Source organism: Patella vulgata, chromosome 3 (assembly GCF_932274485.2).
Source record: "Patella vulgata chromosome 3, xgPatVulg1.2, whole genome shotgun sequence".
NCBI lineage: Eukaryota > Metazoa > Mollusca > Gastropoda > Patellidae > Patella > Patella vulgata.
This window is the reverse complement of record NC_065881.2, coordinates 3,722,115-3,789,455: the sequence shown is the minus strand read 5'-3', so window position 1 is coordinate 3,789,455 and position 67,341 is coordinate 3,722,115. Positions and strand designations below refer to the sequence as shown.

Here is a 67,341-nt window from a genome sequence, read left to right as displayed (position 1 = left end):
GCCAAGGTACGGATAAATCGATCCTGGGCTTGAGTTTTCGCCCTTGGTCGACCTGAGCGTGGTCTGTCCTGTACAGATTGTGTATCACGGTATCTGGACCATAGCCTGCTTATGACAGACTGAGAAACATTCATCGTCCGCGCCACAACCGCCTGTGTTGTGCCGATCTGTAGCATGCCAAGGGCACGTAACCTTTCATTTTGGGTAAGCCGATGCATATCAAGATTTGTTTTCTGGTCACTAAAACAATTAAACTGATGTTTCCACCCTGGAATTCAATGCCACAATGACTGTAACATTCAAAGTCAGAGTCGTGCAAATCTTGGGTTGGACCCCCATGATGATCCCAAGCATCACCTGCATTCCATGCGGTAGCTATTGGTGCGTTTGGGCGTCACATGTAACTGGAAATGTTTCTTCTGTTAGGTTCTATAGTGACTTTTTTCGTAGTCATTTCCATATTTTAGTATTATGCCCCCCAAATCAAATATCCCCTACTTTTTTTGAATAGTATATTATAATGATTCTTCGTGACACCTTGTGAATGTCGAAACATTCTGAAGAAAATTTTCAAAAATCCTGGATTAAAAAAACTAATCGATCGAACTTTTGAATTAAAACAAACCAGTCAGACGATGATTTTAAAATGTCGAAAACAATTTGCAAGAAACCCGTTCAGAAATATTGGATTTCCTTTTTGTCCTATCCATAAAACATGTTCCCGGTTCGTCACAAAATACTCAATTTTAACATACATGTAATAAATAAATTTGATCAAGTCTAAAAATGTACGACATCAGAATACTTTCATTATGCATATTTGAGAGTTTTTATATTCGATTATCACAAATAAACAGTAAAGTAATGTGTGCTGTTGACCTTGATTTTATAAAATTGAAAACGTGAAAAAAATAAATAAATGGCCAACACCTGGAGAGGAAGCCTTTTCTTCCTGTTAGCTATCTAGACTCATTGGTCTAATGTAGACGGATATTTGCTATTCAGTGTTCTATGGAGGAGATTTTACCCGGACAAATCCCCGGTTGTACGTGGCAAGGAGTAGGGTCACCTGTCCAACCTCGTGGGTTTTCTCCGGGGCCTCCGGTTTCCTCCCACTGCTAAAGACCCCTACGCGCAAGCGAATTATGTCAATAAAATTAAACCATATGTTAGTCCCGAAATGACCTAGTTTGTGTCGAGTGGACGTTAAACCCCATTTCTCTCTCTCTCTCTCTCTCTCTCTCTCTCTCTTACCCGTACAGCGGCCTGCTTTTATTTCGAATTCCGTCACTGAATCTTTAACGGGGATGCCATTGTGTACGCGGAACCACTGGACGTTCTATCATGTAGTGTTCTAAAAGGTATTCTTCCCGGGACAGTGGCGCTACGGTCTACTCGTATTTCGAAATAAAACTGCCAAGGGTTTCTTTTGTTGCACGGCTATGAGTACACGAGACCGCAATTTTTGTACCATCTGAACGACTGGAACATTGCACATTGCCAGGCCCTCCAATCTGCACCAGGGACATGAAGAAACCACGAGGGACTATCTCGGGCAATGCCAGTGCGTACCTCTTTGTTAGATATGCAGCGCCTTACTCACTGAGCCACCGCGGCTCTTTGAAAAAGGCCCTAGTGTTGTTAACGACACCACCTGTAAATCTTCAAACTGTGATACAATCGTTTTACTTTAAAACAACGACAGAGAAAAACTTTAGTTTTAATAGTATTCATTAAAGACGTCATATAGACAAAAGACGTGTTATATAAATTCGGTGGCAATCAATTACATACTCAAATGACTTATGTTCACTGTAGAAGCCAATAACACATATTTTGATAAACATTTAAAGTAATCATAACCAATATTAAAGATACGTGCTGTGCCATAATCTATCAAATTATTCTTCTTTTAAAAACTCTAATAAATCTAATAGAAAATCCAACTTAAAGATACATTATGTAAGATTTAGATAAAGACCTGACCATTCTTGCTATAATAGTTCAAAAATAGATAATGTAAAATGAAAATATTGAAAATCTCATTCAATTACTTCATTCTGAGCCAAGTTATCACTGTTTGTAGTTTTGACAAGATGTGTGCATGGTGGTAACCAGGGCACTGGTATATTCAAGACGAACCGTTCTAATCTAGTTAAAATCTCGAGTATGCGATGCCACAAAGAGTTGATTATGGTCTAGATAAGTTAATTAATGTCTAATTAATAATTTAGATAACATTTCAGGCCTAACGACAGACCTGCAATAGGCAGATTTAGCTCTTGCATAATGTATGTTTAATAAACGCTGGTAAATATAACACATAATAATTCAAAAAGCGGTATGCAGTAAATATTAGATCAACAGTATGCGATAAATATTAATTTAAATCAAATATGAACACATAGTAATTATGTTGAACTATTTACAGAATTAAGAAAGTGGTATTTAATCTACATCCTTGGCACCACGTCATCAAGTGCTGGATTGGGGGACGAATTTTGGAACACTATCGACGTCTTACAAATATTTGAGAAAATGCATTTTATTGTCCCCTAATAAATAATCATCATTAATTTTGACTGCTTCACTGACTCAATGTCTAGTGGGTCTGAGTGTTTTCAAATGTTGTATCAGTTTGGGAATATCAGATATGATTATAAGGGCGAATGGCAGGACAGCGAAGATCAACCCAAAATAACCAATAGAAGCTGAGCTGGGCCTGTCATCTTTCTGACTGACTTTCTTTCTAATAACTGACGATATTTTACTTTTGTCGAGGGTTAATTCCTTGTGAATCCTGCTAACGACTTCCTCACTCATTGCAGATTCAAATGTGACCACCACAACGTCTTGACATACTTGCGATCTCAAAACTCCGTCAGACCCTAACACAACCACCCCAGTTGATGATGGTTGAAGGTCAAAGTCGCTGATATCAGAATATGGCTCCACTGCTGTGGTGGTTGGTGAACCTGGCTCCACTACTGTGGTGGTTGGTGAGCTTGCCTCCATTACTGTGGTGGTTGGTGAATCTGCCTCCACTACTGTGGTGGTTGGTGAATCTGCCTCCACTGCTGTGGTGGTTGGCGAACCTGGACCCACTACTGTGGTGGTTGGTGAACCTGCCTCCATTACTGTGGTGGTCGCTGAACCTGCCTCCACTACTATGATGTTTGTGAAACGTGGCTCTACAACGGCGGTGGTTGAGGACCATGGCTCCACTACCGTGGTTGTTGGGGAACATGACGCCACTAGTGTGGTGGTTCGAGAACATGGTCCGACAACTGTGGTGGTTGGGAAACATGACTCCACTACTGGGGTGGTTACAGTACGTAGCTCAACTACTGTGGTGGTTGCAGTACTTAGTTCGACTACTGTGGAGCATGGCTCAACTATTGTGGATGTTGGGGAACATGACTCCACTACTGTGGTGGTTGGGGAACAGGGTTCCACTACTGTGGTGTTTACAATACTTCGCTCAACTACTGTGGAGGTTGCAGTGCTTAGCTCGACTACTGTGTAGCATGGCTCAACTACTGTGGAGGTTGGGGAACATGACTCCTTTATTGTGGTGATTGGTGAACATGATGGATCGACTACTGTGGAACATGGCTCCACTACTGTGGTGGTTGAGGAACATGGTTCCACTACCGTGGTGGTTGGGGAACATGGCGCCACTATTGTGGTAGTTGCAGTACTTAGCTCGACTACTGTGGCGGTTGCTGTACTTAGCTCAACTACTGTGGAACATGGCTCCACTATGGTGGTCGTTGGTGAACATGACTCTACTACTGTGCTGGTTGGGGAACATGACTCCATTACTATGATAGTCACAGTAGTTATATCGACTACGGTGGTAGTTGGTGTACTTAGCTCTACTACTGTGGAACATGCCTCCGCTACTGTGGTAGTTGGTGAACATGGCTCCACTACGGTGGTGGTTGGTGAACATGACTCCATAACTGTGGCGGTTTCTGAAAATGGCTCCATGACTGTGATGGCCGTTGTATTTGTTCCATTTAAAGATGCCTGGGAGCTGGCTGTAAAAATAGAAATGTTTATTTCATTACAGTACAGATAAAAAGTTTAAATACACTCGTTTTCTGGTTTGTAAACATTCTATACAGCCTAGGTTGAGTACGTTGGTAATAAAGCCAATCAAATAGTCTCTAGTAATAGATTTTATTGATGTCCATCATACGTTTGTTGTCATGGTGAACATGATAACATTCGTTGCCTTGGTGAACATAATAACGTTCGTCGTCATGGTGATAATGGTCTTTATTCAGATACTGGTTATTTTGTCCAATAATTACTTGTCTTAAATTGTTTGAACATTTGAAGAAAAATTGGGTAGGAATGATATTTGAGTGATTCAATCTGAAAATGGATATCATTACCCCTTTTCATATAGTTTCGGATTTGGTCAAATTCGGGCGGTAAGTTCTTGTTCTAATAGTAAGTGCAGGAGGACCGCACTACACGCAAAACAAAAATCTACAAGATAAACCTGTGGACAAGACAGAATATAGACATTGCACCAAATAAACAAATATCAAATCAAGTGAAAAAAAACCAAAGTGAATATTTCTTACAATACGTTTTCGTTTCCTAGATCTTTCAAATAAAAGCGAATTAATGTCTCACGCGCCAAATCTTTGTTAGAAGTTTATGGTGTTCCTTTTAATGCCCTTCGTACGCTCTCGATGAAGAACTTCTTAATTATTGTTTTTGAAATCCCAGTCATTAGTAGACATCCAAAAAAAGAAAATTAGCTTTGGGCCCTTATGACATAGTTCCGTAACTCAAGAATCGACTTTGAGAGATCTGGATAACATAATGGGCCTACCCAACATTTAGGGCGCAATGTTTTCATGAAGCGATATGTAGCTTTCAGCTAATCCAGTCAGTACTGAAGTCCTCCGAGGACTTCAGATGAGTTCGCGTATTTTTACTGTCCAAGAATAAGTTTTGCTGTACGATGTTTTTGCCGTGCGATGTTGTATTCTTTAGAGAGATGGTAAACGTCATACTTCAGAACACCCGTTTATTAACGTCTACCCAACCCCCTTGTCTCGACAAGCTTGTTTTAAATTCAAATGCCCAGTATTTATAGTAAATAAGAAACCGGGTCTCTAACTCTATGCTACATTTGGACAGATATACTTTTATAGTTTACCGTTGTGGGCAATGTTTTTTTGGTTTTTTTTTACCTCAAACCACATTTTTTAATCCGACCTGTCATTAGGTCAGTAATTAACACATGATACCTACAGACTGTTTACGTTATGAGATAGTGTAATGTTTCGTTTATAATAATCTGAAATCCAGAGAAAATTTCTGGTTCCACACGGGGTCGAATTCGTTTGTAATGTTTGAGATTTATTCCTATGTTAATATATACTTACATATCTGAACACTAAATGACTTTCTACAGTAGATGACTAGGCCCATATAATACTCATTCGTCGATATCGATTGTTTTGACACATAAACAGCATTCTTCCAGGCACTGTCGTTAAAACTGTAATAATGTTATTGAGATGAGAAAACTATATAAATATGCCAATACAAGATTCCTTTCTATCGGATCTAATCGGAGAGGGGGGGGGGGGGGGTAGCGCGTGCGCGTTGAATCATAAGGTGTGTCACTGAGTCAACTGGCGTGGTTTCGATTCCTCGGTAGTACGTGACAAGCAGTAGGGTCGCCTGTCCAACCTCGTGGGTTTTCTCAATGCTATGGACCCCTACGCGCACGCGAATTATTGAAATAATATTGAACCATAATATGTTAGTTCCGAAATGACCTAGTTTGTGTCGAGTGGACGTTAAACCCCATTCTCTCTCTCTCTCTCTCTCTCTCTCTCTCTGTAAGTATATATTCAGATGTATAACACTCTTTGTCTGTCTGTCTCTCTGTCTCTCTGTCTAATCAATTATGTTCTGTGAAATACGTGTACAGTTCAAATTGAACGGCAGTCGTTTACCCCTGCTTAGTACAATCTAGACGTTTTTTGTCGTTTGTGAATCAGCCTTTACTAATTACTTCCACATTGTGTTGTAGGATATGCTTTTTTTTGTACACGACTCGTGTACTGATCATAAAATCTTAATTTATCTTAAATATTGGATATTAGGATCCTGAAGTTTCAAGGTAAGACAACAACATCAATATTGATTGAAAATGTACCAATATTGAATTCTAATTCGTGTTTTTAATTTCGAATATTATGGAAAATATTGAGTTACAGACTTAGCTCCTTTAATAGTATTAATATGTGTTTGTAGCATGTGTGTAGATTGTGTCCTGTCCCGTAGGTTTGTCCTGTGTAATGACTTGTGTGTGTAGCGGTCCTCCTGTAGCCATCATTACTACTATATATAACTCTAGTCGACATTTCAACTTACCAGACAGTGTTCCAACCTTCTTCCTCTTCATCTGAACATTTCCAGCTTGTATCAGTTTTAATCCCGTTACTCAAGGCAGCGCTGATGTAACACACTTCTCCAAAAGGATTGGTACATTTGATTGCTATCAGTTGTGTACTACCAGGTATGTTGATGGGTGACACACCACCCCATCTGTTATCATTAGCATGTACATATCGAACACCATCCGCATACAATTCCATTTCTCTATAACATGTTGCATTTCCAGTTATATTTGGATTGGCTACATAAACAAAATAGAGATTTTAAGAAAAACACCTCAGTAAAATATGTGGAGCTCTAATTTAAAATAAAACGGTTTTAAACTGTTCTGCTCTAACTGGGATAACGAAGACGTCCATAAGCCAGTAGTCTAGAGAGGTGATTTTCAACCAGTGTACCGCGAGATCTTCCTAAGTGTGCCGCGAACTTTTGAACAGCGCACTAAGAAAATTTGACTGATGAAATTCCAAACACTACAATAAGGTAAGTTCATAGCTGTATATTTCTTTATTTAGTTTGAATCACTTTATGTGTCTATGTCTGTGTATACGGTTGTGTGTCGTTTATGACTTGCCGTGTTTTTATTTTGCAAAATTCAAATATTTGTTATATATATTTATCCAATATTTGTTTTACCAATCAGACATTTGTCATATCAGATTTGTAAAACAAATATTGATTTTAAGATACAAATGTTAATTTTAGTATACAAACGTCGAAATACGACAACAAATGAAGAAATAAGAATTAAGGACTATGAATTAAGAAGTAAGAATTAAGAACACTGAATAAAGAGCTGATTGGTCTTCCATAGTAAAGCATCTTGTCTGCGATGTCACCATTGATGGAAGCGGACGTTAAATAATAATAGTAAAAAGGGACATTCTGAGACCGCTTCTAAATTACTAGGTCACCCGCGTACACCGAATAAAAAAGAAGGAATATATTTATAAACTAATTTCTGTAACTTACAGATATCAGCAGAAACATGACTCTGTAAAATATACAATATGACACCAATGCTGGTCACCTTGTATTTTACCCAAAATGTCATCACCTGAATCTAAAAGTAAAAAAAAAATTATAATAAGATTAAAGGTATTCACACAATATTAAAGGGGTCATTTTGGGCCCTAAAATGTGTCACTCCTTTATATCATGAAAGGGGCAATAGAAAACCTTAAGATTAGTGCACCCCATATATCATGTATAGGCAAAGTTACTTTGACTGATCACAGACTCGTTTATATGGTTAGGCCACAAAACACACAAACACTTCCCTTGTACCAAAAATGTCGACAGATTCGGTCATAAAGTTGTCGCACATTTATTCTTTGTATACAATGAAATAAAACAAAAACACCATTAAGCAGGGAGGTCTAGTGATTTATGTTAGTCCCGAAATGACCTAGTTTGTGTCCAGTGGTTGTTAAACCCCATTACTCTCTCTCTCTCTCTCCCCCTCTCTCTCTATCTCTCTCTCTCTCACTCTCTCTCGCTCGCTCTCCTCCGATTTCCTCCTAAAACCTACGCGCAACTAAATTATTGAAAAATTGAAGAAACAAATGTGAACCATACGCGCCAGCGAATTATTGAAAAAAAAAATGTGAACCATACGTTAGTTCCGAAATGACCTAGTTTGTGTTCAGTGGTCGTTAAATCTCATCCCTCTCAGTGTTTCTCTCCCTTGAAGCCAATTATCAAAAACTAATTAAATTTTACTGGTAATTTATAATAGAATAACAACATAAGAATACTCCATAAAATATCTTTAAATGACTAAAATAAACATTACTCACCTGTGTGTGTAACAACCAATTGATAACTGAAAACATAAGTATCCAAATTTATCAATCGACTCTTGCAAGTTCCAACTGTCATGCGATGGTTTACGAGAGAGATACCGTAGTGCCTTCGACAGTTTTGATAATTATGAAATATTCTGATTCTATATAGTCTGACTTCCACGGCGATAATCAATATACTTATTCATATGTTTAAATAATAATTAGCATCTAGCGTAGGCCTAGTATGCAATTTTAAAGCAGCTAAGCCTCTAACTCAATATTTTCTATATGTTCGAAATCAAAAATATGTATTAGAATTCAATATCGATCAATTCCAATCAATATTTATGTTGTGATAATATCCAATATTTCCAGAAATGAAATGAAATGGGGTTTAACGTCCTACTGTTCTGCTCCTAAACTGGGATAATGGAGACGGGCATACGCCATACAGTATGCTATTACGGACATTTTGCCCGGGCAGCGGCGCTACGTCCTACTCTGATATCGAATTCCAACTGCCAAGGGATCTTTTACGTGCACGCCAATGTGTACACGGGACCTCGGTTTTTCGTCCCATCCGAACGACTAGACAGCTGTCCTTATCAGGCCCTCCATCCTGCATCACTGACAAGGAGGAACCACGCCGGAAAATCAGGATGAACTTTCTCGGCCAATGCAGGGATCGAACATCCGACCTCCAGGCTAGCGAGCCAGCGTCTTACCCACTTAGCCACGTGATCCCCTAAAAGTAAGACGTTAACCAACAAGATGATAAGTTTGAAACCATTGGTTACCATAATTTTAATTATGACGTACTATAGCTATGAAAATATCATTCCACTACGTTGATATGAACCGAATATATCAACCTATGATGACGTCATGACAGGTTGTTATGAGATATAACTGCTATGGACATCAAAGAAAAAATTACCGCCAGTTGTATATAGTATACTGTTTACCGGGTAGGTTCGCTGGTCAAACTACAGTGCGCTTTAGATTTATTATAATTTCTGTCATTGAATCAAGTGGTGCCATTTAGATTCCCAGCTCGAATTTTCTCCGGTACCGCCTGTTTCTGCCCACTGCTAAATACCCCTACGTGGAAGCGAAAAATAGAAATAAAATTGAACCATATGTTAGTCCCGAAATTACCTAGTTGGCTTCGATATCTCATTTTGTAACTAAAACAAACTTTTATCCAATCATGTCTCTATTTGGTTTGGTACAGAGATTGTCTACCGATAGATGTCGTTTTTTACGGTGTATAGTTTATCGATGAATGAATGGGTTTTTTTACAACGCTTCCATGGACAACAAACAACTAGTAAACAACATTTGTATAATGAGATATTTTATCGATATGGATGAGTGGTTGGCACGTGTGCGCTGTGTCAAAAGGTATGTCATTGAGTTATAATTAAATGGCGTGGTTTCGAATCCCCGGTTCTACGTGACATGCACTGCTAAAAATTGAATTATTGAAATCAAATTGATCCATGTATTAGTCCCGAAATGACCTAGTTTGTATCTACGGGACGTTACCCACCCCACCCCCCTACATCCTCCGCATACGACATAAACAGACAAAAATATGGCCCAAACAAACCTACGCCATTAACATTTGTCGCTGGGTTTTACATTGGCTACGGATGTTCCCTAATCCCCAGATATCCTGAATACAATATAGAATGTGTTTAATCAGCTTGCAAGGAACAGTGTATAGTCGTTCGGATGATATGAAAAACCGAGGTCCCGCATACACATTAGTATGCACATAAAATTAACCGGCAGCGCCGTTGTCCGGGCAAAATTTCACTCATAGCACACTGGCGTATACCCGTCTTTACTAGCCCAGTTGAAACAGAAGCGTAGAGAAAGTAATCGATGGCTGTATGAAACATGTCCTACATTACTAGCCCAGTCGGAACGGAACAGTAGAGAAAGTAACCAATGGCCGACATTACTAGCCCAGTCGGAACAAAACAGTATGCCACAGTATTCCATTACTAACCCAGAATATTAGGTTGTTAAACCTCGTGTAAACCCCACTATGTTATTTCAACAAATTGTATATTTATTTTATATGGAAGAGATAACAAGACGTTTTAAAGTATAGTGGCTTTTTGTAGAATGCCCGCGTTCTTTGTAATATAGTTTTAATCTACCCGAACTTGGTTTAGACAATAATTTATTTTGTATCACGCAGTGTCAGTTTTTATGGAGTTATATTCAATCGCTTCATGGGCTAACTTAATGAAAACTATACTAACTGAAATGGAACCAATTAGACAGAAGATGTATATTATCTGTTAATCAGTAACTCAGGTGTGTATACTCCACTGAGATCTTTAATTGGTAATTGAAAATAAAACTGTTAGAACTTATGAAATATTTAATAATAGTATTCAATCGCTTCATGGGCTAACTTAATGAAAACTATGCTTACTGAAATGGGACCAATTAAACAAACAATGTATATAATCAGTAAATCAGTTGTGTATACTCCACTGAGATCTGTAATTGGTAAAACAAAACTGTTAGACATTATAAAATATTTAATAATAGTATAGGGGATATGGTTATAATTAAAGGAGGTAAATCGTTAATATTTGGGACCTAGAAATTGACACAAATGGGTCGCAACGCATAAAATAATGTAATATGAATGTATATAAACTGATTTTACATTCAATTGTTTATGTTTTTACTGCCATTTCTAATCAGTTATGTTTGACGAAATACGCCAGAAGTCTCAATCGAATGGCAATTTCTAGCGTCTGGTTATTCAAGTCTACACCGATAGTATTTATTGCGCATGCTCTATAGAAAAGAATATGGCATCACCGTTTGACATGACTCCTGGAATATGTCTAGATTCCTTCTTCGATTCCCTTATTACAAATGGCGCTGAAACGCATTATGGTACACGATTCGTAATGGTAAATTAATGTTTATTTTGTCTTAAATATTGAATATCAGAAGCCCATCTTTTTTCCGTAAGATCACAAAATCAATGTCGATTTAATTTCGCAAATAATTCGTGCTTTCAATGTCGAAGGGGGTTGGATAGCTGGATGGTTAGCGTGCGCGCACTTTATCATAAAGTCTGACATTGAGTCGACTGGCGTGGTTTCGAATCCCCGGCTGTACGTGACAAGGAGTAGGGTCGCCTATCCAACCTCGTGTGTTTTCTCCGGGTACTCCAGTTTCCTCCCACTGTTAAAGACCCCTACGCGCAAGCGAATTATTGAAATGAAATTAAACCATATGTTAGTCCCGAAATGACCTAGTTTGTGTCGAGTGGACGTTAAACCCCATTTCTCTCTCTCTCTCGCTCAATGTCGACGACTTTGGATGATGTTAAGTTAGAGACTTTAACTGTGTAGAGCAGAATATTTCCAACTTCTAAAGATAAAACGAAACAGTTAGATGTTATAAAATATTTAATACTAGTAACATGATTATAATAAAATCAATTAATTAACTAATTAATTAAGGACGCTTCAGTTGAAGATTTCTCACTTCTACAGATCATTAAACTACAGATCGATAGATCGATATTTCGTTTTGGTTTTTTAACTTTTCATATCCTCCACTACATGAAGATCTGACCAGTTGTAGTGTAAGGTCGGGTCAGGGGTCATACGAACGGCTTTTAGCCCTATAACGTCATTGATTAACTAATCAGCGTTGATGTTTCTAGTGGGCTACCCACGTCAGGAACTCGCAGTAGCAAACCGTTTCATTGGCTAATCCCTCCCATCAACCAGAACGCGGGTTATATAACAACTTTTCCAGATCCTAGTGCAGTAGAGACAAGTAAAATAAAATTTTGAACTATGAGGAACGAAAGGAAATAGGATCTGTGTTTTAATCAAATTGTCCTACATCTAAGGTCAAACCAATTTAAATATTTTATCTGTTCGGGTTCTTGATAAACAATTAGCCACTTCAATGACACGGATATACTCAACCGGAACCCCCCCCCCCCCAAAAAAACCAAAAAAACAAAAAAAACGTCAGTACGATTTCAAAATCAGAGAGGGATTTTAATCAAATCATTCTAGAAAACGACTTACTAAATGAATCAAAGCAATTTTTTTGTGAACAGTATGTTGACACATTCGTGATTAATTCATCACAATTCCATGACATTACGAGAAGGTTTGGAGTCTGTACACAGTCTATACGTCAGTATCTGGTGTGTCCACCGCGAGTGTCAATAACAGCAGCGCCGCAGCGTCTGTACATGGAGTGGACCAGACGATTGATGAACGCCATTGGCACCCTCAACCACACATCGGCTATGTTTGGTCTCGGTACGACGTTATTAAGTCTCCTCTGAATTTCAAAGAGCTTGATCGATGTAGCGCACTACTGTGATGCCGCCTCCTCTCCCTGGACCAAGATTTTGGAACACCACAGGACCCACTCTTTGTTTCAGTCCGATTCCACCCCAAACCATTATGCTTGGACCTCCCCAAGAGTCTCGTTCCATGACACATTGGTCAGAATAACGTGGGTCACGTCGACGCCATATTCTGGTCCTGCCATCTGCAGGTGATACGCAGTACCGACTCTCATCTATGAACTGAACAGTTCTCCACCGCCTGTGTCGCCAGTGCTGGTGCTATTCACGTCTATGGTGAGGGCTGAGGATCGGTCCACGATAAGATCTACGGCAATGGATGTACTCCCTGACGAGACGTCGGCGCACTGTATCGGTACCAATGGGTCTGACGTGCTGTGTGAAGGGATTCTGCACGTACTGTCGCACAACATGGCGCTCTTGTCGTCTTGTGGTAACCGTGATGTTGGTGGACCGAAAGCGTTGCTGAAGCCTGTAGATGGTCCGAACATTGACCTGGAAGTGATTGGCAACGGTTTGGGCAGTGTGGCCAGCGTCAAGGCTTTCAAGCACCTGGTTCCTCTGAGCTGTAATGAGTCGTGGCATGCTGTTGACGTTGTATTTTGAATGGTTCAAACAGGTATGGGGGTGCATTTTACAGGGCTGGTACCAGTGAACAGCAGATGAAGCATGAGTTACATGAAAATCATGGAGAACACATTACCATCTCAGAAGTCAGGTTGCGTTTTAGAGAACATTTCCTGGGTTCAATTTTGTGTTTGGAAAGGTGCCTTATTGCTCAGGTAAAGTTAGAGATGTGGTCACAAATATACAATAAAACCATTTGACTGAATGGTTAACACGTGCGTGCTGTATCATAAGGTCTGTCATTGAGTCAACTGGCGTGGTTTCGAATCCCCGGTTGTACGTGACAAGGAGTAGGGTCGCCTGTCCAACCTAGCAACCTCTTGGATTTTCTTCGGGTCCTTCGATTTCCTCCCACTGCTAAAGACCCCTACGCGCCCGAAGTATTGAAATAAAATTAAAAAAACATATGACCTAGTTTGTGTCGAGTGGACGTTAAACCCCAATTCTCTAGCAACCTCGTGAATTTTCTCTAGGTCCTTCGATTTCCTCCCACTGCTAAAGACCCCTACACGTCCGAATTATTGAAATAAAATTCAAAAAACATATGTTAGTCCCGAAATGACCTAGTTTGTGTCCAGTGGACGTTAAACCCAATTTATCTCCCTCTCTCTCTCCCTCTCTCTCTCCCTCTCTCTCTCTATCTCTCTCTCTATCCCTCTCTCTAACCGAGAGACTAGCAAGGGGAAACCACACCGGAAAGTCCAGATGAACGTTCTTGGCCAACAGCTTCTTACTCACGGAGACACCTCGGCCCAGCGTACTATAAACTAGATACAATATGATAAGAAAAATTTATAACACGTGGTAAATACTAGATATAATAAGATAAGAACAATCTATAACACGTGGTAAATACTATGATAAGAACAATCTATAACACGTTGTAAATACAAGATACAATAGGGAAAGAACACTCTATAACCCGTGTTAAATACTAGATACAAAAACATAAAAACATTTTTTAACACGTGGTAAATACTAGATACAATAAGATAACACGTGGTAAATACCAGATACAATACGATAAGAACAATTTATAACACGTGTTGAATACTTGATACAAAGACATAAAACATTTTTTAATACGTGGTAAAAAATAGATACAATAAGATAAAACGTGGTAAATACCAGACACAATACGATAAGAACAATTTATAACACCTGTTAAATACTAGATACAAAAACATACATTTTTTTAAATACGTGGTAAATAATAGATACAATAGTAGGATAAGAACTATTTATAACACGTGTTAAGCACTAGATACAATACGATAAGAACAATCTGTAACACGTGGTAGATACTATAGATACGATAAGATAAGAACAGTTTATAACACGTGGTAAATACTAGATACAATACGATAAAAACAATCTGTAACACGTGGTAGATACTATAGATACGATAAGAAAAGAATAATTTATAACACGTGGTAAATACTAGATACAATACGATAAGAACAATTTATAACACCTGGTAAATACTAGATACAATAAGATACGAACAATCTGTAACACGTGGTAAATTCTAGATAAAATAAGATAAGAACAATTTATAACACGTGGTAAATACTAGATACAATAAGATAAGAACAATTTATACCACGCGGTAAATACTAGATACAATAAGATAAGAACAATTTATACCACGCGGTAAATGAAATCAGATCAGTACAATTTATAACAGAAATAAAATAAACGATATTTGGTAAATATTGGTCACAATCAGTCCTTAAGTTTCGGGGGTACAAATGTTGAGACTGTACAAACATCCAAAAACACACGAGAAGTTTTATTGATGGTGTCCCAAACTAATAGTCACCATCAATTCTGGCTGTTGCATTGACTCAATGTCTAGTGGGTCGGAGGGTTTTTAAACTTTGTATCAGTTTGGGAATATCAGATAGGATTATTACGGACAATGGCAGGACAAAACATATCAACCCAACATAACCAATAGTAGCTGAACTAGGTCTCTCATCTATCTGACTGACTTTCTTTCTAATAACGGACGACATTTCACTTTTGTCGAGGGTTAATTCCTTGTAGATGCTGCTGACAGCTTCCTCCTTCATTGCAGATTCAGATGTGACCACTACAACATCTTGACAAACCTGTGATCTCAAAACTCCGTCAGATGCTACCACAGTTACACTTGTTGATGAGGGTTGAAGATAATAGTCGGTAATTGGCGTAGTACAAGGTTCCACCAATGAGGTGGTTGCAACCCGTGTTCCAGGTACCACAGAAGACTGGGAACCAACTATTCAAATATAAATATTTATTTATTTTAAAGATATATCGTCCGAGGTTCTATCTATAACAATATGCAACCTTTGACTTTCAGTGTCAGACAGCATGGACATGGTTTACAAAGCAATGAAATGAAATGAAATGTGATTTAACGCCCTAATGTTCTGCTTCTACTTTGCTAATGACGATGGGCATTTTGATACTGCAGGGTCGGCGGAATCAATTCTTAATTAGGGGCGGGGGGGGGGGGGGGTGCGCTACAATCCTAAGTCTTTAAACGAGGGTTCAGTGGCCGCCTAGACCCCGGAAGCTCGCAGCGGTCTAGATCGTCGGAGAAGCTTTCTGAGCGATTTCTGGCTAATAAAACTACTCAGCAATGAAGTGAAATTTTATTTCTTTTCTAATTCCCTTACTATGAAAACACAGTCGATTGTGGTTTAATCCTGTGATGCTGACCTTGACAAATATACAAGCTTGTGGAGACTATAGAGGTCATGGTTTTTATCCGATTTTGATGAAACTTATAATGTATGTTTATAACCGAAATGTCTCGGTCCCTTTCGATATTGGCGCATATAGGACCGTCACTTCCTGGATTATGGCTCCTGAGTGGTACATTTTGCTTGTGGACCCTGTAGAAGTCAGAGTTTCTATTTGATTCTAAAAACCATTCAACTATATCATAGTTACACCATAATTACGGTAGAGTTCAAATTTCTTGAAAATCTGATGTAGACAGGGCTAGTGCCAACCCTAACCCAAGACCTAGCGATTACCCTAACTCTAATCCACAATCCTCAGCAAAAATCAGGTGCCATATCATTTTACTGGTCCTTGTCAAACTATCCGTGTTACACGACAGCACAAGGAAACCACGATGGAAAACCCTGGGAGAGAGAGAGAGAGAGAGGGAGAGAGAGAGAGAGAGAGTTTAACGTCCACTCGACAGAAACAAGGTCATTTCGGGACTAACATATGATTCAATTGCGCGTAGGTGTCTTTAGCAGTGGAGGAAACCGGAGGACCCGGAGAAAACCCACGAGGTTGACCAGGTGACACTACTCCTTGTCACGTACAAGCGGGGAATAAATACTTACATATTGAGTGACTGATGAACTTTCTACAGTAGATGGTCCCTATTTGGTATACATTCTCTGTCGTCCAAATCCAGCCATTTGAAAACTGTAAAACTTCAGCATTCATCCAGACACGGTCGTCAAAACTGTAATAATGTTATTCAATATAAAGTGAAAGAAAATGAAATGCGGTTTAACGTCCTACCGGGCTAATGGAGACAGGTATACGCCATACGGTGTGCTGTCAGGGAAATTTTGTCCGGACAGCGGCGCTAAGGCCTAAAATTCCAACTGCCAAGGGATCTTTTACGTGCACATCAATGGGTACAAGGAACCTCGGTTATTCGTCCCACCCGAAGGACTAGACATCTGTTCTTGTCAGACCCTCTGTCCCGCACCACTGACAAGGGGAAACCACGCTGGAAAAATCCCGATGAACTTTCGCGGCCAGCACCGAGACGGAACCCGTGACCTCAAGGCTAGCGAGCAGGCGTCTTACCCACTTAGCCACCGCGGCTCCCTATTCAATATAAAAAAAACCAAAGCCAATACAAGATGGCTTGTATCCTGTTATAATCCGGAGAAGAGGCATGTTAAAAGTAATACAATTAATAACGAACCCACTGATCCACCATGGCACCCCTAATAATGAGCAAAGACGTATTAAAGATGGGTTCCCAGAAAAGTATTTATCGGGTGGTTATTTCAAATAAAAGTATGGCAATTTTGGTATGTATGGAAAGTAGAGATATCCAATGGATTCCCCGAAAAACACTCATGGAGCGTATACAGGACAAAAATGTAAGGGTTCCCCTAATCAACAGCCCGACGATTAGGAACTTCTGCACGCATGATATCAAAGGTCACAAGCGAACATTGAGCGCTTGATGTACAAGTTGATAAACTTTATGAAGAGTTAGACGTACAATATATTCTGAGATAAAAATGACGGATAAAGACGCGGGTATTGGATAATCCGAGAATTTAATTAGGATTCGATATTTGTAATAAATAGTAAGCGATTAAAGACAACATCGTCTTATGTATGCAATGAATTCTCCTCGGACTCCCAAGACGTGACACAAAAATGACCTGGTTTGATCGAATTTTAATAGCCGGGCATTCCTTCGCAATTACAATGTTTGAGAAGGATTTGAAGCATAATTATGACAAATTAATTAGTTTGAATATGTTTTTGGTCCATATATACCATTAAATCACCCAGTTTGTACGCGGGAACCCATCTTTAAGTCTTACGATATTACTATTATATAGAACTTTAGCCGACGTTTTAACTTACCCGAAAGTGTTCCAACCTTTTTCCTCTTCATTTGAACATTTCCAAGTTGTATCAGTTTTGACTCCGTTACTCAAGACCACACTAAGACCGCTCCGGCCTGAATACGTCTCACATTTGATGGCTACAACTTTTGTACTATTTGGTATGTTGATGGTTGAGGGAACACCAGACTTTTTATCATCATCATGTATATATCGAACACCGTCAGCATAAAATGCCATGTTGTCACAGTTAATAATTCCAGTTATATTCTCATGGGCTACATATAATAATAATAATAATAATAATAATCAATAAAAATAGGACTCCTGTATAGTCCGATTCGGTTTGTTACATAATTCCCATCCGTCGGCTTTTCGGGTAGAAATCGTGGAATAAGCTATATTTTGTAGATTTTGATGTTTGATTACAAAACAACAATGTTGACGTTTTTTTTCTGCGTAGGTCTTCATAGTATGGGAGGCAATTATTTGAGGGTAGCCATATTGCCATAATATTCCAATTATTTTTTTTATTTTCACCTTATTTATAATGTTATCGACATATCAACTGTGATCTGGCAATGTAATAATATTGACAGGTTTCATGAATATATTTTAGATTGTTTTCCATCATTTCATGATGATATTTCCAAGATGGCGACCATTGTTGGCGGTAAAATAGTACGATGTGCTGATGGTGATTAAGTAGTAGTGTTTGGTGTCAATATATATAATTTCAGGGGCACAGATTCCATTTCTCCCAGTTACAATCGTGTAAAATGATTATAAGTTAACATATTTTGCATATTTACAATATGACAGCCATTTTTGGCGGGAAAATGTGACGATGTGCGGATATTGATTAAGTAGGTGGTACCAGGATATATTTTTGCGGGGCGCAAATTCCATTTCTGCCGTTTACAACTGTGTAAAATGATCACATGTTTACATATTTAGCATATTTCTAATATAGCTGTCATGTGTGGAGGGAAAATGGGACGATGTGCTGATTTTGAATACGTAGTCGCGTTTTTGTGTCAATATATGTTTCCGGGGGCGCAGATTCGATTTCTGCCATTTACAACTGCGTGAAATGGGGGTATGTTCACACATTCAGCATATTTCCGTTTGTGACAGGACGTTTTCTAAACGCATCACCGAAATGGTTTCTGAATCCCATTCTGCTATGTATGAGCTTGTAGCATGTTCTTGGAAGACCATGCAGTGTTTTACCCATTAGGTATATTATCCAACAATGAAAATACCTCATCCGAGTTGACCACTGAGCTAATATCGATTTTGCAGGAAAATAGCACATTTATCTGGCCATTCCCATTGTAGTAATTGAATTCCAGTCTGATTTTAAGACTTGGTGGTGCCATCGAGACAGTTTATGTTTAACGATGGTTAACATTTAATGTGAGACCTACAACTTTTGAAAAGGTAATTAATAACTTAAAAAGTAGAACAGAAATGTATGGTATCAAATATAAAGTGGTATACAAGGACTGGAAATGAAATAGTAATACTTGCTGTAAGAAAACTTTATTGTATAGATCATATTATCAACTGACCCCAAGCTGCGTGTGGAAGGGGTCGTTCGGAGGATTGCTGTTGCGCTGGAAAAACAAACTATATCACCACTTAAAGGACAATATTGGTGTCAGTCATTATCACATATGTGATAGAACTAATTAAACACGTTCCAAATATAATTTTATCACAGAGATCATTGCTACGATTACTGAGTAATACAGGTTTCCTTAATCGGAAGTGACGAACGCCAAAGGAAAACACGAGCCAACCCTCTATATAACTGACTGAAGTGACGAGTGATAACAGATACATGTGCGAATTTCTGCTCACTATTTGGAACGTGATTAATTAGTTCTATCACATATGTGGTAATGACTGGCACCAATATTGTCCTTTAAACGACACCGTGACCCGTCATCTCCACTGAAAGAACTGATGGCAGTGGTGTCAAAGTAGCCATCTATAGGCGTGGCGAGAGAACGCCTACGCCTGGTAGGCACGTCACAGCAGTGTGGTGAGTAAGTATCTCGGTCTGACTGCTAACCGCGAGATCATGGTGGGAACACTTTTCGCGCAGCCTGAGCTTGGCCATGAGCGCAGTAAGATCTTTGTTTTTTTGTTTTTTTTAAAATAATCAATAACAGCATAGTACATAGTTCACATATTACAATCACAGTGTGTCACATCATACAGATAGCGTCGGTTTATTGTTGAAGGTTATACTATATTTCATTGAGTAGAACAAATATATTCATAAACAAAATAAAAGCTAATAACTAAACAAAAAATACAAAAATAGCTAGAGGTATTAGGGAGTTGGAATACTAGAGGTATGCATAATATTCATATGGTATAATCCCATTTATTTACTAAGTTTTCGTTTAATTCATTTTCTATCTGTTGTTTACCTTTTATGTAGTTTCGATAATTAATAATTGTCGGTCTGATATTTTATATTTTCGATTTGAAGAGGTAGTATTTTGTTAAAACTATTAAATGATTTACAAATAAGAATTCACGATATGATTTAAAAACTGTTTCTTTCAGAAAACCGAAATGAATGTTTGTAAGTTGTAATTGTAATGAAATGTCATTAGTTAAGAAGATTTCATGTAAGTCATTCCATATTACTTGGGCGTAATTGCAGTATATAAAAAGGTGTTCCGGGGTTTCTATATTTGAAAAACAAAAATCGCACAATGAAGACTCCTTTAATTGGATTTTTAATAAACGGTCGTTTGTATATATAATTTTATGGAGGTATTTAAATTGAAAATTCTGTAATCTAGTATCAGTGCTCGTTTTGTAGACCAAATTGAAGATATTTGAGATTTCACGTTCTTCAAATATAAAACTATTATCTTCTTCCCATTTACTTATTGCTAATGGTTTACTATATTTAAAATCTACTCGTATTGAATATATGTCTTTTGCTTTAATCTTATCTAGTGTTTTTTATATATTTTTATACAGTTGTTATTAATAATGTCAAACACACTTTGTTTTCTTACTATAGGCGTAGGTTCGTAGTCGATTGTATCCAAAAACTCTCTAACTGCTAAGCAAACGCTTTTCATTCTTAATATTTTATTACTATTAATTATCCTATTGATTAAAACGTCTTCTCTACAGTCAATCAAAAATAAAATATTTTTATCTATTAAAGGTTTTTTGTTAATCTTTATATGCTTATTGTTCCAGATGATTTGATTTTGAGGGCTTATTAACATATCGATTTTTGATGTATAGATATGGAACCAATTATTGAAAAGTTCTTGATAGAAGGGAGATAATTTTTAAAAAGATGTTGCATAATTACATGCCGGTAATATGTGTCCGTCATAATCGTTTAATATATAAGCGTACGGAATTTTCCATGATTGAACATCGTGTGACAGTATCTTTTTTTATCCAGAATACGCTACGGCATATTGTAGTAGTGTATATTTTCATATATAATTTGCATATGTATTTAATTAATAAGATTTAAATTGCGTATTTTATTTTAAAACTAAAGTAAGATTTCCTTGTTGACATTGATAGATAACAGCTTAACTCTGTTATGTAAGAATATTGGCGGATTAAAGAGACACTAGAAGAGTCCTTTATTGTGTATGATTTTAGATTGGTTTTAAGTATAATTAATGGTGGCGCGTAAGACTTTTCAAACAATACGCTGGGATTAACTGGAGGCAATATAATTACTCAATATTACACTTGAATGATTGAGTTAGGCAAGATGGTTTTAACCAATCAATGACCAAGCCTCTGGTTTTCTCTGGATGTTTTAAACATCCACCAGTTGAATTCCTACAAAATAACTGGGCGTGTTATTTGGAAATGCAAGCCTTTAAATTCGTGGACAATCGTTAAGTCTTCACTTGAATAAATTATACTTTTAACCTCAATATTGGAACTCTGATTTCTTTTCAAAGGTATGTCTCTTTAATTATTGTATGTAAAATGTTTTAAGTTTATTTCTATGTTTTTATATTGTATGAATCTTGTATTCGTAAGAATGAGATTTGATTACTGATTCGATTAGTTATTTTATAGCATCGGTGAACTAAATTAATAGAAGATATATTTCATACTTCTAGTTTATACCAGCTAATTTAAACAAAAATAACCACTGTTATTCATTGATTTATATAACGTTTTTACTAAGCCGAAAAGTATGATTTAACACCTCTACTGAAAACTTGTTTAGTAAAACAAACGTGATTTAAAATATTCGTCGATTTATCTCAAACATCAAATTTTGACATTAATTTTATATACACGGAAAAGTACGCTTCTTTATACGAAAACGAAGTAATACTTGTTTATATTTAGATTTCGATGATTTAATAATGTATCGCTTTAAGTATATAATAATACCTAAATTAGTAAACGGAAAAGTACGATTTTATTATAATCGAGTATACTTGTTTTACTTTAATTTTGAGTTAACATTTAAAAGATGTCAGACATCAGATACCTTTCACAAAGCGAGTTATATTTAGTTTATATTTTCATATTTACACCACCCATAACTGTGTATATATTCTTATTTGTCATCTCATATGTTGACATTGACTTGAATAAATTATACTTTTAACCTCAATATTGGAACTCTGATTTCTTTTCAAAGGGACAAAATCACACGTTTATAATTGGTGGAGATGCCGGGTGACACCAATGTTTTCTTTAATGTGTCAAGGCTCCCGGACACTCTTGTGACCAATTAAATTGAACATCCTTGCGCAACAAGTTATTTAAAGGAAAGGCTATTTGGGAATAATTAAGAATAAATCGTCTATAATAGTTACACAGCCCAAGAAATTGTCTTATTTCATGCTGATTTTTAGGCTGGGGAATAGTTTGTACAGCTTCCGTTTTTTCTTTATCTACTGATATACCATCTTTATTAAATATGTGCCCTAAGTATTTAACGCTTTTTGCTGCAAATTTGCATTTACTTGGTTTCAATGTTACGCCTGCTTCTCCGAGTTTTTGAAATACATTTTTCAGATGTTGAAGGTGTTCGTTAAATTTTTTACTAAATATTATTATGTCATCAACATATACAAGTGCATATCGCCAATTCACGTCTCTTAATATGTATGTCATAACCATTTGAAAGGTTATTGGGGCATTAGTTAATCAAAAAGGCATACACATCCTTTCATAAACACCTTTCTGTGTAATAAATGCGGCTTTATGTCTAGATGTTTCGTCCATTTTGATTTGCTAAAACCCACTAGCGCAATCAAGTACCGAAAATATTTTGGCCTGAGCTTCGCCTACCGAATCTATTACATCTTCAAAGCGGATGATAGGAAAATAGCATGGTGTAGTTACTTTAATTAATTTTCTATAATCAACTGCAAATCTCCATTCTCCTGACTTTTTCTTTACCATAATTACTGGAAATCTTCATGGAGAATTACTTTCTACGCAAAAGTTATTTTCAAGCATTTCGTTAATTTGTTTCGTAGTTTCCTTGCGTAACTCCGGTGTTCGGTGGTAAAATGGCATTCGAACTGGACTAGCATTTCCGGTTTCGATATGGTGTTTATAGCCTTTTGTCTTCCCTAATTAACCTAGGTTATTAGCGAAATCAACATCTGTCATTCTAAAACGTCTATGTTTGCTTCTGTACTAGTTGTCGTCGAAATAACATTTGTTGTATTTTTAAATGTTTTAAATGTATCACCCTCAGGTAGATCAATTATCATTGATTCATGTATATCATTTACTGTTGCCAATATTTATGTTTTTGAGATTTGAATATCTTTCATTGTTGGATTAAGGAGACGTAACACTGATTTTCCGTTTTCTACCTTAACAAGACATGTAGCGCCCATTATACTATTTTGAGCAAGTATGGGACTTGGCTCTAACAAAACAATTTTTCCCATTATCAATGTTGCTAATGCGAACAGGTAAATCAACGTGATGACGGGCCTTTAATGTAGTTGTTTTAAGAGATCTTACTAATCCTATATTATTTGATATTAATGCTATGGTAGGTAATCCTTCGTTAAAAGAAACAATTCGTTTATTAACATCTATTTTTGCTTTAAATTTTTCCATAAAATCCAAACCTATTATTATTGGATGGTGTACTTTTTCCATTACATGAAATTTATGTTCTAGTAAAACATTGTTTATATAAACATGTACAGGAATAACACCTAATACATTATGCTTTTCACCTCCTACGCCTACAACATTTGTAATATACGATGGTTCAATGTCTAATTTTGATAGACCTACTTTATTTAATAGGAAACTCGATAAACAAGAAATTGACGCCCCGGTATCGATGAGTGCATTAAACCCTTTGTATTTGATTGAAATTTTAATCATATTTCGTTCTAAAGGCGTGTTTATAATTATGATTTGGCCAGTTTTATTTGCCATATTTTTTTGTTATCATTATGCCTGCTCAAAGAATTGTTTGAAACAGGTGCCTTATCCTATGGTTACATGAATGTGTCCGTGTTTTACACAAATGACAATATTTCCCATTACAATTTCTAGAAGAACAATGAAACTCACCACAACTTCCACATTCTCTGTTTTGCTGGTTGTTAAACGGTTGTCTGTTATTAAACTGTCTGGTTCTCGGTTGCTGATACTGTTTGGATTGGTATTGTGATCTTGGTGGATGGTATTGGTTGTTTTGGTACCACGGCTTTTGCTGATGGTATTGGTTGTTTTAGTACTGTGGCCTTTGCTGATGGTATTGGTTGTCTTGATACTGTGGGTTAGGTTGATGATAGTTTCTAGCCATCATCACTTCGACTGTCTTCTCTACGCATTCTTATATGGTCTCATCGCTGGCATTCACACTGCTAGCTGCTGCTACCACAGTATCCGAAGGTTGTAGCATGGCTACTCGGTTGGCTATCATAATAGCATTTTTTAGATCTTTAATTGTCTTCGGATTAGTTTGAGTCACACTTGCTCTCATTCTAGGCAACAAATTTTCTATTGCCGTGTGAACTAACAATTCTTCGGGCACTTTTCCTTCACTAGCGAAAGCAATTTGTCCTAATTTAGCAACATATTGTTCTATACTTTCGCTTGTTGGCTGTTGTAATTGGTATTTTAATTTTGACATATCGAGAACATATTTATATTAGTTCAAAAATAATTGTTTTACATTATCAAAATTCACCATTTGTGTAAATGAAAGTTTTTGGAACCACAATTTAGCTTCACCACTAAGATAAAAAGGTAAATTTGATAATTTTAATTTATCATCGTTCACTTTCTGAATTGCCATCAGATTTTCAAAATCCACTATAAAAGATGAGGCTGTTTCGTCGCCAGATCCACTAAATTTTGCCAAATGAATAGAACTCATCGTATATGCGTGTCTATCGTTTTCTGTCGTATGGATAATTACGGATTGAAGTTCCGGTTGTGTCACTTCCGGCAAATTGTTACTAACGGTTACTTGTTTGGTTGTTTTCCGGAATTGAAGTTTCAGCTTCGGTAATTTCCGTTTCTTTCGGAAGCGAGTTATATTTAGTTTATATTTTCATATTTACACCACCCATAATTGTGTATATATTCGTATTTTTCATCTCATATATGTTGACATTGACTTGAATAAATTATACTTTTAACCTCAGTATTGGAACTCTGATTTCTTTTCAAAGGGACAAAATCACACGTTTATAATATCATCATTTCTTTTAAGTCAATCATATTTATCCCCCCTTATTTATATTTTGATTTATAACTGTTCTCTTTAGTTTATCAGGCCCGTTCCATATGTAGTTATAAAATAATTTATTAATGCTTTTAATTATATTTTCAGGTATAGTTTTAACTGATGCAGGGTATAATATTTTAGCTACGCAGAATGTTTCTATTAAACGTACGTTTCGTCTTTTCCAGGTATTCAAAGTATCTTCAATTTGGTCTATGCAATTTTCAAAATTCATTTTTACCGAAGTTTTTTCGTCTAATGAATAGGTAATGCCTAATATTTTTATATAATTCTCGCGGTAAATAAAGCCTAAACCTTTAATATTATCAGGTAGTTGTGCGTTGCCACTGTTTAGATCGATCGCTTCAGTTTTAGTAGTAAAATCTAGTAGTAAGCGCTTGATGTAGTCGTGGCAGGAGCATGATAGACACGGGCGTAAGCACCACGCTGCCGCTACGCCCTCTTTGTCTTCATGCCAGGAATATGCTAAATTGGTGAACATACGGCCATTTTACGAAGTTGTATATGACAGAAATCGAATCTGCCTCCCCGAACAACTACTTAATCGAAATTAACCCATCGTCCGATTTTCCTGTCACAAGTGATCATTTTACAAGGTTGTAAATTTCAGAAATTGAGTCTGCGACCCCGTAAACATATATATATCGACACCAAACACTACTACTTAATAAAAACCAGCACATAAGTTGGAATATTATCGCAAAAATGGCTACCCTCAAATAATGGCCTCCCAAACTGTGAAGACCTACTTAGAAAAAATGTCAACATTGTTTTTTTGTCATCAAAACCTACAAAATAAATCTTACTCCACGATTTCTACCCGAAAAGCCGACAGATTTACATTAAGGATCGGACTATACTGATTCAAAGTGGGGCGCCCTAATAATGTCATTTATGTGGTGCCATTTCACACAGAGAGTTCAACAGTATATAAATGCAACAGAGGGATTATTCGGTATGTTTTTTTCTTATATCGATCTAAAATTTATTATAATTTGTATTTGGGTGATCGCTAGCCTGGAGGTCACGTGTTCGAGCCTGCATTGGCCGAGAAAGTTCATTGGGATTTTCCAGCGTGGTTTCCCCTTGTCAGTGGTACAGGACGGACGGGGGGCCTGACAAGGACAGCTGTCTAGACGTTCGGATTGGACGAAAAACCGATGACCTGTGTATACATTGGTGTGCACGTAAACGACCCCTTGGCAGCTGGAATTCGATATTTTGTAGTTGGGTGATAATCTAAAGTGTATGGTGTATGCCCGTCTTCATTAGCCAAGGTCGGAGCAGAACCGTAGGACGTTAAACCTCATTTCAATTCACTTTCATTTTGTATTTGGGTAACGTCTTTTCAACACAAACTAGATCATTTCGGAACTAACGTGATGCAATTTTATTTCAAGACTTCTATTCCTAGTAGGGATCTTATGCATCGGGGGGGGGGGGGTAGGATCGGATCTGGAGATAACACACGAGGTGGGGGGCAGGGAATCTTACTTCGTGTCACGTACAAACTGGTAATCGAAACCGCGCTACTTGACTCAATCCTTTGATATAAATATCACGGGTTACACTATTCGTTCCCCATATATCAGTATATATCAATAGAATGTCACTTCCATTTTGGGAGTTAGTGTTAGAGTATTTTTATACATACTTATCAGACCATTCATGGACTTTCTACAGTAGATGGCGCCCTGGCCATATTGATATGCGGTTGTCCAAATCCATGCCGGTAGAGGTTTAGCATTTCTCCAGGCTGTGTCGTTAAATCTACAACAATGTTATTGATATAAGACAAATAAATATAACAAAAAATATCTAACATGTTAACTAAAGAAACAAATCTGGTTTAACATTTGCATGAAGTAAAACATAATATATTTAAACTGGTTTACTAAATACAGTGTTTGAAAACTCCATTTAATAAATTAGTTGATGGTAAGGTATCAAGGTTTTTTTTATTAGTCACATGTTGTATTAAAGTTTTTAGACAATCGTGTCTGACCCATCCAGTTATATGGGCGTTATTCTGTTTAAATGACAGGGGCAGGCTAAAAGATCCCAAGACATCGTGTGGATACTTAGTAATACTATCGTAGACCGTTTTAGCCATGGACCTTTATACGTGAATCTTATGTTTCATTTCCTTAACTCCCCATGCCAAAAACCCTGATGCTGCTCCATAAATGAATATATCTAAGTTGAAGATGACCAAGCTCTAAAGCAAACCTCGATGTTGGACCAGTTGTAAATGACTAAGGGTTTTAAAGCAAACCTCGATGTTGGACCAGTTGAAAAAACTCATGGGAGTAAATGAAAGATATGTTCCGAATGAACGTGTTTCAATCACCATAAGAGTGTCCCGAATGGACGTGTTTCAATCACCATAAGAGAGAGAGAGAGAGAGAGAGAGAGAGAGAAATGGGGTTTAACGTCCACTCGACACAAACTAGGTCATTTCGGGACTAACAAATGGTTTAATTTTATTTCAATAATTCGCTTGCGCGTAGGGGTCTTTAGCAGTGGGAGGAAACCGGAGGACCCGGAGAAAACCCACGAGGTTGGACAGTCGACCCTACTCCTTGCCACGTACAACTGGGGATTCGAAACCACGCCAGTTGACTCAATGACAGACTTAATGATACAGCGCGAACGTGCTAACCACTAAGCCTTCACTAAGCCGTGCTAACCACTAAGATATCTGGTGGGTTTTCAGCTCGGTAAATACAGATTAATCATCTGTTATGAAGGTGGGTTATCGATTATTGGATAAAACCAGTTTAATCAATCAGATTAAAACACAGATCCTATTTCGTTTCGTTTTTTATAGTTCAAAATTTCGTTTTACTTGTATTTACTACACTTGGATCTCTATACGCGTTGTTATATAACCGCTTTCTCTTGCGGCGAGTTGCGGAATTGTGCACGGAACTGTTGGTATTTCAGTAGACACGTCAACGCTGATTGGTTAATCACAAGTCTGACGTCATAGGACCAAAAGCCCCTTCGGGTCATCAAAAGTATAAAAACCGAAACGAAATATAGATCTATATTTTAATCAAGAGTTATCTTCGAAACGTCGCCTAAATAAATTAGTAGGTGTTTTCCACAAGCAAGTGTTGTAGTTTATGACTATTATAGATTAGTAGGTGTTTTCCTGTGTTGTAGTTTATGACTATTATAAAGTACTACACCAAACGTTTTGACTTACGTGACATTTTGCCAATCTTCTTCCCTTTCTTCTGAACATTTCCAAGTTGCATCAGTCTTAACTCCGTTACTCAAGAGAACATGGATGCCGTTCAGTCCGTACCTGTTGTCACACTTGATGGCTACCAGTTGTGTATTGTTCGGTATGTTGATGCGTGACGGAATCCTCCAACGTACGTCATTATCATGTTCATATCGAATACCATCCCCGTAGAATTCCATGACGCTGTCACACGCTGCATATCCAGTTATATTTAAAGTAGCTACACGAACAAAGTATAGACATTTAGTTAAAGGGGAAATCACGCTAGAAAATCACGATGACTGTTCTCGGTCAACACCGGGAGAGAACTTGCGACCTCCAGGCTAGCGAGCCAGTGTCTTACTCACTTAGGCACTGTGGGTTCTCTTCTGTGTATGGACTAAGTATTTAAATTCTGTCATTAAACCAAGACAAATGGAAATGAAACATAAAACAAATTACCTATGTTTACGGTTATGATACAGGAAATATTATTTGTATCCCAGATTGCCGACCCAAAACCCTTTTTCGCATTTCCGAGATGCTAAAATTCGGCCCTTAGGACCTAGTCTTCTGCAGATCAATTCGAACATTGATATTGATGTATTTTCAATAGCCACAATCAGCATAATGTTCCACAGCTTTATGAGTTAATAAACACTTTTCTAATTGAATCTAAGCTGGGTGATTATATATCGTCTGTATTGAATCTATACTGGGTGATTATCTATCGTTGGTATTGAATCTAAACTGGGTGATTATCTATCGATGGTATTGAATCTATACTGGGTGGTTATCTATCGATGGTATTGAATCTATACTGGGTGATTATCTATCGTCGGAGTGGGAGGGGGGATACAAGCTGGGTGGATATCTATCATTGGTATTTTGAATACATATTAGCGTGAATTAATTCGTGAGAAATTTCATATTTTAGCGATAAATGACGCATCGTTACTTTAAGTATGCAATATAAGTGAACATGGACGTGCGATTCAAACCTCATGTACATCAAACATCGTGTACATCATATATAAAATGAAATGAAAATGAAATGGGGTTTAACGTCCTACTGTTCTGCTCCTATACTGGGCTAATGACGACGGGCATACGCCATACAGTGTGCTATGAGGGAAATTTTGCCCGGGCAGCGGCACTATCGCCTACTCTTATATCGAATTCCAACTGCCAAGGGATCTTTTACGTGCATTCCAATGTATACACGGGACCTCGGTTTTTCGTCTCATCCGAAGGACTAGACAGCTGTCCTTGTCAGGCCCTCCGTTCTGCACCACTGACAAGGGGAAACCACGTCGGAAAATCCAGATGAACTTTCTCGGCCTCCAGGCTAGCGAGCCAGCGTCTTAACCAACTAGCCACCGTGGCTCCCACATCATATATCAAACATCTTGTACATCATATATCAAACATCGTGTACATCATATATCAAACATCGTGTACATCATATATCAAACATCGTGTAAATCAAATATAATTAAGGAATGTAGATATTATGAAACTTACGGATCGCAGAACGAACATGACTCTGTAGAACAAACAATGTGACACTGACAATGTTTACCTTGTAATTTACCCACAATGACATCTCTGTTATAACCTGAATATGAAACATAAACAGAAACACTTGTCAAAATAGCAATTTTATTTAACAGAGAAGGTAAAACTCAATCAGTAGAAGAGAGGATATTTTGTTTTTAAAAGATTTCAATAATTACATCTTCTGCTTTAATGCCATACATATATTTATTAACTTTTATTGTTGGTTACATCAACATGAACACCGAGGTCGCGTGTACAAATTGGCGTGCACGTAAAAGATACCTTTAGACAAAATTGTCTAAATAAAAGGCCTTTTTCTCAAACACAACAACTACGTTTTTTCTTAAACTTTTTTTACTCAGAGTCCTATGGGTGGACTATGGCGTGAGTCCAAAAATAAAAGCATTGAAATAACATAAGTTGTCCAAAAAGAGCCTCAATTTTGGAAAAAAGTTGAAAAATCCTCAAATTACTGAAAATGCTCTTCTATTATTCTTTGTTTTGAAAACAGCTCAATGGGTGTTTCTAAAACTTCTGGTACAGAAAGTTAACTATCCAAACAACATGTTAAAACTATCCCGACAATGATCCGAAAACCGGAAGTAGTCGAAAAAATATCCGATATTTTGAAAACAAAACTTAAAAAGTAAAAAATGGTGATCTTGCGAAAAAAGTGATTACAACGCCATATTTCAACGAATCAAAACAACTAAAGTGTCATTGGATAGCCCGAACAATGGACGATCTTATGACATCTCAATGGTAAAAAATCGCTGGTTAGGTAATATATTATGAGATGCTGAAAATCTATTATTTTCCTTTTTGGAGCCTATTCAGATGCTTTTATCTCGAAAATTACTCTTATTTCCTTTCTTAAAATTCTGTTACTTAGAGTCCTAATGCTGGTCTGGGTTGTGAATCCAAATTTCAAAGCCTAAATATAGTATAAATGGTCATAAAGGGCCACAATCTTTGAAAAAAGTCGAAAAATCGTTATATCTGTAAATCTGCTTCTAGTGGTATAAGGGAGGTAAAACTGTCCAATGTATATTTCTGAAACTTCTGGTACAGGAAGTTAAGTTCCCATACCACTTGTTAAATCTATCCCGATAATGATCCGTAAACAGGAAGTAGTCAAAAAAATATTCGATATTTAAAAAAAAAAAGACAATAAAAAAATCGGTGCTCTTGGAACAATCGGGATTTCACCGTCGGGTGTGACCGGATCAAAACATCTAAAGTATCGTTTGGTAGCTCGATAAATGGGCTATTGTATGACACACTTCCTGTCTGATTCATGAAAGCCGGTTCAGTGCTGCTTGCAGGTCTAGTTATTATTAATATTTTTATTGGTTATGTCAACATGAACACCTTTGTGAACGCCTAATATAAGTTTTACCTACCTGTGTATGTTACAGGTAATATCTGATAAAAACAAGTCTTATTCGATAAAATATCCAACTAATATACGTATTACTTACCTGTGTATATCGTATTACTTACCTGTGTATCTGATTGAATAATTTACAAACAATTCATGTTCAACAAAGAATCCAAGTCAACATTTGTTGCTGTAGCAATGGTTGGTGCTGGTTGGAGATTTTCTGGTATTTGAAGGTCACTGAGATAATCAATTTTATACCTGTTGTTAAAGATGGCGTCCCACGAACAAACACTAACCTTGTACAATCTATCATTGCCCGCTGTCCATTTACTATAAATATACAAGTCACCGCTAACCTTCGATCAACAAAACAAATAGCTCCTTAAACTAACCCGGAGTTCCCGTAATCGATCTCTACGTTTGCGGAAAAAAGTTCATCTGTTTTTTTTTTCAGATGTGCAGGACAGACGGACTGACAAGGGGCGACGTATAGACGTTCGGATGGGACGAAAAAAAACCACATCCCGTGTAGCCTACGCATTGGCGTTCTGCTTCAAGAGGACTAATGAAGACGGGTATACGCCAACCAATTCCAACTGCCAAGGAATCTTTCACGTGCACGCCAATGCGTACACGGGACCTCGGTTTTTCGTACCATCCGAACGACTAAACAGATGTCCGTGTCAGGCCCTCCGTCAGCTACCACTGACAAGGGGGAAACCACGTCGGAAAATGCCAATGACCGTTCTCGGTCAACACCGGGAGCGAACCCGCGACCTCCAGACTAGCGAGTCAGCGTCTTACCCACTCAGCCACCATGGCTCCCCTATTTCTCTAGTAAGATTGGGTGTCTCTACTTTCCGTATATACCAAGTTTGCCCTATTTTGTATTTGAGATAACTACCATATAAATACTATCTTGGTACTGTATCTTTAAGTCAGAGAATGACTCAATAGCTATGTTCATTAATTAAATTATTTGTAAGTGGAGTGGCTCCTCGAATGATAAGTGGTATCAGATGATCTTGACATGGAATCGAAACATGAGATAGCATATCAATTATTCATTATGGACTATTTAGATAAATGTATGGCTATTATACTTTAAAGGCCCAATGTCCCAAACAAATTGTACTATTTTACAGTATTCCAATTAATTGATGATACAAATTTCATCTTAACACACCTAATATAAAAAATTGGAAAAATTCAACTAAATGATTTGAAAAGCCTAACGTAAACCTTTTCAAATGTGACTTGGATTTAAAAATATTTTCGAACCCTCTGGACAAGTAAAATAGGATGTAATGGATAATTTACACAACAGGTAGGACACTTAAACATCTAATACTTAGAATAAGATTTATTTACTGGAGCTGTCAAGCCAGCAAGAGTGTTATTGTCACGTGATCATATCTGTTTAGCACATGAATAAATGATTGATCGAAGAGAGGGAGAGAGATAGCGAGAGAGAGAGGGGGTGTTAACGTCCACTCGACACAAAGTAGGTCATTTCGGGACTAACATATGGTTTAATTTTTTGTCAATAATTCGTTTACTTGTAGGGGTCTTTAGCAGTGGGGGGAAACCGGAGGAACCGGAGAAAACGTAGGGAGAGAGTTTGAATTAATTTCGATCAATTTATATAATCACCCCTACTAAAGCCGTTCAGATCATCTGATGGTGTTGAGAATATATACCTGGTCTACATAGATTGAAACTTGTCGGGAATTTATTAATAATGCTTGTAATATGGATGGGAAATCTTCCTTTGTTCTTTTCGTTGAATAAGCAGGTTGTTTTCCCTGTAGTAGGTTAAATGGAGCTTAACTGTGCAATAACTAGACATGTTCAGTGTTATTGCACACTTTTGCTGGTTTACGACAGTTTTAGTAGAAATCATATAGAGAGGTGGGGTGGGTTTTCTTTGCAATAACAACAAGCATGTTGAGCAGGTGTCAATGTTACAAGTCATTTATAGCACGCTTTATTCGTTAACAGGTTTAACACCTCGGCCTTTGGCCTCTGTGGTTAAACCTGTAAACTCATGAAAGCCGTGCTATAAATATAACTTATTACAGGCGTAATTTGCAACGTTTATCTGGACAGTTTGGCCAAATTGTTAACATCAAAGGAACTATTGTCATAACAAACGCTAAACAGCAGATCATCGGTGGTCGCCATTTGGCTGGTTTACAGCTCAGACACATTCTCCCATAGAGTAAATAATGATTTTAACATACGAGCCTGGTGAAACAAGACTACGGAAAATATATTTCATTCAGTCCCAACCGAGGGACTAGACAGATGTCCTTGTGAGGCCCCCCGTTCTGCACCACTGGCAAGGGGAAACCACGCCGGAAAGTCCCGATGAACTTTTTTATCTAACAGGTTCTTACACACTTAGCCACATAGGCTCCGCGCACTAAATAATAGATATAATAAGAAAAGAACAATTTATAACACGTGGTAAATACTAGATACAATAAGATAAGAACAATTTATAACACGTGGTAAATACTAGATACAATAAGATAAGAACAATTTATAACACGTGGTAAATGCTGGATATAATAAGATAAGAACAATTTATCACACGTGGTAAATACTAGATACAATACGATAAGAACAGTCTGTAACACCTGGTAAATACTAGATACAATAAGATACGAACAATCTGTAACACGTGGTAAATACTAGATACAATAAGATAAGAACAATTTATAACACGTGGTAAATACTAGATACAATAAGATAAGAACAATTTATAACACGTGGTAAATACTAGATACAATAAGATAAGAACAATTTATAACATGTGGTAAATATACTCTTCAAAAAAAGTAGGGGATATTCAGAAACAATACAAACTGCGGAAATGCACCGCTGTTTTCATTAGAGGTAACCAGTGTATATTAATAACATGTCAATTGCATACACATGAACATAAACAGTTCATATGAGCGGCCCAATTTCACTCGTAAAGAGATACACCGTCAAAAGTGAAAATGGACGTTTTTGATTTTTGTCTGAGTAATTGCTCCACCAATCCTCAGACATTCAGCAGTTCGTCGTGACATGCTCATAATCAATCGTCCAATCACGATTTGGGGGAATCTGACCCACTCCTCCTGCAGTGCCACGGCTAATTCTTGCAGTGTTTTTGGTTGACGTTGACGTCGACGAACACGTCTTCCGATCAGATTAAACGTAACACACTAAAGCAAAGATACGCTAAACAGTAAATATTATGCAAGAACCAATAGGAAAGAAAACATAGATAGATATACCAGCATGCGGCAGATTTCATCAAAATTCCTTCAAGTGTCAAATTTGACAACGAACCCTTCCCACGTGTATGGCGCTATTGCGTGTCGCTTGTGCAACTCGGTGGTTCTGTGAACATACTCTCAAAGCATTACAAGTGTCCGTGGCTATTTATCATATCACAACCTGCATAGGTATTTGCATTTCGATATCCCCTACTGTTTTTGAAGAGTATACTAGAACAATAAGATAAAAACAATTTATAACACTAGATACACTGGTAAATACTAGATACAACAAGATAAGAACAATTTATAACACGTTGTAAATACTAGATACAATAGCATAATAACAATTTATAACACGTAGTAAATACTAGATACAATAAGATAATAACAAATTATAACACGTGGTAAATACTGGATTAATTAATATAAGAACAATTTATATACTGGAACCAGTAAGATAAGAATTCGGGAAACAATAAGATAAGAATTCTGGATACAATAAGATCATAAAAGTTCATAGTATAAATAAAATAAACGATATCTGGTAAATATTGGTTACAATCAGTTCTTAATGCCCCCGTCAGACTGGGGTGGTGTCCTTACTGCGTTGCTGCGACCGTACAGCGACCAGAAAATTTAAAAGGTCGCCACCAAACGTAAACACAACGCGATAAATGTCCCCAAAAATTACAGACTTGAAAAAAGTCGTGTGCCTATATCCCAGTCAGGCCATGGTGGCGCCTTTACTGTGCTGCAACGGCGACGGAAAATGACCCCAGAGCACGTCAAGATCGCAGAGTCTTGGCGTTTGTTTTTAATATGCTTAAAACAATCCCGTGACTCGGCGATCATTCACGACCACAGCACGATATCTGGCGTTTCCACCACGCTTTTACCGCGCTTATGGCGATCTTGACGCGCTCTGCGACCATTTTCTGTCGCAGTAGCGTCGCAATAAGGACGCCACTCCAGTTTGACGGGGGTATAAGATTCGGGGGAGACGCTTGTGGGGACTCTATAAATGTTAGAAAACACTTCAGAAGTTTTATATAATGTTGTCCACTAATACCTCCATCAGACCGGGATGGGGTCCTTAGTGTGCTGCTGCGACCGTACGGCGACCAGAAAATGCACAAACGTGAAACGTGAACACAATACAAAAAAATGTCCCCAAAAATTACAAACTTGAAAAAGCCGCATTCTCACAGCTTTTCAGGTCAGATCGCAAAACCTTGGCGTTTGTTTTGAATATCCTCAAAACAAACGTCGTGACTCGGCGATCATTTGCGACCATGGAGACCACCGCTTTTACCACCCTTATGGCGATCTTGGCGCGCTCTGAGTCCATTGTTCATCACCGTAGAGAGCGCAGTAAGGACGCCAATCCGGTCGGATGGGGGTACAAAATAATCATCATCAATTCTGACTGTTCCACTGACTCAATGTCTAGTAGGTCTGAGTGTTTTCAAATGTTGTATCAGTTTGGAAATATCAGATATGATTATTAAGGATAGTGGCAGGACAAAACAGATCAGCCCAAAGTAGCCAATAGTTGCTGAGCTGGTTCTCTCATCTTTCTGACTGATTTTCTTTCTAATTGCGGACGACAAAATACTTTTGTCGAGGGTTAATTCCTTGTAGATGCTGGTGACAGCTTCCTCCTTCATTACTGATTCAGATGTCACCACCACAACGTCCTGACATACTTGCTATTTTAAAACTCCGTCAGATCCTACCAGAGACACTCCTGTTGACGACGGTTGGACATCAATGTCGGTTATTGGTGTAGTACATGGTTCCACTAATGAGGTGGTTGCAGCACGTGTTCCAGTTACCACAGAAGAATGAGAACAAGCTATACAATTATAAATATTTATTAAATACATTTTTTAGCGCTATATAGTGAGAGATTCTATCTATAACAATATGCAACCTTTGACATTCGGTTTCAGAAACCACGGACTTCATACTGTACTGGGCTAATGAAGACGGGCATACGCCATGCACTGTGTGCTATGAGGGAAATTTTGCCCGAACAGCGGCGCTATGGCCTACTCTTATATCGAATTTTACGTGCACGCTAATGTGTACACGGACCCTCTGCTTTTCGTCCCATACGAACGTCTAGACAGTTGTCCTTGTCACGTTCTCCGTCCTGCAACATTGACAAAGGGAAACTACACCGGAAAATCCCAATGAACTTTATCGACCACCACCGGGAGCGAACCCGGGCCCTCCAGTCTAACGAGCCGGCGTCTTACTCACTTAGCCACCGTTTACAGGAGACCTCGGCGTTTCCTGAAACAGCGATGTTAGTACCTACTGGAATTTTCTTGGACAGGACCTGGATCGAAACTGTTGAAAGAATTGGTTGATCTTGCCATTTGAATATATACTTACATATTGGATGATTGATGAACTTTCTACAGTAGATGATCCCTTTTTGGTTTATTTTCTCTGTCCACTCGACACAAACGATGTCATTTTGGAACTAATATATGGTTTAATTTTAGTTCATTAATTCGCTTGCGCTTACGGTTCTTTAGCAGTGAAAGGAAAACTCGAGGACCCGGAGAAAGCCACGAGATGGGTGTTACAGCTGCCAATATGGTCAGATGTTAAACTCAGGTGATTATCACACGGCTAGGAAGTCTAACGTCAATAAATTATTTGATTAAATATACCACATAGTGTATTGTTTATACATAAGTCAATGTCCTGTTTGTGGACACGGAACTCCATTTTCTCGCACATTTAGCTACCTTTTCCGTGATTAAAATTTGTTCTTTTGAAATTGAAGGGACTTTGATGGGTGCCTTTGGGAAAGAACGAAACCTAATTGTAATCTCCTGGGGTCAGTAGCCGATTAAGATGTTAAACCACATTCCATTTATAAAATTGTATTAAACGAGACCAGATGCAACAGTAAGGTTTTCAGAGTGAATACCATCGTTTTTATGACAGTGATGTGTGCATATTCTCATTCATTTGGGTTTGAGAGTGATTATTAATTAGAAGTTGGGCACATGTTGGTTTTGAAAGTGACTACCATGGTTTTAATGACAGTGTTATGTGTGCACTTTCTCATTCATTTGGTTTTGAGAGTGATTATTAATTAGAAGTTGGGCTCATGTTGGTTTTGAAAGTGACTACCATGGTTTTAATGACAGTGATATGTGTGCATATTCTCATTCATTTGGGTTTGAGAGTGATTATTAATTAGAAGTTGGGCACATGATAGTTTTGAAAGTGACTACCATGGTTTTAATGACAGTGTTATGTGTGCACTTTCTCATTCATTTGGTTTTGAGAGTGGCTATGGAGTAGGGCTGCAACGATTTATATTGTCAGAAGGTATACCGCGGTATAGATGCCATGGTTCGGCGAAGGGTACTTTAAATTCCTCACCGCTGTTCAGTAAACATGGTGTCGATTGTTTTTAACCGTTCGTTAACGGCGAGAACATTCTGCAGTACCAAGGGGCAAAATTCTACTCTAATAGTAAATACAGGAGGATAACACATGGCACAATTATATGGAATACAAGTTACATGAAGAGTTTATTTCAGCGACGAGGGGTCTCCCGTCTTTATCAAGCAAAGATAACTCTCGTTATCCAAAAGTCGCTGCAATAAGAGAGAGAGAGAGAGAGAGAGAGAGAGAGAGAGAAAACGTCCACTCGACACAAACTAGGTCATTTCGGGACTAACATATGGTTCAATTTTCTTTCAATAATTGACTTGCGCGTAGGGGTCTTTAGCGGTGGGAGGAAACCGGATGACCCGGAGAAAACCCACGAGGTTGGACAGGCGACCCTACTCCTTGTCACGTACAACCGGGGAATCGAAACCACGCCAGTTGACTCAATGACAGACTTTATGATACAGCGCGCACGTGCTAACCATTCAGCCCCCTCCCCCTCCCCCTCCCCGATGCAATAAACTTTTAAAGTAACTTGTAATCCATATAATTGTTGCAATGTCTTCAAGTAACTTGTTTTCCATATAATTGTGTCATGTGTTATTCTCATTCACATACTAAAGAAAGCCGCTATTATTTCGTGTAATGAATCAATAATTAAAGTATTTGTAAGTGGAGTGGCTCCTCAAATGAGATCTCGACAGATACAATTGCTCCTTGACAACACACATGGAATCGACACATGAGTTATCATATCCAATGTTATTAAATATTCATTATGGACTACGTAAATCAAGATATGGCTATTACAGTTGAATAATAAACAATAAAGTTATTTCATGTGGAATAGGGGTTGGTAATAATATTTCTATGAGTTGACTCTCAGGATATAATAGTTAGGCAAACAAAAACACCCCCAAAAATCTCTTTTCTGAACAATATTTAGTTTCTGGACTCTATTCTGATTAGAGGGTGGGGGGAGATGTGGATGTCCGAATGGTTAGCGCTTGCGCATTGTATCATAAGGTCGGTTTTGAGTCAACTGGCGTGGTTTCGATTTCCCGGTTGTACGTGACAAGGAGTAGGGTCCAACCTCGTGGGTTTTCTCCGGGTCCTCCGATTTCCTCCCACTGCTAAGGACCCCTACCCGCTAACGTGTGGACGTTAACCCCATTCCCCACTCCCCCCCCCCTGTGTCTCGCTTTCTCTTCTGATTAGGGTGTCCAATCGATTGGCTTTAGATCATAAGATCTGTCATTGAGTCAAGTGGCGTATTTTGATCCTACACGCCGTGTCCTTACTCCCACTGCTAAATACACGCAAGCGAATTATTGGAATAAGAACTTCAACCTAATGTGAGTCCCGAAATGACCTAGTTTGTGTTGAGTGGAGTTTAAACCTCATTTGTAATGTTATTATTGTTCTTTGTTTTATTAGGCCTTTGATGGTTTCAGATTAGTTATTGTTTTTGTTACCTTGTTGTATGTAATTTGATTTCTTGCTATTATACCGTCATTACTACTTGAGAACGACACGAGGAACTTGTTGAAACGTAGTGTGAAATAAACTCAGTGATTGTTTTCCATTTAAATTTGTGTTTTATATATAAGTATGAGTATACATAAGATCTTAAGATATTATATTCAGACAGCTGGGTTTGTAAATAAATCTGTGTACGACGTTTAGGCGTGAGTGAAACAGTCACGTGTCCATTTACAGCATATGGACAATAAAATGACACATTGATAGGTGGTTTGTAAACGAGTCGTTAATACCCACGTCAGACCGAGGTGGCATCCTTACAGTTACTTCGCTGCTACGGCGATGGAAATTGGTTTTAGAGCGCGACAAGATCGCCATAAGCGTGGTAGAAACGCTAGCTATCGTGCTGTGGTCTCCATGTTTACCAATGATCGCAGGTCACGGCGTTTGTTTTGAGCATGTTCAAAACAAACGTCAAGGTTCTGCGATCTGAACTAGAAAACTATGAGAATGTGACTTTTTTTTCAAGTTGGTAATTTTTTGGGACATTTTCTCGTTTGCCGGCGACCTTGTGCATTTTCTGGTCGCCATACGGTCTGACGGGGTCATAAAAGAATAAATAAGGCGGCCTATACCCAAATAAAACGAATTATTATTTGTAATTAGGTTGGGAAATAAAAAATGGGAAACTGGGTTTTCATTTCAGGTTTAACATACGGTATATTTATTTCTAGAATTGAAATGCATAGCTCACCATGTGTCATTTTAAATCAATGAAAGCTTTTAATAAATGGTTATGTATTTAGTCTTATAATTCAAATATTACACAAAATCTAAGTTATCTCCCCTTGCCCGTGATAACTAAATTATTCACGGGAGGGTGACGGGGCGCCCATGCCAGCTGAAACATAATGGCAGATTTTAAATACATCACGATTCTGTTCACACCACCTCCATGGCCGGGAATGAACTGTGACAAGGCAGAATTCCTTGTCCCGTGTCACTCGATCGCAATTCTGTCAATTTCGGACAATTGGGCATCCCCTACGTCTTACAGATAGACTTTATTTCTTAAAGGGACATTATTCAACAGATAAATCTGCCTATTGTAGGTCTTTCTTTATGCCTTAAATGTTATATAAATTATTAATTAGACATGTATTAACTTACCCAGACCATAATCAACTCTCGATGTCATCGGATACTTCAAATATTCAATAGATTTAATTACGATTGACAGTTAATGATTTAATTTAAAATGGATAATCCAAACTTTGATTAGAAATGACAATCGAGACGATATCATTCTTCTAATGCCAATAACTCGGCTTTGAAAGAATTTAATTTTTAACATATTCTCTTTTCATTATCTATTTATTTAACTATTATAGCGAGAACTGTCAGCCCTTTATATAAATCTTGTACAATGCCCCTTAAACGGGTCTATTATATTATGTGGCCATGTGGGAGGAAACCGGGGGACCTGGAGAAAAACCCCGCTAGGTTGAATAGGATAAACCCTACTCCTTGTCACGTGCAGAGAGAGAGAGAGAGAGAGAGAGATGGGGTTTAACGTCCACTCGACACAAACTAAGTCATTCCGGGACTAAAATATCGTTCAATTTTATTCCATAATTCGCTTGAGCGTAGGGGTCTTTAGCTGTGGGAGGAAACCGGAGGACCTGGAGAAAACCCACGAGGTTGGACAGGCAACCCTACTTCTTGTCACGTACAACCGGGGAATCGAAACCCGGCCAGTTGACTCAATGACAGACCGTATGATACAGCGCGCGTGCTAACCATTCGGCCATCCAACCCCTCTAGTCACGTGCAAGCGGGAAATGGAAACCACAGTAATGATATAAGAATCCTAGTGTAGATGTAGTTAAGTCACGTATATTGTCGTTACTGTGTATTAAATGACAACATATAATATTATTTAAACATGTAATCACTGACAACTGACGAAACTCGTCTATTTACAGACATCTGTTTGTCTGCGCACAGAAATACGCATGTAAATAGAACAGATGGTGCCGAACCTTCGACCAGTGTTCATGTTTTCATCATTTTAGCATTGTACCTCCAGCTGCGTGACGTTTTAGTGTTAAATATATATCCGAAGGAAACGTTCAGGTAAGATGATCATTTTGTTGAAATTCACTGCTTTCATAAAAATAAAGCTTAAGTCCGATAACCAATGTTCAATAGATCGGGTGACAACGCTCATGTCCGGCCCCTAGATCGGAAATGGAAATGAAATGAAATGGGATTGAACGTACTACTGTTCTTTCCCGACGGGCATACACCATGCAATGTGCTATGACGGACATTTTGACCGGACAGCGGCGATACGGCCTACTCTGATATCGAATCTCAACTGTCAAGGAATCTTTTACGTGCACGCCAATGTGTACACGAGTACCCGATCTTTCGTCCCATCCGATCGACTAGCCAGCTGTTCTTGTCAGACCCGGCGTCCTGCAACACTGACAAGGGGAAACCACGCCGGAAAATCCCGATGGACGTTCTCGGCCAACACCGGGATCGAACCCGCGAAATCCAGGTTAGCGAGAAGTCAGCGTCTTACCTCCTTAGCCAGCGTGCCCCCACCCCCACCAGATCGGGTGATAACGTTCAGGTTCGATCCTCCAATATAACACAGTTTGGATCGTTCGAACCATATAATTGATACATCAAACGCAATATTGTCTTTCGGTCGAGAATAATTGAATCATTGTAATTGTTAATGATTCAGTTGTACATCGCGATCTAAAAAGAACTGCTTCGTTACTAGATTAGGTATATAATTGTGTAAATTTATATTATTTTATAATAACGAAAAGATTTCTGAAAATAGATTACAAATGTTCAGTTTATATTTCTATTTTCTTTAACGGCTCCGCACTTCCTACTGTTCTGCTTCGATTTGTGAAGACGGCCATACGCCATACAGTGTGCTATTAGGGATGAATTGACCGGGCAGCGGCCTACTCCTAGATCGAATTCCAACTGCCAATGAATCTTTTACGTGCATACAAATGTATACACAGGACTTTGGGTTTTTGACCCAACCGAAGGACTAGACAGCCGTCCTTGTCAGACCCTGCGTCCAGCACCACTGACAAGCGGAAACGACGTCGGAAAATCCCAATGAACTTTCTCGGACAATGCAGGGATCGAACATCCGACCTCCAGCGTCTTACCTACTTAGCCACAACGGCTCCCCCGGGAAAAAACCCAGATATCCGTAGACAGCAGCATTCTTCTCACGGTTAACCATGTACTTTGATAACAGATTCAAATGGGAATAAATGTAGACAGACGGCGTAAATTGCACGTGAGTTACCCGAAAAGAAGCTTTAGACATTGATTAAATATGATACATTCGAGTGATTTGATCTGTATCGTGGTCACACGCTTTCATAGAATGACGAAAATCAACAGGGTTCATCCTAATCTATGAAAATGTCAAATTTGAAAATTAAGAGGGTCCATACGTTCACAGATCTATTGCTTCACACTAAATTGGAACCAATTAGGAACGGGGGCATCTTTAAACGCATGGAAAATATTGGAATAAAGGGATCGGTCAAGGGCTGGATCTAATCGTATTTTTCAAACAGAAGACATCAAGTTCAGATAAATGGTATCTTACCATAGCAAAAACCTATCTTTATTGGTGTACCACAAGGTTCAGTACTGGGTCCTTTGTTGTTCCTGATATCTGTTCTTCCATTAGGACAGCTAATTCGACGCCATGGTGTGCACAATCACGGTTTCGTAGACGGTACTCAAATTTATAACTCCTTTTCGATGAATGAACTAGATAGTTTTAAATCATTCCTTCTCCAGCAGACCTCAAATAAAATAAACAAAATAAATTTCCAGTTGAGAAATATTTCTATGATTGGAAAGTGTCTGAATAGGGACTGTCTCATCAGTGTAGTTTCAGCACTTGTAGCCTCGCATATGCTAATTCATTATTACATGCAACTTCGGACTCAGATTGACACAGGCTGTGGGTTGCACAGCAGTATGCTTCCCGGGTTATATGTGGAGCTCGAAAAAGGGAACGCATCACACCCTATATGACAGACCTTCATTGGCTACCAGTAAAATCCGGCATCATACTCCAATTCCCATCCAGTCTACCTGAAAAAACTTCGCACAAATCAGAACACGCCTATCGATCCCACCATTTAACAAAACTTCAGAACAATCTTGATGTAACTATTTTAGATAATGAAATATTTAAACGTAAACTCAAAACTCATCTTTTCAAATAGTGTTATGGTTAGCCTTTTATAAAGCCCTTAGAGACATTTTGATATATAATGTAGCGCTGTATAAATGAAACGAAAATAGCCTAACAAGATTACAATGTTTTGGAATAGGGTGCATAACTCCGGAACTGAAGATCGCAAAACGCTGAAATTCAATAGGGTTCAATCCCACACAGCCTTAATGCTTCACACCAAATCCATTAGAGTCTGTGGCGTTTATCGCGTTCACATTGTTTTTGATATGATTTGCCCACCCATGGATCTCAGTGCTTCACATCAAATTTAAAACAACCGTTAACGGTTTGGGAAAAGGTGGGGGATAACTCCGGATAGTAAAACTGCGGAACCCGATGTTTCACGCCAAATTAAAAACAAAAGCGTTCAAACTATAATCTTTATGTCAGATTTGGTATATATGGAAAGTAATGAAACTTAGTCTTACTAAATTATTATTGGATTACCCGAAAAACACCCACAGGGCTATTACTGGACAAAAATGTCAGGGTATCACTAACTGGCAATCCGACGACTTATGGTGTGCTAGAGTGACTGAGAGAGTGGTTGTTTGAATATGTATTTAGTCCAATAATAACATCAAATCACCCCGTTTGTTACGCGGGAAAGTATCTTTAAAAGGAATCTCAGTTACTCATTATCCCAGGACACCTCTCTAAACTCAACACAGGAAGTGTTTATCCCTACATTTGAATAAACTACAGTTATGAAAGTGTCATAATATTTCTAAGTTGACAGCGTATTACCTCAATGATTGTAATTTATACTTCAAGTATTTATCCGTGTTTACTGCTGGTAAAATAATCGTGAGCAAATACCTGTCAATGGGTGAATTTATGTTAAAGGGGCTGCAACAATAAGTTTAAAGGACAATATTGGTGTCAGTCATTATCACATATGTAATAGAACTTGTTAAATACGTTCCAAATATAATTTTAATTCAGAGATCATTGCTACGATATATGCGTTGTGAAGATTTCAAGAAAGGGAAGTGACGATAGCAAAAGGAAAACACGAGTTACCCACTTACCCTTCTATATATAACTGCCTGAAGTGAAGAATGATAACAGACACACGGGCGAATTTCTGCTCACTAATTATTCCTTCGAAGACCAGAAATTGTTATGTGAGGCTGTGAGAGGATATCTGATAATTCAAAAAAGTAATTGAATGGCACTAGATAAGGGAAAACGAGACAAATAGAGATAGTCCGTACATTCCCTTGTTTTTATTCATTCAATACTTTATAAAAACATGGTAATGCACGGACCTTTTCTATTTTTCTCGTTTTCTCTTATAGAGTGAGAGTCAAGTTTTGAATTGTCAGATATCCTCCTACAGTCTCATATAACAACCTTTGGTCTTCTAAGGAATTATTAGTGAGAAGAAATTCGCCCGTGAATCTGTTATCATTCGTCACTTCGGTTAGTTATATAGAAGGATAACTCGTGTTTTCCTTTTGCGTTCGTCACTTCCGTTTGTTGTAACCTTGATTACGCATCTTTCGTAGCAATGATCTCTGTGTTAAAATTATATTTGGAATGTGTTTAACGAGTTCTATCACATATGTAATAATGACTGACAGAAATATTGTCCTTCAACGAGTTCTATCACATATGTGATAATGACTGACAGAAATATTGTCCTTTAACGAGTTCTATCACATATGTGATAATGACTGACATCAATATTGTTCTTTAACGAGTTCTATCACATATGTGATAATGACTGACATCAATATTGTCCTTTAATAGACCTGTTATAGTACATATTTTGATATACATGTATTTACTTATCTTAATTGATTAATTGCTTTAAAGTGGATAAGTTAATCTTTACTCCGAACCCTGATCGTTCTAATCTGGACGCACTGTCTTATCTATTTACCTTTTCTACACAACAATCTTAAAATAATTTAATATTACTTAACATGCATCCTAGTCATTGATTGAGTATGTACCTATATTTGAGTTACGTCTCAGTAATGTAAATATGTTAATTTATATCACATTTTGTATTATATGGTTAACCCTTATCATGTATATGTTCAAATAATTCTAGTGTAATTATTATTAAGATATTAAGTTGGCGATAGCGACTGGGTATAAATATAAGAGACGAAATACGAACAATGATGTTCATTCGTTAATAAACCCAGATCGACGTCAAATAATTAGTACTTATGTTTCTTATAGATTAAAGCTTCTTGAATAACAATTATTGTGAGAGCGCTGTGTGCTTCGACGTATTAGAGCTACGCACCCCCCAACATAAGAAATCTTAAAATACGTCAAGCTAACACAAAAGAAGCACGCTCGCAGACCGAACATAAACGTCTGAACAGATTTTGATTGGGGTCTAACGAGTTCGCTTTAAATCATAAAGTCTGTCAATGACTCAAGTGACATGGTTTCCGCCCAAAGTGTGTACGTGACGACAAGGAGTTCGATTGCCTACCCAACCTAATTACTTTTCTACAGGCACTACTTTTTTTCCAGGGGGGTTGGGTGGCTGAATGGATAGCGCGTGCGCATTGTATCATAAGGTGTTCCATTGAGTTAAATGGCGTGGTTTCGATTCCCCGGTTGTACGTGACAAGGAGTAGGGTCGACTGTCCAACCTCGTGGGTTTCCTCCCACTGCTAAAGATCCCGACGCGCAAGCGAATTGTTGAAATAAAATTGAACCATGTGTTAGTCCCAAAATGACCTAATTTGTGTCGAGTGGACGTTAAACCGCATCTCTCTCTCTCTACTACTACTACTACATGCACAGATTCTTTAAGCATCGTGTTTTTCATTTAATCAGTATCTCAACGGGATTTTCCGGTGTGGTTTCAATTTGGCGGTGGTTTAGGACAGAGGGTGTCACAAGGACAGTTATCTAATCGTTCGGATTGCACGAAAAAGAGGTCCCGTGTATAAATTGGCGTGTACGTAAAATATCCCTTGGCAGTTGGAATTCAATATAAAAGTAACCCATAGTGCCGCTGCTAGAACAAAAATTTCCCTCATAACACACTGTATATTATGTCCGTCTTCATTGCATCTTTTTCTGCACTTTTCATTTATTAAGAAGAAATATGTGAATACCTCTTGTCTTTAATTATTACATACCCAAAGTACCTGGTATACGACGCGCTTGCAGTGACTCGTGTAATCACAAGGTCATCAATTAATACAGGAATGATTCCTGTAATCCTAGGGTCATCAATTAATACAGCAGTGACGCATGCAACCATAGGGTCATCAACTAATACAACCGTGGCGGGTAGGGTCAGCTGTCCAAAACTCGTAGAATTCCTCAATATAGAGCTGTTTTCTCCCCAGTTACCCCCACCCCTACGAGCAAGTGAATTATTGAAATAAAATTAAACCATATGTTAGATCCGAAATGGCATAGTTTGGGTCGAGTGGACTATTGCAAATCTTTTTTCTTGCTTCAAATGTTATATAAATTATAATATAGACAATTATTCACTTGAAAGGCCTATAATAAAATCTCTAGATCATCGGATGGCGGGAATTTAAACAGATTAAAACATGGTAACCATTTAATGATTTAACTTCACAAAATAGCGAATCGAGGCTATAAGTGTTGTTGTACGTTTAGCTTCTTTGAATCGGTTCTAGGCGACAACGACTAGTTTAAACTCCATATGATACTTTCAATTAGCTTGTGTTGAGAGAGCCAGCCATGGTCCTAGCTTAGCTTAACACCCTTGGGTACCAACTCCCAACTAACCGACATGGCCCCTGTCCGATCTTAACTCAGACCATCTCACCTTCTCTATAATCTCCTTTGAATTCCTGCTTATAACCCCACTTTTAGACAAAGGATGATCGAAGAGATTATGCAACTGGCTCTATTGCATCATAACTCATGCCAGGGGTAGTAACCAATGACATCCACGTGGCCGATGACCGTGTCAGACCAGTGCCAATGTCACCCATCTCTGGGTCATAATATGATAAGGATGTTTTAATCGATTTCATGTATAGAGTGTGTTAAACATACATTATGCAAGAGCTAAATCTGTCTATTGCAGGTCTTTCTTTAGGCCTGAAATATTATATAAATTATTAACTAAAAATTAATTAACCTATTAAGACCATAACCAACTCTAGATGGCATCACTAGCCTGCGATTTTTAGTGGATTATGAGCCGATTTACTGCATAACTCCCCTTCACGATGTAACGATTAAATGGATACTCGAGACTATGCTGTTTATCGTACTGACTTTAGTAATGATGATCAAGGTTAGGCGGAAACTTCATTCGCTTAGTTCTCGGTTCATAGTGGATAAATTTGAATGAAATTTTCAGCAAATTGCCTTTACATTATCTAGTTTTTAACTATTATAGTGAGAACTGCCAGCCCGTTATCGAATCTCCAATAATGTATCTTTAAATGACATAGAATAATGTCAATTGTGTAACAGTCTCGAATAACAAGTACTGGTGTTACGATAATGAACAATCACATCTAGTCAAAACCTGAGACAGTTGTAAAAACTTCTCCCAGAATAAATTAATTTGAAAGAAAATTTCAATGTATTCATTTTTCATTATCTATTTTTAAACTATTATAATAAGAACGGAGAGAAATGGGGTTTAACGTCCACTCGATACAAACTAGGTCATTTCGGGAGTAACATATGTTTCAATTTTATTTCAATAATTCGCTTGGGTCTTTAGCAGTGGGAGGAAACCGGGGGACCCGGAGAAACCCACGAGGTTGGACAGGCGACCCGACTCATTGTCAAGTTAAACCGTTCAATCGAAACCACGCCAGTTGACTCAATGATAGATCTTATGATACAAAGCACACGCGCTAACCATTCGGCCAGCTCTTTATCTAAATCTTACATAATACATGTTTAGTTTAAACCAGTTCCGTTGATTTACAATCCACGGGTACGTAAACATAAAAACATTAGTCACCATCAAAATCCTTAACACGAATGTCATGAAGACATAGTTCAGTTTGCCATAAATTGTTTGCATGGCACTCTTGTGCCAATTTTACAAGGTCTTTTTTTCTTGATAACAGTAGAAGTAGTATACAAACAATTAATGTATTTAAAGGGGTATTAGCACTCCAAATCAGTAACTAACTGTATCTAAAGGGGTATTATCACGCCTACCTAGTAACTAAATGCAGTTTAAGAGGTATTATCAATCCAACCCAGTTAAAGAGATATTATCACCCCAACCCAGTAACTACATGTATGTAAAGAGGTATTACCACTCCAACCCAGTAACTACATGTATTTAAAGGGGTATTATCACCCAAATCCCAATGGTAAATGCATTTAAAGAGCTGTTATCCTTCCAACCCCGATTTTTGATGCGAGTTTGTTATCTCCCTTAACAAACACACTAGTATAGATATGGGCGCTGTTCCTCAATCCCTTTCAATTTCTGAATAAAATATTGTTTTAAAAAAAAAATCATTTAACAAAGTTTCTTGTCGTGGGACTATATATATTCCAATAACATCTTAATCTGTCAAATTCATCAAGAAAACACTAAATGTTGAACTAAATGAAAAGCACCGGGGACGAACGACCTAAGTCAATTTTTCAATGAACCCCAGTTAATGGGTAGCAAATAGTATAAGCTTTCTGTGGAACAATCAATTTCAGGTACCAAGGCCCTTCTGAAATGGCCTCCCGGACAAATACAAGTCCATCGTATTTATTTGACCTTAATTTGGCTGAAAAGTGGAAGTCAGTTGTTGTACTGGTAATTATGATTCGTATTAAACAGTATTTTGAAGTTGTAATTAAACCCACTCGTTGTTCTGTTCGCGTCAAACATTCTCGTCCAAAAGTCTGTTTTGCCTTTTATGCGAAAAGACAAAAATGTGACTTAGATCGTTTTCCCCCTGGATTCTTCAAATGTCCCTGGCATGCAGAGAGTTCGACCATAATACGAAAATCCGTGCAACCGGAGTTCGGCAAGGAGATTCCCGTGTTCCTCGAGATTTTCAAGACTTATGTCCCTTCGTCAGGAATACAAGACGGACAGAGCGCCAAGAATTACACATGTCGTATTAAAACGATCCACTCTACGTCGTAAGTAATTTAGGGCTATCTAATCTATCGAGTAACATCACTCATAACACTGAACGATTTGTATGAATCCAATTGAAGCTAAATATTTTTACAATAAAAAAAATATATCATTTGCAATTTGGTGTGGTGAACGCTGCTTTTGAACAAGGGCCTCGCATAGTAGAGGAACTAGGGTCACGGTGGTTAAGTTAGTAAGACGCTGGTTCGCTAGCCTTGAGGTCGGGTGTTCGATCCCTGCATTGGCCGAGAAAGTTCATCCAGATTTTAGGGCGTGGTTCTCCCTTGTCAGTGATGCAGGACGGAGGGCCTGACAAGGACAGCTGTCTAGTTGTTCGGATGGGACTACAAACCGAGGCAATGTGTACACGTACAAGATCCCTTAACAGTTGGAATTCGATATAAGAGTAGGCCATAGTGCCGCTGTCCGGGCAAAATTTCCCTCATAGCACACTGTATGGCGTATGCCCGTCTTCATTAGCCCAGTTCGGAGCAGAAAAGTAGGACGTTAAACCCCATTTCATTTCATTTCGTAGAGGAACGAAATCCCTATATTTATACAATAAGACGGGTACGTGTAGTGACTCTCTCCTCTAGGTCAGAACACTTTTAAGATGTGTGCAAGATGACAGAGGCGATATGTAGCATATCTGAACCACTGGTAATGCGAAAGCCTTTTATTTTTATCTCTGTACAAGATGACCGACCTTTTAGTTCACGTGCAGAATAGGTCTACGTGTGACGGCACATTATTCGGCACCGATATCACGTGCATTGTTTACATCGAGCGTAGTAACACAAACTAGTCCGGGGTGAATTGGTGCCTTTTACTCATTTTACGCTTTTGATAGCGCCACTTTAATCTGAGATTGTGACAATAAATCACGTGAATATTTCTAGATTTAAAAAAAAAGATCCAATGAAATCTTTATAAGACGCAAGTATTTATAGACACGTAGTAGATCTCTCATCTCGATTTATAAAGAAGACAGATTTACCATTCAACGGTTTGTAGTTCTTTTTGCCTATAACTATTATCAAGTATTTCAACCACCGTTTGCCAGGCAAGATACGCTCGCCTTTTTGCAAGAGATGGATAGAGAACAAGCTAACGAAAACCCCGCGATTTTTCGTAAAATCTGGAGCCATAATCCACGAAGTTATGGTTTGAAATCTGAAATGCACGAATATCGCAAGGAACATATATTTTTACATTTCATCTAATTCGGACAAAATTGTGACCTCTAGAAGGTCCACAACCTTTGTGTTACATACTTTTACACTATTTGCCTAAAAGGAAGAGCCTTTTTGTCGGGCAGTTTCGTTTCGATGTTGGTAAAGGTGGCGCAGTGGGCATGGCTCTCTCGGACTCTATACCGAGAAGGGAATCACGATGTCTAATTGGGTTTGACTTTGATTCACGATCGTTTTGGGTAAAAGTGGCCACGCGAGTACAGTTCAGGGTTTAATCCAGGTATTCGTCGAGTCGCTTTTTCAGCCTAGTTCCCGATTATCATGTGCATCGAACTATGGCAGATTGGCGATGGTCTAATGTTCCGCGTATGATAAAATTCCGCGGTTCTGTGTACATCATTGACGCCTAGAAATTAAACTAAAAGTAGGTGGTCAATAGCACACCCAATGGCGTATGTCGTCATTGGCCAATAGAGACAAGTAAAACGCTGAATACTGTTCTCTGGTGACAAGTCTTAAATGAAACAAACACTGTATTAGGTGTATAGCATGTTTATGAAGAGCATGATCTGGGTATTCCATTCCTAGCACCTATTTTATAGCAACCCATTTAGTTAAACACTTATTAGAGTTTATTATTTGTAACTTAATACTTGCTAATACGCCAATACAGCTTATACCAGAATTCATCTAATTCAGATTTACAATATACAATAAAACACTAACTATTACAATATCAATAATCTTTGAGAGGCATTTAGTAACTGGATAGGGCAATAAACTATAACACATACTTATGGAAAAACAGCTACTTATTTATTTAGGCGATGTTATCAAACCTCTTCTCTTCACGGACCCTTGAACGAAGATTACACTCTGATACTTTTTACATGTAATCTGTGGTTTGCTCCAGTAATTGTTTGTTTTTGTTTCTATTTTATAATTATGTTTTTGGATTCGTATTAACTACAGAAAGTTATAGAGCAAGACATTTTGCTTTTTGTTTTATAATTTTGTTGTATTTCATTTGAATTAACGTTAATTTTCTAGAGAGAGGAATTGTAGAAAAAGACACTATGATGATCAAACTGGTTATAATAAGTTGCCTAATCCTGGCAAATGGATTAAATGTTGACTCACAACCAAGTACGTATAGTGTTATTTAATAAATATGTTTCAGGGTGGTTTGGTCAACTGGCGTGGTTTCGATTCCCCGGTTGTATGTGACAAGGAGTAGGGTCGCCTGCCTCGTGGGTTTTCTCCGAGTCCACCGGTTTCCTCCCACTGCTAAAGACCCCTAAGCGCAAGCGAATTAATGAAATAAAATTAAACGGTATTTTAGTCCCGAAATGACATAGTTTGTGTCGAGTGGACGTTAAACCCCATTTCTCTCTGTCTCTCTCTCTCTCTCTCTCTCTGTCGCTCACTCTCTTTCCCCGAATGTTTTGACGTGTGGGCATTAGATCATAAGGTCTGTCAATAAGTCAAGTGTCGTGATGTCGATTCCCTGCTTGTACGTGACAAGAAATAGGCCCCTCGGTTTCCTCCCACAGCTACAGACCCCTATAGGCGAGAGATTATAGAAATAAAATTGAACCATAGGTTAGTCCTGAAATGACTTAGTTTGTGACGAATGGGTGTTAACTCCTATGTCCCTCTATTGTGCTCTGTTGTCTCGTGTAATTATGTATCTGAATAAGGATTTGAGAACAGACATCGTCAATATCAAACCCCTCTCCTTCATCTGTAGTCTATACTGTGCTAGTTAATGACATCTATAGCCTGTACCATGCTAGTTAATGACGTCTATAGCCTGTACCAAGCTAGTTAATGACGTCTATAGCCTGTACCAAGCTAGTTAATGACGTCTATAGCCTGTACCATGCTAGTTAATGACGTCTATAGCCTGTACCATGCTAGTTAATGACTTCAATAGTAAGTACCATGCTAGTGACTTCAATAGTAAGTACTATGCTACTCAATGGCCTCTATAACCTGTACTATGATAGTTAATGACTTCCATAGACTGTGCTATATATGGATAAAGATATTTTCCCCAGAGTGGGTTACTGTATAATTTATTTAATTTTATAGATAGACGACAAGATGGAAGATTTGACAGGTAAGAAACATTAATAGTATACGTATAGTATAATCGTGGCAATGTGCACTCAACCGTTATAAAGACCAACGATATTATTCTGGGTGTTAATTTGAGCCGAGGTGGCTCAGTGAGTAAGAAGCTGGCTGCATAAACTAGAGGTCACGTGTTCGATCACGCTGTTGGCCGAGTAAGTCCATCGTGATTTTCGGTATGGTTCCTCTTTCCCCAGGGCCGAGGGCCTGGAAATAAACAGCGTATAGTCGTTCGGATAGGGCGAAAAACCGAGGTCCCGTGTACACTTTGCTATGCACGTAAAATAACCCTTGCCAGATGCAATTCGATATAAGAGTAGACTGTAGCGCCGTTGTCTGGGGGAGGGGGGGGGGTTGGATGGCTGAATAGTTAGCGTGCGCGCTGTATCATAAAGTCTGTCATTGAGTCGACTGGCGTGGTTTCGAATCCCCGGTTGTACGTGACAAGGAGTAGGGTCGCCTGTTCAACCTCGTGGGTTTTCTCCGGGTCCTCCGGTTTCCTCCCACTGCTAAAGACCCCTATGCGCAAGAAAATTATTGAAATAAAATTAAAACCATATGTTAGTCCCGAAATGACCTAGTTTGTGTCGAGTGGACGTTAAACCCCATTTCTCTCTCTCTCTCTCTCCGTTGTCTGGGCAAAATAATCCACATGGCGTATATACGTCTTCATTAGCCCAGTCAAAGCAGAAAAGTAGGAAATTAAACCCCATTTAATTTCATTTCTTACTGGTTTTGTTTCTTTATTCGTGGAGAGATTCAAATGTATTAATCGTCCATGCTTCTATTACAAGTACTCATGCTTTGCTTTTACCTATTTTTATTATAGGAGACCAGAGGGTAGATATATTCCAGATGAATGTGGAATATTCGACACACTACATCCGATTTACCGTACATCTACAGGTCATTGTAATAACCTGATGCACCCTCAATGGGGAGCTGCAGGGGTCCCTTTCGAGAGACACTATCGACCATCGTACCAAGATGGTAAGTTCTAGAGAGAGAGAGAGAGAGAGGGAGAGATTATTTAGACCCAGTGTTTGCTGCCATATAAATAAGATATGGAGACGTCACCAGCATATCAACTACATTATACGGTTTATAATAAAAAAAAACGACAAATAAAACCAACGTCTGTATTAAATACCAGTTAAACAACAAAACAATCTTAACTTTACAACAAAATAGCTAGCTACTATATACTAAACAGACTTATAGTTTATAATTATAACTAGCAATTATATTCGAACAGAAAGATGAAGATGTGTGAATATTTATAGTTTAGGTTTAGAACAAAATGTATATAGAATTGTGATATAATAATAATAATAATAATAATAATTCTCAATTTATATAGCACAAAAATACTTTATGGAACTTTGAACAAATTCATTCACTGGTTACAAGAAGAAGCCTTGTTGAAAAGATGGGTTTTAATCTAAGATTTGAAACTTTCTACGGTCTTGGTCAGCCTAATTGACAAGAACTTGGGTCGAGTATGTCAGTGATGCAGGACGGAGGGCCTGACAACGACAGCTGTCTAGTCCTTCGGGTGAGACGAAAAACCGAGGTCCCGTGTATACATTGGAATGCACGTAAAAGATCCCTTGGCAGTTGGAATTCGATATAAGAGTAGGCGATAGTGCCGCTGCCCGGGCAAATTTCCCTCATAGCACAATGTATGGCGTATGCCCGTCTTCATTAGCCCAGTATAAGAGCAGAACAGTAGGACGTTAAACCCCATTTCATTTCATTTCATTATGTGTATATTAAAGGTACAACTACACCCAGACTTGAAGCTAAGAGTGGTAACCCCCTGCCCAGTCCACGAACAGTCAGTACCAAGTTCCACATCTATGATCCAGCCATTCCAAAAGACATACAATGGCCCGTAATGTTCATGCAGTGGGGTCAGTTTCTAGATCATGACATCACAGCCACGCCTGTTGATGACGGTAAGCAAATGACAGCGTATAGTCTTTCGGATGGAACGAAAACCGTGACCCAGTGTACACATTGGCGTGCACGTAAAAGAACCCTTGACAGTTGGAATTCGATATAAGAGTCGGCCGTAGTGCCGCTGTCCGACAAAAATATCGTTCATAGCACACTGTATGGCGTATGCCGCACCTCATTAGCCCAATCGGAGCAGAACAGTAGGACGTTAAACCCCATTTCATTTCACTTCACGTTGTTGATGGTAAAGGATTATGCAGTTGTTGTTACTATTGTTAATTCAGGTTGAGTAGGGGTTCCTCCCTATCCACAGACAACATACGCTGAATCAAAACCAGGACCACAATATAGAGGTGACCTGTACGGTTGTTCAATGCTAGGGTCACAGATAATATATTTGTATCTATGGAACAAATTACTTTATTCTAGTCGGAAATCACTATCTCTTATTCAATTATAATATCATATGAAAACTGATTTATTCAAACAAGCTTTTTACTGATTTTATACATTTGATTGTTTTATATATAGTTTAGGGCCTGGCAAGTTATTCGGATGAGACGAAAAACCGAGGTCCCGTGTACACATTGCCGTACACGTAAAAGATCCCTTGACAGTTGGAATTTGATATAAGAGTAGGCCGTAGTGCCGCTGTCCGGGCAAAATTTCACTCATAGCACACTGTATGGCGTATGCCCGTCTTCATTAGCCCAGTTCGGAGCAAAACAGTAGGACGTTAAACCTCATTCCATTTCATTTTTATATATAGTTTTGTTTTATGTCATTTTACATTGTGTTCGATGTTGTAGGTAAATGTAATTTCACTTTGGTATTTGTTAAGCGCATCTGACTACTTCTGTAAAGGGTGTTTTATATATTACATAATAATAATAATAATAATAATAATAATAATCTTGTATTTTAGATGGAACTGCGACTTGTTGTACAGACAGTGTTAAAAATGGAGCACTACACGCCGATGTTCACAATGGGTGAGTTGGTCCTTAAAACTATTTCAGACTTAAACCACATCTAGTTCCATGATTCAATGTTATTTCAATAATTCACGTGCGCGTAGGGGTCTTTAACAGTGGGAGGAAACTGGAGGACCCGGAGAAAACCCGCGGGGTTGAACAGACAACCCTACTCCTTGTCACGTTCAACCGGGAAATCGAAACCATGCCAGTTGACTCAAAAACAGACCTTATGATACAGTGCGCACGCACTAACCATTCGGCCATCCAAGCCATCACCGACCTTCGTGCTACATTTCAGTATTTCTAAAATATATATTTATTTCTATGGGACCATGTTTCCTATTCCAATACATATATTACTTTACAAACAAAGTTGTTAACTAGGACATACTTATTAATGATATATTCATTTTTCTAGGGGACCTTGTTTTCCTATTCCAATACCAGAAGATGACGCATATTTCGGACCTAAAGGCGTCACGTGCATGGAATTTAGACGATCTTTCAATATCTCTAACGGTAAATATTTGTTTATTACTTTCTGTCTGCCTTGACCCAGTGAGTAGGACGCTTGCTCACCAACCAGCGAGTTCGATCCACTATGATTCTCGTTGTCAGCGGTGTAGGAAGTATGGCTTAGCAATGAACGGTGTCTTGTCGTTTGAACGGACCATGTACACGAAGCCTTGCCCGACAACATAAACCTAAAAAGATCGAATTCGACAAAGAGTTGACGGACACGCCACTGTTCCGTTAAACCCAACGTTATGTCGTTTATTTCTTGTTAAAGCTGCTGCGTTCGTGGGTTCAGATTTGATATTGTAAGGGGATATTTACTCTAATGTATTTAGTGGTAGCCGTGATGACGCAGTGTGTAAGTTGCTGACTCGCTAACCAGGAGGTCTGGGGTTCGTTCCCAGTGTTGGCTGAGAAAGTTCCTCGACATATCCCCTTGTCAGTGGTGCAGGACAGTGTCTAGTCGTTCGGATGAGACTAAAACCCAAGCTCCCGTGTAAAAATTGGACCTTATCTTGACCCTCTTTATTCTGTGCTGGACAGGCAACAAGGAACAGCTTAAACCCCGACTCTTCTACTAACAGTTCCAGGAAATATTCACAACAACCATTCCACTCACTTCATCGGATCTTTTGACAATTAAGGAGCATTCCATACGTACGTGATAACCAAGGCTATATATTTGTATATCCAGATCCCCGACAACAGCAGAACGTCATCACAGCTTTTGTTGATGGATCTCAAGTTTATGGTAGCTCACCAGAAGAACAGGCAGCTCTAAGATCTGGTGTTAATGGTGAGTTATAGTGAAAACTATTTCGAGGTTATTAAACGTTTAGACGGTAGCTCTAAGATCTGGTGTTAATGGTAAGTTAGGATTAGTTGTAGTGGGATCAAGACTATCAAATAAAAGAGAAATTTTACAATTCTGTAACCATTTTCATTGATATTGTTTAATTAATATCCATATTCATTGGATAATACACGTGGTCCACTAAATACGTGTTCGACTAAATTCTATGGGAGAAGCACCCAGAACCTGTTATCTGGTCTCGTTCGCCCAATTGTTTTCTATTTTTAGTAAGAGGGTAATGTTAAAGCGCCTGTACAACATTATTTTTTGTACAAACTGTTGTCTTTTCCCCCATGTAGTATTCAGTGACTTGACTATTACTTTGGTTTTATAAATTTGGGTGGCCACAAGTAAAAGACAGATTTCTTAAATTCTTATTGGAATGATTCGCATTCAAAGCAATATCTATAACGCTGATAGTATTTAGTCCAATATAGATCGACCCCAAAAGTTTATTAAATTTCGTCTGCAACAGGTCAGCTAATTCCCTTTACATTATCTAGTTTTTAACTATTATAGAGAGAACTGCCAACTCTTTATCTAATCTCACACAATGTATATATAATTGTATTTGGTCTTCAACAGGTCAGCTGAAAGTCTCTGATGGTAATAATTTACCAGAAGATGTTGATGCATACTGTACCAAAGTTCTAGACTCGGACTACTGTTTTCTAGCAGGTAGGTTTCATTACACAGAGTTACCTCCCTGTAACTAGCCGATAGATTTTATTACATAGAGTTACCTCCCTGTAACTAGAAGTAGGCTTTATTACACAGAGTTACCCCCCCCCCCCTGGTTTATTACATCGTGTTATATTGCTCTAGATACAGACCACTGTTTACTAGCTGATTGGATTTATTAAATCGAGTTACCTCCCTGTAACTAGCAGGCGGGGACAGACCACCATTAATTTCCCCATTGACTCCATTTTCGTTCAGGATGGACGAAATGCAAAGGTGTCATGTACAGACTGGCGTGCATTGAAAAGAAATTTTTAAAAGTTGGAATTCAATTGCTGACCGATACAAATTTGCCTCATAGCACACTGCATGGCGCATGCCAGTCGGGGGAGAACAGTAGGACGTTTAACCCTATTTCATTTAATTTCTGCATCAGCCCGGTTGGTGTAGCGGATTAGGACGTTATACCCTATTTTGGTTACGTTCAGTTGGTTGCGATTTAGGATTGATGACCACACTATTTTATTGCTAATGCAGGTGATGATAGAGTGAACGTGATCCCAGGCTTAGCAGCTCTACATACAGCTTTCCTTCGCTTCCACAACCAGATAGCTTCCAGGATTGCTGACACCAGGCATTGGTCAGACGAAGAGATCTTCCAGGAAACTAGAAAAATTGTTGCCGCAGTTCTTCAACATATAACATATAGCGGTAAGTGTCTAAATAATGGGATGCCACAGTGAGTACGGTACTGGGTCCCTAACGAGAAGGTCCCGGAGTCAACCGAGTTGTTGGTAGAGAAGGTAATAGCGGTAAGTGTCTAAATATTGGGATGCCACAGCCACGGAGGCTTTGTGGGTATGGTACTGGGTCAGTAACGAGGAGGCCCCGAGTCAACCGAGTTGTTGGTCGAGAAGTGGTAAGTGCCAAAATATTGGGATGACACAGCCACGGGGGCTTTGTGGGTATGGTCGAGGATGTTCCGTTCCAGTCGGGGCCTTATAATCGGAGAAAGAGGTGTGCACAGGTGACCGGAATACCGGGCAAAATCCACGACGATAGGCAAGTGGACATGCATCTTGTCACATACCTGCCTGGAATTGATAGAAATTCCAATCCATAGCGCGCGTCTTAGATGTCGCGGACATCTACACTGTGTCCGCCATTTACAGCGGAATAATCATGGAATTATTATTAATTCAACATTTTATATATTGTAATATAAATCTTTTTTAGAATATTTACCGGAAGTACTGGGTCCAGAAGGAGCACGACAATATCAGCTTGATGACGTAGATTATCATCATGATCCGTTTTTGAACCCTGGTATATACAACTCCTTTGCTGCAGCTGCGTATAGATTTGGACATTCGACCATCGTCAACAGTTTCGTTATTGATAATATTGAAATAGCTACTGAAGACCTTTACTTCAGACCATATTATGTTTTACACAAGTTAAAGTCTCTAGTGGAATTCTTGATTAGCAATCTGTCTGAACTGCGGGACAGGTAGGGGACGCGTTTCTCATTAATGACCTCTATAATCTGCATTATAATAGTTAATGACTTCTATAATCTGTATTATACTAGTTACTGACTTCCACAGCCCGTACTATGCTTCTTAATGACGAATGAAAAAAAAACATTTGCAAATTACGTGATAGACCCCCCCCCCCCTCCACTACAAATTGTGTTATGAAGAAATACCATGATGCCGTATCAGCTTATATCCATCGAAAAAAACAAATACAGTAATTTATTCAAGAATATTACTAACATGAATTTCCAGCCGGTACTTGAATTAAATATGGAAAAACTTCCGAACGGTGTCCCTATTTGTCGTTATGTTTGTGGTAATTACACACAGTAGAATACGATATTCCTCAACAAATTAACAAGAATTATTTTTGTTAAGTCTGGTTATATTATAGGGAATGGAAGCGTATAAGTTTAAAACCCAGTTCCAGCCGGGACCTCATTTGGCCCAATTCTGGCCGGTTGGTTTCAAAATAGATTAAAAACCCTGGTCTGTACGATGCTAGCTATGGAGAAACGTATTCTACTATATTCGTTTTGGTTTTATGTCATTCTCTACAAGTTTGGTATGTAGTCAATTTGTTTGTGTTTTGAAGTGGATAAATTATACGTTAGTTTTAATTTAGGTATTTTGTGGACGCCATTACCAATAAGTTATTTTTGACACCGACTGGAAGTTTTGATCTGGTTTCACGAAATATCCAGCGAGGTAGAGATCATGGTCTACCCACCTATAATGACGCTAGAGAGCACATCTGTGGTTTAAACAGAATAGAAAGTTTTCAGAGTCCTGTATTCAGAAACTACGGAGATAAACTAGCAGAGATCTACGAGTAAGTAGTTAAAATTTAAACATGCATTATGACGTCACTTTAATAATGATGTCGTTGTGTTAATCATATTAAACATGCATTATACAAGAGTTAAATCTGCCTATTGCAGGTCTTTCTTTAGGCCTGAAGCGTTATCTAAATTATTAATTAGACATTAATTAACTGATCCAGACCATAATCAACTCTCGGTGGCATCGGATACTCGAGATTTTAACTAGATTCGAACGGTTGGCTATTTAAAAATGTAATTTAAAAATGGGAAAGCGAGGTTAAGTCTCGACTATACCAGTGCCTTGGTTACCACAATGCACACATCTGGTCAAAACTACAAACAGTGATAACTTGAATGAAATTTTCAATATTTTCATTTTACATTATCAATTTTTTAGCAATTATAGCAAGAATGGTCAGTCCTTTCTCTAAATCTTACATAATGTATCTTTAATAATACTAAATCAGAACGCCATGTTTTATGCGTGTGTCTAAAGGGACATTGTGATGGTGTGCCGGGTTGACACTGGGTGAACGTAACGCCCGGATGGATTATATATAAAAATATTTCTAGTCTTCGGGGTGCGAGGAATAATCGCTTCTGTGTGTATCATTAGTAGCCACCGTTGGATGTCATTGTGTGCCCGGTTGACACTGCATGAACGTGCCGCCGGGCACAGGGAGTATATATAAATTTGTTTCTAGTCCCTCGGATGGGAGGAATACCATTACTAGCATATTTAACAAATCCTCTGACAGTTATATAAGAGGGAGTTAGAAGTAGGTAGTTGTGATTTAGGTATTTAGAAATTTCTTGTTCGAGATTTGTTTTTCGTTGTATGTCTATGATGAAATGTAAACCTAGATTATTTTTTTTTTTGATTTACTAAAATAAATTTTATCTTTATATTAAAATAAGATTAAATTAAACAAAAATACATTTTACAAATCTGATATGACAGATGTCTGATTTGTAAAACAAATATTGATTTTAAGGTACAAAAAATGTTAATTTTAGTGTACAAATGTCGAAATACGACAACAAATGAAGAAATAAGAATTAAGGACTAAGAATTAAGAACACTGAATAAAGAGCTGTTTGGTCTTCCATAAATTCAAACACTCTTCGTCCATTCTAGACTATACAAATCAACAAAAATGGGCATGCAAAAGGGAAAAAGAAGATAGGGGGGTGCTATAAATAGACGAACTACAATTTGTGGGTATCGAGAGGATGAAATTTAATATGGGCCTGTCTCTATTTACAGGAGTGTCGATGACATTGATCTATATACTGGAGGCGTGGCGGAAGAATCTATCCATACTGGAACTCTTGGGCCAACTTTCAGTTGTATTGTAGGAAAACAATTTCACAATTTAAAATTTGGTGACAGTTTCTGGTATGAGACGAAGGATCATCGAAGAGGATTTACACCAGGTAGATATATTTAATAATGTATTCGAATTATAATCAGGGAGGGTGGTGGGGCCGGGGGCGGGTGGGGGGGTAATGTTCTTGAGTGTCGTGCTCCGATCTCTAGCTGGTCGCTCGCTATTTCGATCTCTGGTGTGAGCGTATCTGGCTTGAAGAAAAGACCGTCTTCTCAATCCTGGGGTGTTGGGGGAGGGGGGTACTCCGGTTTCCTCACACAGGAAAGACCCATGCGCTTGCGCTAAGTTATTGGAAATAAAAAAAACTTGTCTGCGATATCACCCTCGGTGGAAGCGGACGTTAAACACTAATAGAAGAAGAAATTAAATTCGTATTATAACTACGGCGACACTACTTACCATGGCTTGGATTCAATCGGCGTAGAGAGCGGGAGAGAAATGGGGTTTAACGTCCACTCGACACAAACTAGGTCATTTCGGAACTAACATATGGTTTAATTTTATTTCAATAATTCGCTTGTGCGTAGGGGTCTTTAGCAGTGGGAGGAAACCGGAGGACCCGGAGAAAACCCACGAGGTTAGACAGGCGACCCTACTCCTTGTCACGTACAACCGGGGAATCGAAACCCCACCAGTTGACTCAATGACAGACCATATGATACAGCGCGCGCGTGCTAACCATTCGGCCATCCACCCCCACCCCCCTTCAATGGCGTTAAAACAGGCCTATCATTAAATTTTCGCGGACAACAAAATAGCGGCAGGCACATTGCATAGTGAGCAGCATAAATAATTCCACGAATCACTGATTATAACTACGACACTACTTTCCGTTAACAAAAAGTCCGCGGTGGCTTAGTGAGTAAGACACGAGCTCGTGTTCGATCCCAAAAATGGCCCGAGAAAGGTCATCAGACTTTTCCGGCGTCGCCCCATGTAGGACTTTGGGTCTGACAAGGGACAAAGGTAAACGGGGGAGTGGTATACACATCGGTGTGCACGTAAAAGAATCTTTGACAGTTAGAATTTGAAACAAGAGTAGGCCGTAGCTCCGCTGTCCGGGCAAAATGTCCCTCAAAGCTCACGCTGTGTCGTATGGCCGTCTTTATCAACCCAATCAGTTCAGGACAGCAAAACGTGACACTCCTCCCTTATAATTGTTGTTTATATTTTTAATTTTGTTTATCAGTTATAGTAATTGCACTAAGATCCTGCTCACAACTAGATTAGTTGATAAAAATCCCTGAACATCTTTCTGTTAAACATATATTGTATACAAGAGCTAATTCTGCCTATTACAGGTCTTTATTTAGGTCTATTTTCCGGTTTGATTCCCCCTTGTCAGTGATGCAGGACGGAGGGCCTGACAAGGACAGCTGTCTAGTCATTCGGATGAGACGAAAAACCGAGGTCCCGTGTACACATTGGCGTGCACGTAAAAGATCCCTTGACAGTTGGAATTCGATATAAGAGTAGGCCGTAGTGCCGCTGTCCGGGCAAAATTTCCCTCATAGCACACTGTATGGCGTATGCCCGTCTTCATTAGCCCAGTTAGGAGCAAAACAGTAGGACGTTAAACCCCATTTCATTTCATTTATTTAGGTCTGAAATGTTATATAAACTATTAATTAGACATTTATAAACATGAAAAGATCTTAATCAACTCTTGATACCATCTTATGTGTCGGATTTTTACTGAATTTGAATCCGATTTGCTGTTCAACGCTTATTGATGATTTAATCCAAAAGTGGATAATCCAGACTATGTTTTATTTCTATCGTACCGACTTCAGTAATGATTATCGAGGCTAGGCCTAAAATTCAATGACATATCTCGGTTCAGAGTGGGGTAATTTGACTGAAATTTTCAGCTAATTCTCTTTAGATTATCTAGTTTTTAACTATTATAGCGCGGACTGTCAACTCTTTATCTAATCTCCCATAATGTATGTTTAATTAAATCTTCATTAATCAATATAAATACATATTAGCATGGATTAAGTCGTGAAAAATTTGATATTTTATCAAAAGATATAAATGGTGTCTCGGTACTTTAAATGTTTATGAACTAATCTGAGTACATACATGTACATAGTCAGCGATATTTACTGGATTAGGATCCGATTTGCTGCTCAACTTTCATTCATGATTAAATCATGAATCGGATAATCGAGACTATGTTTTTTTATCATACTGACTTTAGTAATGATGATCGAGGCTAGGCCTAAAATTCAAAAGCTAATATCTCGGTTCAGAGTGGAGTAATTTGACTGAACATTTCCGCATATTCCCTTTACATTATCTAGCTTTGAACTATTATAGTTAGAACTGTCAGCTCTTTATCTAATCTCCCATAATGCACCTTTAAGCATATTTCAGCGATCTTCCGGGATTGGATAAACTGAATTAGTACTGATTGCATTGCAATTGGATATTTGAATCAACCAGATGTGTTCCTGATCGATATAACCGGCAGTAATTATTGAAATTGATCGTTTATTGTTTAAATTCGAATTGACAATGTCCTCCCCGTAAGAATGTACTGTAGGACAAATGTACCGTACTGTAAATATTTGGCAATGAAATATCGGAATTGTTTTAAAATAATAACTTGGAGTTCAAACAATTTATCTTTGATAAAATTTCAGACCAGGTTGACGAGATTAAGAAGATAACTCTATCGAGGGTTTTATGTAATACGATCGCTGATTTCGACAGTATTCAACCACGTGTGATGGTGCCAAATAATTTTCCTGGGTAAGTAACATGTTATTTCTACAGGCATAATATAACTCGATCGTTTGTCGGTGCGTGGAGGTTGGGTTGTCGAATGGTTTAATGCGTGTGCGTTGTATCATAAGGTCTGTCATTGAGGCAAGTGGCATGGTTTCATGTACGTGACACAAGGAGTAGGGTCAACTGTTTTTTTTGGTCGTACGTTTTCTCCGGGCTGTTTGGTTTGCCACCATTGCTAAAGACCCCCTACGTGCAATCAAGTTATTATGAAATAAGATTGTACCATATGTTAGTCCCGATCTGACCTCGTTTCTGCGTCTAGGACAGTTGTCTAGTCGTTCGGATGGGACGAAAATCGAGGTCCCGTGTACATATTGACGTGCACTTAAAAGATCCCTTGACAATTGGAATTCGATATAAGAGTAGGCCGTAATGCCGCTGTCCGGGCAAAATTTCCCTCATAGCACACTGTATGGCATATGCCCGTCTTCATTAGCCCAGTTGGGAGCAGAGTGTCTAGAATGTTCAGTGGTGCAGAAGAGCAGGACGTTAAATCCCCATTTCATTTCCTTTCTATCTGTCTCTCTCATATTTGTTGCACATGTTTGTTTTTTCTGTTTATAGCAATGCACCCAGATCCTGTTCGGAAATAGGTGATTTTAATCTGGATCTGTTGATTAATCCGGTTCCTGGACACCAACAAGCGGAAGCCAGACCAACACAAGGGACTGTACACATTCGTCGACCATACCGATTAAACCAAGGTTCAAGGAAACCGATGGGAAATCGATAGAATTCAGCTCAGTACTCAATACGACCACGAAATTTATAGCTCTCAATTAATGAATTAATTAATTAGTTAATAAAGATCCCATTATTCCCTGTGTGTTTTGTGAATTACTCGGGCATGCACGAAATGGGTGCCAGTGTGGTTTATCATTTTCTCTTGCGCACGACTTCATGAAAACACACTATTTATACATTATCAGTGAGTATACTAAACTAAGACCACATGTCTGCGATATCACACCCGGTGGAAGCGGACGTTAAATACTACACACAACAGCAATGGGTTTGGCACAAGAAAATCACAATCACACACCCTCGGCTATTTGCGCTATATTGAGTCAAGAGGATTGATTTCGATTCCCCGGTGGTATGTGACAAGGAGTAGGGTCACCGATCCAACCTCGTGCGTTTTCTCTGTCCAGAGCCTCCTACGAGCAAGCGAATTATGGAAATACTGTTTGCCCGGTGGCGGTATTAACTGTTTATTGAAAAGATTGTTTCGTTCTTATCCGTTTATACGCTTGACTTAACTCCGCTATTATTACCTGTTTGAGGTGTGAAAACATGATAAACAAAACCATTAGACTGTTTATCTGATGTATGCTTGTCGAGATAGGATACAGGATCATTATTCTCGTGGACTTGACGATTACGTGTATACATTATGTGAAGGATAAAGCATGAGACTGAGTTTATGCTGGGGAAAGAAAAACTGAAGAAAATAACCCGAGAAAAAACAACGAGGCCAGTAGGCCTACGTTTTTCTGTCGAGATTTTGTTTTCTGAAGTATTTCTTCCCCAGCATAACCGAAGTCGAGGACTTTATATTGCTTATAAACCGGCTATGTTTACATGTACGTAAAATGAGAATATCACAGAATTCCAGTAAGAAAAACATTAATTAATGTTTTCTTATGTAACACTTTCAGAAAAATAACCTCAAATTCCCCTGTATATATTCAAAACCGCCCCCAACTTTCAGACCGCAGATTATTCTGGGCATAGAATATACCCAACAGATTAAAGATTTTTACTGTTGTAGGTGGATAAGATGACGTAAGACGCTGGCTCGATAGCCGTAATGTCTGGGGTTCGCTCCCGGTGTTTGTGAGTCAGTCACTTATGCGACCGTCAGACCAGGGTGGCTTTCTTACTGCGATGCTGCGACCCTACGTCGACCAGAAAATGCACAAGGTCGCCGGCAAACGTTAACACAACGCGAGAAAATGTCCAAAAAAATTACAAACTTGAAATAAGTCGCGTTCTCACAGCTGACCAGGTCAGATCGCGATCATTTGCGACCATGGAGACCACAGCAGGATATCAGGCGTGTCCACTACGCTTTTACAAGCCTTATAACGATCTTGACGCGTTCTGAGTCCGTTTTGCGTCGCCTTAGCAGCACAGTAAGGACGCC

The 67,341-nt window shown here is 38.4% G+C and overlaps 2 protein-coding genes and 2 long non-coding RNA genes across 4 annotated transcripts; 2 read left to right on the top strand and 2 right to left on the bottom strand.

Annotated features, from left to right (window-relative positions):
• Nucleotides 1–1,891: 1,891 nt before the first annotated feature.
• On the bottom strand, nucleotides 1,892–5,522 carry LOC126814681 (mucin-2-like). The gene is made up of 2 exons (XM_050539999.1): nucleotides 5,412–5,522; nucleotides 1,892–4,043 (listed from the first exon to the last, which is right to left on the bottom strand). The coding sequence occupies exons 1-2, from the start codon at nucleotides 5,455–5,457 to the stop codon at nucleotides 2,596–2,598; spliced, it is 1,494 nt and encodes a 497-aa protein (XP_050395956.1). The 5' UTR covers nucleotides 5,458–5,522; the 3' UTR covers nucleotides 1,892–2,595.
• Nucleotides 5,523–6,553: 1,031 nt separating this feature from the next.
• LOC126814687 (uncharacterized) lies at nucleotides 6,554–8,349 on the bottom strand. Its single transcript, XR_007677707.2, has 3 exons — nucleotides 8,235–8,349; nucleotides 7,408–7,498; nucleotides 6,554–6,676 (listed from the first exon to the last, which is right to left on the bottom strand). It is a non-coding gene; the product is annotated as an uncharacterized LOC126814687 (long non-coding RNA).
• A 42,922-nt stretch (nucleotides 8,350–51,271) lies between these two features.
• Nucleotides 51,272–53,647, top strand: LOC126814688 (uncharacterized). Its single transcript, XR_007677708.1, has 3 exons — nucleotides 51,272–51,337; nucleotides 52,575–52,670; nucleotides 53,619–53,647. It is a non-coding gene; the product is annotated as an uncharacterized LOC126814688 (long non-coding RNA).
• An 858-nt stretch (nucleotides 53,648–54,505) lies between these two features.
• LOC126815402 (chorion peroxidase) lies at nucleotides 54,506–66,002 on the top strand. Its single transcript, XM_056100036.1, has 12 exons — nucleotides 54,506–54,650; nucleotides 55,439–55,618; nucleotides 56,545–56,611; nucleotides 57,015–57,115; nucleotides 57,807–57,908; nucleotides 58,551–58,643; nucleotides 59,184–59,357; nucleotides 59,883–60,156; nucleotides 60,810–61,016; nucleotides 62,276–62,445; nucleotides 65,048–65,156; nucleotides 65,760–66,002. Exons 1-12 carry the CDS (start codon nucleotides 54,584–54,586, stop codon nucleotides 65,926–65,928), a joined length of 1,713 nt encoding a protein of 570 aa, XP_055956011.1. The 5' UTR covers nucleotides 54,506–54,583; the 3' UTR covers nucleotides 65,929–66,002.
• The last annotated feature ends 1,339 nt before the right edge of the window (nucleotides 66,003–67,341 follow it).

Excerpts from the sequence above, each read along its gene's own strand:
- LOC126814681 (XM_050539999.1), bottom strand. The coding sequence starts at position 5,457 with ATGGGCCTAGTCATCTACTGTAGAAAGTCATTTAGTGTTCAGATAT. Across the intron at positions 4,044-5,411 it reads GTCATTTAGTGTTCAGATAT|CCAGCTCCCAGGCATCTTTA; the intron begins GTAAGTATATAT and ends CTATTTTTACAG.
- LOC126815402 (XM_056100036.1), top strand. The coding sequence starts at position 54,584 with ATGCACCCTCAATGGGGAGCTGCAGGGGTCCCTTTCGAGAGACACTAT. Across the intron at positions 60,157-60,809 it reads CTGTCTGAACTGCGGGACAG|GTATTTTGTGGACGCCATTA; the intron begins GTAGGGGACGCG and ends GTTTTAATTTAG. Across the intron at positions 65,157-65,759 it reads GTGCCAAATAATTTTCCTGG|CAATGCACCCAGATCCTGTT; the intron begins GTAAGTAACATG and ends TTCTGTTTATAG.